The sequence below is a fragment of the Argiope bruennichi genome, chromosome 2, assembly GCF_947563725.1.
Source record: "Argiope bruennichi chromosome 2, qqArgBrue1.1, whole genome shotgun sequence".
In the NCBI taxonomy this organism is placed as follows: Eukaryota; Metazoa; Arthropoda; class Arachnida; order Araneae; family Araneidae; genus Argiope; species Argiope bruennichi.
In genome coordinates, this window is record NC_079152.1 from 132,436,450 (window position 1) to 132,504,368 (window position 67,919).

At 31.1% G+C, this 67,919-nt stretch overlaps 3 protein-coding genes across 3 annotated transcripts; 2 read left to right on the top strand and 1 right to left on the bottom strand.

The window, feature by feature from the left end:
• The first annotated feature begins 12,911 nt into the window (after window positions 1-12,911).
• On the top strand, window positions 12,912-14,288 carry LOC129962338 (uncharacterized). The gene has a single exon (XM_056076085.1). The coding sequence runs from the start codon at window positions 12,912-12,914 to the stop codon at window positions 14,286-14,288; it is 1,377 nt and encodes a 458-aa protein (XP_055932060.1).
• A 987-nt stretch (window positions 14,289-15,275) lies between these two features.
• Window positions 15,276-15,956, top strand: LOC129962339 (uncharacterized). Its single transcript, XM_056076086.1, has one exon. It carries the CDS (start codon window positions 15,276-15,278, stop codon window positions 15,954-15,956), a length of 681 nt encoding a protein of 226 aa, XP_055932061.1.
• Window positions 15,957-18,365: 2,409 nt separating this feature from the next.
• LOC129962431 (uncharacterized) lies at window positions 18,366-50,567 on the bottom strand. The gene is made up of 6 exons (XM_056076202.1): window positions 50,512-50,567; window positions 44,123-44,179; window positions 43,318-43,392; window positions 33,041-33,100; window positions 29,955-30,063; window positions 18,366-18,543 (listed from the first exon to the last, which is right to left on the bottom strand). Exons 3-6 carry the CDS (start codon window positions 43,360-43,362, stop codon window positions 18,413-18,415), a joined length of 345 nt encoding a protein of 114 aa, XP_055932177.1. The 5' UTR covers window positions 43,363-43,392; window positions 44,123-44,179; window positions 50,512-50,567; the 3' UTR covers window positions 18,366-18,412.
• Window positions 50,568-67,919: the final 17,352 nt, after the last annotated feature.

Genomic DNA, 67,919 nt, shown 5'->3' on the forward strand with positions numbered 1-67,919 from the left:
TCAATGGATTGGGCGAGGTGGTCTTGTCCCTTGTCCAGCGCGATCGCCCTATCTTTCATGCCTGGATTTCTTTTTGTGGGGCCCCTGAAGAGTCTTATGTATGAGATCCCTATCGAATCTGAAGAAGAACTCGCCGCCAGACTTTCGGCCGCTGCAGGGGAGGTGCGCGATACTCCTGGCGTGTTTCAGAGGGTTCGTGAATCGCTTCTTCGCCGTTCTACCGCATGCATCGTCTCTAATGGTCAGTGTTTCGAACAGCTATTGTAATCATTTATAATTAAACTTTTTTATAACGTAAATGTTCTGTGTTTTCTTTTTTTGTCTCTTAAAACGAAATCTCTTTCAGCGCCCTCTATCACCTTCGGGTTAAAATTACGACTATGATTTCTTTGAGTGTTGTTTGTTTTGGTGTTTTACTATAACCTATTAAAGTTTGCTTCATCATTTATTATTTTTCTCATTAGATACAAGCGTTTAAAATTTAACCCCCTGAACGCGGTAAAATTTGCGCCACTTAACCGCTCCCGATGGTTTCAATTTTGCGCTCAAAATTTAAGTTAAAGTCTAGGCTTTAGTAAACATTCAACAAAATAAAAAAAAATACTGGTAAAAAGTAGTTGTTCGGTACTGCAAAGTCTAGAGCGCCCTCTATCGGCATTTTTTAAACTTTGTCTTAAAAAAAAAATTTTTTTTTAAAGAAAATACTAGTTTAATGAATGATTTTAGCGAAAACCGCAAATGAATCGATCCATTTTTCCGTTTTTTTTATCATCATTTGAAGTTTAGGGCCCTAAACTTTGGCGCCTATCTCCTTCGGAAGACGTTTGGGACACTTGGTTTCCTATTTACTATTACTCGTCTTGATGTGTACTATCTCCCCTTAAAGTTACTCCCATCATTTATGAAACACCCTGTATATATATATATATATATATATATATTCGGGGTTCCTCAAAATACAAATTTAATGAATTTTCACTATTTTTTTATTACATCATTTTGGGATTGCAATATCGGACCAAAAATTCAATATCGGTATTCTGTAATGTTTAGATCGTAATACCGGGAAAACGGTTTCAATGCCGGCAGTAGAAACTTTAGAAAACGAAAGAAAACACAGATGTTTCTTTGTTTTATTTGCCAGTTTTATTAGAGTGTAAATATCACAAAAAATAATTTGTAACTTACAAATTATAACAGCATATAAAGAAAGTAATGGAACATCTTATTTATTTAAATCACAAAAAAGTGTAAATATCGCTATTCAGTCTGTAGTACTATTACAAATTTTAGAAATGTTGATCTTATAAAACATAATGCATCAATTGGCCTGGAAAATAATTTTGTGCAAAAATTACCAGCTGTCAAAATGGCTGTTTCAGAAGCTAAGCTAGTTTGTGGTGTTTTTAGAAATGCGCGATATACTTTTTTCAATTATTTACCTCTAAATCCCTCATCTTCAAATAAATCCATTTCTCGTCAGATGGGTTTGCATATAGCTGATTTCTGTATTTTATTTCGGTTTGTTGAACTTTTTTTATTTATCGCTAATTCTAATTTTTGTTCAAGGGACAATTCCTTTTCACTATCGACATTAGTGTCATCATAATCTTCGATAACTGTACCGAATTCTTCTGAGTGTGGATAGGTTTGTGGGTAAAAAAATTTAATTTACTATAAACCTGATCAGATTTGAATTGGTTAGTCTCTTTTATTCTTTTTCATTTTCATTTTTAAAATCATTATAATTTTGTAAATACCGTAAGACATTTTCTATTTTGGCTTGCCTTTCTTCTGGGCGATTTTTCATTCTAATATATACAAATCTCATGTCACGGTGTTTGTGTTCGTTCTCCTCCGAAACGGCTTGACCGATTTTCATGAATTTTTTATGTGTATTTGGTAGGTATGAGAACAGGTCGTAAAGTATATTTCACAACAATAGGTAATTAGAGTGTTCCTATCCACTTTCAACGTACGATGATGAGATCAACGCTTGCTTGAAATCATCGCCACTGTGGCGTAATGTTGAAAAAGTCCAGCTAAAAATAAACATGCTCGTCCAAATGCTACAAGATCCATCTGCTGACACATTCTCGGACCATTTGTTAGATATTGGCAATGGGAAAGTTGCTATCTATGAAAATACTGGATGCATAAAATTGCCCACTAATCTCTGCACTATCGTTGATTCTCAAAATGCTCTCATTGACCGCATATTTCCCGATGTATGCAAATTGTCGACGATTTATACTTCAAGATACAGCAGTCGTTGCCAGGCGACTTGGTATCATACAAATTAATCGATATAGTTTGTGATGTTAAGGAAGCTGTAAATTACCCAACAAAGTTTTTGAACTCACTGGATTTGCCTTCTAAGACTGAACCTTCTACGATTTCTACTTTCACCTTCTACGACTGAAAGTTGGATCTCCTGTTATTTTACTTCGGAATTGGAATCCACCACGTCTGTGCAATGACACTCGATTGGTCATTAAACAATTGATGAAAAACGTTATCGAAGCACCAATTTGAGTGGTAAATTCCGAGCCGAAAATGTTTTGCTGCCACGAATTCCAATGATTCTCACAGACGTGCCAATCGTATTCAAACGCGTTCAATTTCCTATTAGATTCGCATTCGCAGTGACAATCAATAAGTCACAAGGCCATATGATGTCTGTTTGCGGCTTACATTTGGGCACACCATATTTTTCACACGTGGCATGTTCTCGCGTGGGCAAACTATCGAGTTTATTTATGCTGGCCAAAGACGGACTGTGAAAAAATATCGTACACTCAATTGCTCTTCGAAATGAATATTGATTTTCTTCATTTCATTTTTATGCTTTAGGACCAAAAATATATTACTTTTTCCACTTTACGTTTAACTTTTAAGTGATCAAACAATGTATATGTTCGTTACGTTAATGAAATACATTGTATTGAGGAAATGAATGGTTGATGTTTTTTAGTTTTTATCGGCGATCATCTTCTACAGTGCTCCATTCTTCTTTCTGTCAGAGATCCCATCCCTACACACTTACAATATATTCGTTAACCATCAAAATATTCAATAGAAATAATTTATAAGTCAGAACAATGTTTGCCAGGTCAGCTAGTATAATATATAATGCTTCAGATACTAATGTGTGCTGTTCTTTCAGTGACTGCAACATGAAATTTATTGCTGCATTGGCTGTTAATAAATTAGAATCTCTCCGACACAATGCCTCAACAGCCAGTTTTATTGGAAGTAGAGCTGATACAGTTCTGGATATTAAGTCGAATTCACTATCTGAAAAATTACTTTGCAGATTTAAGTCGATTATTGCTTTTTGGATTGGATTTTTCAGTTTCAAAAATCGTTCCATCATTAGGAGTAAACTGTTCCAACGTGTTTTAGAATCTAATATTAACATATATTCTGTTTTATTTTCAGTTACTATATATTTTTGTAATACGGCATTTTTTGTAGGAGAACGTTTAAATATCTTAACAATTTTTCGAACTTTATAAATTATAGGAAGCAATTCTTGACGGGTTAATATTTCTCCTCATTATCAATGTCTTCTTCAACAATTACATTGTCAATATCTGCATTGTCAATATCACTCTCATTCTCTTCAATGTCGGAGTGCGAAGTTTCTATATTCACAGTATTTGGATTCTTCTGTTCTTTATTTTTATGGCAAAATACATTTATTACTCCTAATTGAATTCCATGAGCATACCACAATTGCTGATTTGCAACAATCAACTTTCCAACTTTTTTCATAATTGTTGCTCCATTAGCCGTTATGGATACAATATCTTCTTTCAGGGATAATGCATGTTTAGCTAATTTAGATTTAAATACTTCCACACATTTTTCGGCTGGCATGCTCCCCGAAACATGTGTATGTCTTGTATTTCACAATTTTTTTTATGAATATTTATATTTAAATACCGTCTACTTCTTAAACTTTTCCATTCATCAAATGTAAGACTAAATGTTTCACCATTTACTTTTAATTGTATTACCTCGTGTTTCAAGGAATTGCGAACACCGTAACTGTAGTTTATAGCAGTTCTTTTTATAGTGTTAATCGATGTTGGTAGATTTTTAAAACCTCTGGCGGATAGGGATTCTGTTAATTCAGTAGAAGTTCAAAACACTCGAAATGGCAAACCATCTAATTTTGTCCTTTTACTTATAATTTCATCCAAATTAACTTTTGTTTTCAAATTAATCTAAAATTCCTGGTGGCTTGAGGTTAGAAAATATGCTTAAATTTATATCTTCATCGCAATTAGATTCTTTCCTCTTTAATCAATTTGTATCATGTTTCGTTTTTAAATGTGTATGGAGTCCGCTTGTACTCCATTCACTTTAATGACTCTTGAACATTTTTTACATTGTGCCACCATATTATTTTCAACATATAAATAATGAAACCAAACCGAAGTATTATCAACTGATTTTTTTATGTTCTTTAAAGTTATTATTATTCATTATTATGGGTTATTATTTTTATTATTTATGAGTATATATATAATAAATCTGAAAAATGTTTTTAACCTTAAGATATGATATGCAAATAGAATGTGAATAATAAACTCACCAAATGAAAAAAAAATATCGAAATATTACGCACTTTCTTCACAACTGCAACCCTGTTTTCACAGATGTGAATATCAGATATCGAATCCTGCGCGTGTGCAGTATCGCTCGGAGTTGTTAAACGTAGTTTTGACCCGCCTCCTTGGATGATTCACATATTTTATCACTTTTTTTGATTGTATGATGCAACTTCGTATTCACAGTCTAATTAATTTCGCCCGTTAAGAAGACATAAAAACAAAAACTTATACTATTTTGCTATGTTGGGTTATCCCTGAACATATAGTGGAGACAATTTAAAAAAATTTCTAGTAAATACCGAAGAAACGGTATTTAAACTTGTGAATACCGATATTACAAATTTGTATATATGGCTCAAAATACCGGTATTCGGTATCCCTGTATACCGGTATTGCAATCTTTAATCACATTATTTATTACACTTGGGGCTTTGCCTCTCATCTTCGATTGAAAAATGAAAACATTAGTTTTGTTTCCGTTCTTTTAAACACCGTTAAGTATGTACTTTAAACGATGTAAAAATTTCATAAGATTCCAAACAATTATTTAAAAAAATACTAGTAGAGTATATCAGAGTTTTATTGTTACTGTAGATTAAAATCGCTTAAAATGTTTTCAAAATGATGAATACCAATTGAAGAAAACATAGCAAACAGCGATATAGGATATTACTTAGAAAATGATTCACTGAAAATTATAAGATAGTATTGAAATATTTTTATAAAATAATTTTATTCAAGTGACTGCAAAAAAATGGAAAAATTTCATTTAATTTCAAATTAATTGTATATGCAATTAATTTTTGCATTTTGAAACGTTGATGGAATGTTTTCTCTTTTCCTGAAAAATAACTGAACAAAGTTTAATTCAAATCGGATAGTCTTTAAGGAGCAGATGTGAAACACCCACAGATATAATACAAATGCAGAAGTAGAGACATAATAACAATGACATTTATTTATAAATAAGTTTGCTTAATTCTAAGTGCATCTTAAAATCTTTCAATTAACGGCAATATTCCAATTACTTTTACTAGAAAGTCTTGAGGAATGAATTAAAAAAAATATATCTAATGATGAACGTATTCCTTTAACATTAAGTGTATGGAAAAAATTCAATTTCAGAACTGGAAATAGACTTAATCTTTGTTTTTTAGATTTTTTTTTGTCGATCAATCTGCCATTTTTTCAGCAACATTTTATAGTATTATTTTTCTCTTTTGTTTCAAGGAATGGTTTTAGCACTTTTCATCACGCAGATTAGAGATAGCATACCAACCCACAAATATTATTTTGATAAAAAAAATGACTTAAAAGGTTTATTTAGCCTGTCAAGAATTTTCTTCTATCTTATGATTCTAGACTCTACTCATTTACTGTTCTCCTATTCCGTATACAACATAAATAGGCTTCTTAAAATTCTTCGTTTAGAACATTGAATCCACTATATTTTTGAATATCTTTCTTTGACCGATCGAATCTAAAATCCGATAAAGAAAAGTTTAATTGTCGAAATCGGAAACTGAATTACACTTTTCTATCATGTCGCTTTTAAGTGCCATCACGTTAGAATATTTGTTAGAGTAACAGGCATAATCTTCTAACAGAACAAGAATTTCAAAATTTGACACAGATACATAAATCTAATGAAACCTGCACAAAATTTCATCCCTACAATCTTTTTATTTATCATGCTTGCATAAATTAAACGTAACGGCAATTGAAAAATAAATTCAGGCTTAATAATTAATACAAAATGTTAATTTTAAATTTCATTTCCACTGCAATGCGACACAATTTGACCTTCTTCCTAATCCTTTCATTTCTTATTCGTAACTTATCCGTAGGCAAACTTGAATTTTTTTCTGTAGCAAATCCGAGATTTCTTTTTAGACAGCAAATTCAACAATAAAACGTATAAAGTAGGCATTATGTAATATTTCTACTGTTTAATTTTTTTTTTTTAAATTTTTAGTAGTGATAATTGGATTTTTTCATACAGATAAATATTTATAATCAATTGCTATTATGCGGACACTTGAGACGATAAACAGCAAAATTGAATCTAAAATTTATAAACTCTAAATGCCATTTTCAAGACCTGTATTTTAAGCAGCACGTTAATTAAAATGAAATTTAGGTGTCTATTCATATTAATATTCATCGATTATGAAATTGATGAGAGATTTAGAAGTAGATAAATTTATCCTTTTACTATTAAAAATGAATGTACTGATTTAACGGAAAGAACTGTTAATAAATTTTATACTGATTTTGTTCTGCTATGCGTTTGATTCATATTAATCAAAATTTCGTAAGTTTGTTTGAAAACTCCAAACTACAAGAAAATGACATTCTTTTAAGATTTTTAATCTAATTTCAACTAGAATAGTTTTTTAGAAAAAAAAAACTTTTCATTGGTGTGGATTTTGGAAGTACTTGCAGAAAATTGAGTTTGTGGAAGAAATGGGGAACTTTTATTCACCAATCCGAAGTGCGGCAGTACGATTCTAGCTACAAGTCTGTAAGCATGTAAACCTACTGACAGCGAGAATTAATGATGTTTATTTCTAAATTTAAGTATTGGCTAAATATGGAATTGTTGTTGTGTAATTGTAAGTGTAATGTATTGTATAATTTATTATCTATTAAATGCTTTTAAATTGTTAGAGCCTAATTTCATGCATTGCTCTTAGGTCAACAAATTAACTATTTTTATTGAGCATTCAATTAAGTGAAAAGGGATTCTGTATAAGCAAAACTTTTAAAAATTATATTTCTTTGATCTAAACTTCAACAGTAAAGGACGTAATATTGTTGAATAGAAATCAACAGCATTATGTCGTTTATGTTTCAATTATAAAAAGGAAATATTTCTGGTAATCAGTAACAGTATTTGTATTCTTCGGCTGCTCCCAAAACTTCTAGATTTAAACTCCTTTCATTGATAATTGTTAAATTAATGCAGAATTTTTGATTATTTTAAACTATATGCATTCCATGCTACAAATCTTTCACCCTGAAATAAAAAAAAATCGTTGGTGAGTATTTCAAAACATTGTATTAATGACAAAAATGCGTTCTTGTGTTCACTATGATTTAAGAATTATATCCGTTGATTGATCATTGACCTGATTTACATTGAATCACAATGCATGACATTTTCCTGCCCATATTTGAACACTTAAACATAGGGAAGCAGAAAAGTTTTTATATCAGCATCGGGTCTCATAATTTCTTTCTAAATATACAGGGTTAGCAAGAAATAAGTTACACACTTCAGAGGGCTCTAAATTGCTTTCTATTGGTCCAAATAAGATAAAATCTGAACTACAAATTATTCATATGATGCGCTTTACTTTTAGTAATTAAAAGATATTTAGTACGAAATTTCACCAATAGATAGCGCTGTAACACAAATGACATTTATTTGCATATATTGAAAATGTGAAACATAATTTACGTTACAGCGCATGTCTATTACCATTTTTCTTTGAATAATAAGAAGATGGATTCTGCACGAACATTAGTTCCTTCTCTTTTCGTCATGCCTACGTTGACAGAAAAAGCGCCACAAGTGAAATTTTTCTGCCAGAACCAACAAAACTCCGTTGCAGTTCTAAAGGAATTTCGTCGAATAAAGTAGATACGAAGAGGTCCAATGTCTCCAGGTGCCCTACACCAGATGATGCAGAAATTTGAAAAAACTGGGTAACTAGGCATTCTTTCAGGTAGAGGACGAAAAAAAAAAAAAAAGAATTCTCATCTTCCAGCGCCGAAAATATCGCGACAGCGCTCGTTGAAACCAGAAATCAGTCGCCGTATAATAGTGTGAATTTGCCGTGTTTTCGATATGCCATATTCAACTGTACGTAAAATCGTACGGTAGATTTTGCATTTTTATCCGTACAAAGTCAAGTCTGTGGACCTGTTCCAGGACGGGGACATAGAGGTCCGTAAAAATTTTGCGCTTCATTTCCTTGCTCGAATGATGGTTGACACAATTTATCCATGCAACATTCTCTGAAGTGATGAGGCCCACTTTTGCTTCAATGGGCAAGTTAACACCCACAACTGTCGAATTTGGGCAGAGAAAAGCTATCACGTTATCCACGAACAACTCTTACATCCTGAAAAATGACAGCATGGTGTGGTTTTACAGTTACATTTATCATTGGACCGTATTTGTTTGAAGAGATAACTTCAAATGGAATCCTTACCTGTTCCATCACAGGGCAACGGTACGATGATATGCTGAAGGATTTTGTAATCGCAATTCTTCTACAGCGTGGATACCTTCAAGACATCAATTTCATGCAGGACGGTGCCTCACCTCATCTTGATCGTCATGTAAAGCGATTGTTAACACATTATTTCACAGAAACAAAATTTATCAGCCGTCATTTCCCAATAGCATTTCCTCATCGTTTGTCGGATATCACCCCTTGCGACTTTTGGTTGTAGGGTTATTTGAGGGACATTATCTACCGTCAAAAGGCATCATCTCTTCCAGATCTGAAGGACAACATTCGGTGTGATATTCTTAATATCCCGTCAAACTTACTCTTACGTAAACTTAAACTTACTTACTTCCGGGAAACTTACTTTCTCCGATTAAAGAATATTGCTGAAAATAAAGGAGAACATATTGATTAATTTTACATTATTTATCAATTATAAACCATATTGAATGGTTTTATGTGTATTACAACGGAACCTAACGGCCAACGCCACCTGAAGTTTTGTACTAATTTTTTTATTTAATAAATGTAAAGCGCGTCATCTCAATAACCTGTAGTTCAAATTTTATCTCTGTCGGAAACAAGGACTTAACTGGAACCAGATTTGACGGAAAAGAACTTTCGCTTCTCGCCACCAGAGGCTTGTTGACTTCCTCTCGTTTTGGCGGCAACCAACGAACGCGTTTCTGTATTCTCTTCTAATTTGTAAATATATTCTTAATTATGTAACATATAATCAAGTAGCTATTAAATAATCTTCTTCTTAAAGACAAGTTCCCCGTATTAATGAAGTCATAATCACTGAACCTGCCACTAATTAGAAATTTGTGATTTTCAGCTGTTACCAGATGGAGACAACAACATCAATATGTAAAAAAAGAGATTCCAACCAACAAAACAATAAAGGTAAGCGATTTTACTTGCTTATAATTTAGAGATTGTTTGTGTTGGAATATTAATTGGCATCCCTGTCGGCATAATTGTTGTGGTTTATTCTAATTTAGAGCTGAAAAATTTATATTAGAATTTTGAACTGATTTATTATTATTATTGATTTTATATATTAATGAATCTTACTGAATATAAATTCCGAACTGTTCAATTCTAAAAATGGACGATAAAAGTGGCAGGTTAAGAAAGAAACGGGGAGTATTGAGAACATCTCTTACTAAAATTTGTAAAACTATTGAAACAGAACTAACGAAAACAGATGTAAATGTCGATATGTTAGAGCAGCTTGCTGTTGAGTCAAGCGAATTAAAGAATCTAGATTCACAAATTGAAGAATTCGTTTCTGATTACAAATTAGAAAAAGAAGTACAAGAAGTAGCGGAATACACCCAAAAAATTATAACTTGGAAATTTAGAGTGGCCAAAAAAATACGCGAAAGAACAAAAAATGTTGATTCCTTGAAGATTTCAAGTTCCTGTTATAAAGAATCATCGAACATTAAATTGCCAAAACTTGCGATATCTAAATTCTACTAGAGATGAATAATCCACGATTTTTTCAATAACAAATAATATTGCTATTGTTATTTTTAAATATGCGTTCCAAATATCTGTTATTTCAATCATATTATTAATTAAAAATTATTGCTTAATATTAAATATAAAATTTATTAATTGTAATTAATACTTAATTTACTAATTTAAGTAACGTGTGATTGAATTAATTTATCTGTTTCAGCTTACTTCTTAAATTTTATTTTTTTCTCAAAACTATTTATTTAATTTATTTATTAGAGTGAACCATTTTCTGGAAAAGGTGAGTTAAAAATATATGTCATTTCTTTAAAATGCTTACTTTAGTCCTATAGTCTACCAATAGATGGCGCCAGCAGTAAACAGAATACATGTAATCAAAGTCAATCATGTCACGAGCAATTAAAAATGATCTGTATGGAATCAAATCATCAAATACGAATATCGGTCACTCCCGTAAAGTGGAGCGGTGACTTCGCACTTTCCAGCGAAGCCTTGCACTTTCCGGTAAAATCACCGTTCCGGCAAATTTTAGTGATATCGTATCGATTGTTACTTTCTATCGTGATCCAAAACCTGTAATCGAAATATCATCAGTAAGATCGTATCAAGGATTTGAATCACACCCATCTCTGAAAAGTATTGATCACTTGTATTTGTGACTTTTTGATATTGGTTACGTAATAACCGCTCTTAAAATATTCGTCATCCCTAAATTCTACGGGCAATCCAGTTTATGGCTTTCATTTTGGAACTCCTTTGAATCAGCCATACATGAAAATGATTCATTAAGTGAAGTCAGTAAATTTAATTACTTAAAAGCACACCTAGGTGGTTCTGCCCCTAGTACTATAGAAGGATTTGCGTTAACACCAGAAAATTACGAAATCGCCATAAAATTACTTAAAGAACGCTTCGGAAGATCAGATGTTCTCATTAATACCCACTTGAATAATTTACTGCGTATCTGCCCATTAAAGAACTCAGATGATATTGTATCATTCCAAAAAATGTTTGATAACATACAGACAGAAATCCTATCTCTTGAATCTCTTAAAGTTTTGAAAGAAACCTACGAAAACCTACTTTGCCCTATCCTGTTAAAATGCCTTCCCCCCGATCTCGTTTTAGAATATAATAAAGGCATGAAATCGGATAAATATGAAATAGATGAATTGCTCGACTTCCTGTCTCTTCAGCTGAAAGCAAAAGAACAATCGTTAATGTATGCTTCTTCCGTGAGTTCGAAAAAAGAAAAGTATTCATTTCCCCCGTTGCGTTATGATTCATCGAGCGGAAAAATAAATAATCCTAGATGTTTCCACTGCAAAGAGATTTAACAGTTCAGATTTGATCAGTTTTGAAGTAAAAATAAAAACACCGGAATGTTTATTCTGCAATAAATTTCATGATGTAGTTGATTGTGAATACGTACGTACTTTAAGTTTGGAAGAACGGAAACGTATACTGTCTGAAAAAGCTGCGTGTTTTATTTGTGCAAAGCAATTTCATGTTGCTAAATTTTGTAGGTCAAAAATAGCTTGTACTCTCTGTGGTAAAAAACATTTATCCATATTATGCAATCAAGATAATTCTGTTTCGAAAAATAATACCATTTGAATGAAAGTAAGGATGAGAATAATCTTTTAAATGAAAATTTCGTGTTGGCGAATAATCTATGTTCCAGGGAGGTTTATCTGCAGACTTTAATTGTTAGCGTCGAAAATAATGATTTAAAACACTATGTTAGATCGATCATTGACCTCGGGAGCCAGAGGTCGTATGTCAGCAAATACGTAACGGATGTAATGAAATTGAAGTGTCTTGGGAAACAAACGGTGACTCATAAACTTTTCGGAGGACCGAAAAGGCGGGAAAACCACAAGATGTATTCCATTAAATAGCGTAATACAGAAAATAATTTCTGTTGTAATGTAGAAGTAATGGATCAGAATAAAATTTGCACTTCTCTTCCCAAATTAGATTCTAAAAACATCGAAGATGTAAAACATTTGGGTATATTTGTTAGTGATATTTGCTTAGATGAAAATCTTTGTATGAAAACGATCCCAATGAGATTCACATATTATTAGGGGCAGATACAGCAGCCAGATTATTTACAGGAGAAATTAAAAAACTTTCGCCTGATCTAATTGCGATGAACACCAAGTTAGGTTGAACAGTTATTGGAAAATAATGAATTAATAAAAATGATAGTTCCAGCATGCTAATGTCGCTACTTGTCAACGACGTAAATATATCCGATCTTTGGAGGGATGATACATTGAATATCAATGAACCTGCGGAAACTCAAAGTAGAAAAGAACTAGAAGAAGCTGCTAAGGAACATTTTGAATGCAGTGTAACACGAGATAACGAGGGGCGCTACATTGTCAGTCTACCGTGGATACATGATCATCCACCTCTTCCTGATGGCAGAAAGATAGCTGAACGAAGACTTAACAGTTGTATTAAAACCTCAGAACGTGCCGAAAAGCTGGTCAATTATGATGATGTTTTTCAGGATTGACGGAGTGAGGGTATTATTGAAGAAGTTGATCCTATGCAAGAAATCAAAGTAAGACAGCATTTCTTACCTCACCATCCTGTCTTCTCGGAGAATTCGACGACCAAAGTTCGACCCGTTTTTGATGGTTCAGCTAAAGAAAAGAATGCACCTTCTATTAATGACTGCCTCGAAAAGGGACCAAATCTTGTTGAACTCATTCCATCTCTCATAAATCGCTTTCGTGTTGGAAAATATGGGGTGATATCTGACATCAAGAAGGCCTTTCTGCAAATTGGATTACAAGAACGAGATAGACCATATCTCAGATTTTTATGGAAGGATAGAGGAAAAGAAGGAAATATCAAGATCCTGCAGCACAAAAGAGTTGTGTTCGGAATATCCTCCAGTCCTTTCCTTCTGGGAGCTACATTAGAATTTCATTTAAAAAACGCTTCATATCATCTCAAGGAAACAGCTCAGCAACTTATGAGGTCTTTCTACATTGATAATTGTGTTTTCAGCGTCAACAGAAAAGAAGAACTCGCTAGATTTATTTCGGAATCGCAAGCACTATTATCTACTTCCATGTTTGAACTTCGAGGGTGGGATCATTCTCCTATTGAAGACAAAACTGAAGAAATGCAAGAAGACCGAAAGGTTCCAGTTCTTGGACTTCTGTGGAATTTGCCAAAGGAAACTATATCTCTAGATTTGAAAAGTTTGATAAAAGAAGGTAAGGGAACTATTACAAAAAGAAAAATCCTATCAACCGTTCATCGAATCTTTGATCCGATAGGATTTTCTTGTCCAGTGACTCTAGAGCCCAAATCTTTGTTGCAGGAATGTTGGAAATTGGGGCTCTCATGGGATGCTGAATTCTCTCAGCTGATAACCGAAATATTCGAACTCTGGAAGATGAAATTACCGAAATTGAATGCTCTTGAAATACCAAGATGTGTACGTGAGGACTTTGCAGAAGATTCCAAATTTTCCATCCATGTTTTCTGTGACGCAAGTCAGAGTGCCTACGCTACATGTATCTTCTTGAGAGCTGAATCTGCTGATAGCACGTCGTGCCAGTTAATACAAGCTAGAAATAGAGTTGCTCCTTTGAAAAAGATCTCTATTCTACGCCTAGAACTTTTGTCCTGCACAAATGGAGCTAGATTGGCAAAAACAACCATCTCCGAACTTGGACTTGAGAACATACCAATCTTCTACTGGTCTGACTCCATGAATGCTTTGTATCGGATCAAAAGAAATGAGAACTGGGCCACGTTCGTTTACAACAGGGTACTGGAAATCCGTAAACTCACTAATCCTGAAAACTGGAGGCACATAAATGGAACATTAAACCCAGCTGACCTTCCATCACGAGGTTCCAATGCAGAGGAACTTGTGAAGTCTCTTTGGTGGAACGGTCCAAATTGACTGCGAACGCCTATAGAAGATTGGCCTGTTTCAGAAACTATGGCAGATTTCGACGTTGTAAACTCCGAAAAAAGAAAATCTATTGTGTCTGCCACTAACACCACGACAGAGCAATTAGAGTATTTTTCTAAGGTATCTTCTTTCCGAAAAATGACCAGAATCACGGCTTGGATTTTTCGTTTTTATAAAAATACTAAAACCCAGAAAAAAGGAAGAAAATGCGGCACTTTAGATTTTGAAGAAGTAGAGGCTGCAGAAAAGTTCATTTTAAAACAAGTTCAAAGTCAATGTTTTTTGGGGAACGGAAAACTTAACTTACAGACATTCCTGGATTCAAATGGTTTGTTAAGAGTAAAGACAAAATTTCTCAAAGAAGTGATCTACCGAAATTTAGATTTCCAATTTTGCTGCCTTCAAAGCATGATGTTATCGGAAAACTTATTTTTGAAAAGCATGTTGAACTTTGTCATACTGGGATACAGATTTTGATGTCGAGTTTAAGAGAGAACTATTGGATCTTAAAAAGCAGGAAGACAATACGTCAAGTAATAAGGTGTAATATGCCAACGTTTTTCATCTCGGCCATTAGAAGTAGCAAGTGCCCCACTACCCGAAGTTCGCGTCAGAGATGCTTATGTTTTTGAAGTAGTAGGAGTTGACTTGTGCGGACCACTATATTCGAAAAACAAAACCAAATGTTGGGCTGTACTTTTTATATGCGCAGTTTATCGTGCAGTTCACATCGAGCTGGTAACTAGTTTATCAACAGATAGTTTTATTCTAGCTTTACGAAGGTTTATTTCTAGAAGAGGAAGACCAGCTACAATTTATTCAGATAATGGAACCAACTTAGTGGGTACTTCTAATGAGCTGAAATCAGTTGATTGGGGGAAAATACAAGAATATGCCTCGGTAAAGAAAATCCTATGGAAATTCAACCCCCCATCAGCCCCGTGGTGGGGCGGATTTTGGGAAAGGCTTATAGGTATGTTGAAATCTATCTTAAGAAAAGTTCTTGGAAAGACCTCCTTACAGTTTGAAGAATTGTACACTGTACTATGTGATGCTGAGGGCATTATAAATTTAAGACCTTTGTCATATTTAAATTACCTTATAGCATTAACATCTGCTATGTTTCTGCAAGATGCAAAAGAAACAGGAGTTCCAGATGTAGATCAAATAGATGCTAAGAGAAAGAATAAAAGATTCTTCTACAGGCAAAAATTGTGTCAAGATCTCAGAAAACGTTTCAGAATCGAATATCTTGGACATCTTAGAGAATTTTCAAAAATTCGTAATGAATCTAAAATTAAAGAAGGAGGCATTGTTCTCATCGGTGATAGTAACGTCAAGCGAATAAATTGGCCTTTGGGAAGAGTCATCAAATTATATCTTGGAAAAGACAAGAAAGTTCGTCTCGTGGAAGTACAGACCAAATCTGGGTCTTTCCTACGTCCAATCCAGAGACTTTTCCTTCTTGAGATCAGCCAAAGTGAAAAATCTGCTGTCCCATGTCTCCAAAAGAGTGATTCTCCATCCACAATGATGATTCCTGATGGTACACCTACATCTAGTGGCTCTCATGCTGTTCCAGATGTGAGCCAACCAAGAAGATCCCGTTATGTCCGGCTTTTAAAGCCCAGTGTTCTCCTGGACTCATTTGTTTGAGTTTCTGAGTTTCTCTACGAAACTCAAAGTTGGAAAAATGTCGGAAACAAGGACTTAACTGGAACCAGATTTGACTGAAAGGAACTTTCCCTTCTCGCCACCAGGGGCTTGTTGACTTCCTCTCGTTTTGACGGCAACCAACGAACGCGTTTCTGTATTCTCTTCTAATTTGTAAATATATTCTTAATTATGTAACATATAATCAAGTAGCTATTAAATAATCTTCTTCTTAAAGACAAGTTCCCCGTATTAATTAAGTCATAATCACTGAACCTGCCACTAATTAGAAATTTGAGATTTTCAGCTGTAACCAGATGGAGACAACACCATCAATATGTAAAAAAAGAGATTCCCACCAACAAAACAATAAAGGTAAGCGATTTTACTCCCCTATAATTTAGAGATTGTTCGTGTTGGAATAATCTCATTTGGATCAATAGAAAGCATTTTAGAGCTCTCTGAATTGGTTAACTTATTTCTTGCTAAACTTGTATATATAACTTTTTATACTTCTCCTCCCTGCTTCGCTTTCATTCCATTTTCTTCTCTGTGCCTCCTTCTTCGGACGAAAACAGGAGAATTGAATACTTGATGGATATTTGCGTCAAGTTGTAACTTTTTGTTGGCGATAAGTCGCCAAATGTGTCAACCTTCTATACCATTTTCTAATAGTCCAAGAAACGAAGAATTAATACCTCAAAAGGCGATAAATTGGCAATTTTTTCAAACTACGTGCATTTTGAGGCTTCGAAAACCTTAAACCAAAACAGCATCATTTTCTCAGATGATAATACTAATTTTGCAGTTTTGATAAATGTCCTGAGAATAACGAATTTTATATTTTTATACAAAGCGTCGGTCTTAGTAAAACTGAATGAGTTATAAAAATTTAAACATTACTTTCTTATGAAAACGTGCTATTTTTGATTATTCCATCGGACATTTCAAATTAGACATACCAGTCAACATTCGGTGTTTCTTACCGCCTGATTAACTAAGATTTTGAATTTGTTGCTTTTCCAAAAAAAATATTCATATTTAAAGCTTTACTACGCAATCAGTTTTGGTCGCAGACAATAAAAATGTCTTTTTTTCCTTTTTTTTAATTTAAAGATTGTGGGTGTGAAGAATATTTCATTGAATATGATTTCGCAGGATTAGGGTGATCAGAGGAAAACTTTCAGCATGGTATGATCGTTGGTAGTTTTAAAAGATTTCATAAAAAAAAGTTTCATAATTTTTTTAGAAATTTATTTGTTAACTGAAACAAAGTAAAATATTACAATACATGTCATTTAATGTCTTTTGAAAGCAAAAATAAAGCTGAATTTTATGATGATTTGGAGAAATTTATATTGAATAACTCTTCACCATATTGCATAAATTACAAAAAAAAAAAAAAACTTCTCAGTGCCCATTTGAATTCAGTACAAAACGATGCTGTTTACTGTACTCATAATTATAAAAAATATCTGATTCCAGCAAAAATGCTTTAATATGCTTGAAGTTTGATTTTTTTCGATCATTATATAAATATATAATAAAATGAAAATAAAATGGTGTAAGACTTCGTTAATAATATTGTTTATGATTATCAATACTTGATGCCTGAAATATTTTGCTGAAGCAGTCAAAGTTCACGGCGAATAAGCTGGGTCCTTAAAGCGGTCAGAAGAATGATAAAGATAAATAATGTGTAATTGAATGTTATTCACTTTAAAGGCCAGATAGTTTGATCTAGATCAAATAATGTGCTAAACGTATAATCTAGAATGTGAAAACATGCACTTCAGAAAGAATTTTTTCAGTTTCAATTTATTAACAATGGATCAAAATTTCGAAAAAAATACAAAAATTGATTTTTAGGTCCTCTTAAAATTAAAAAAATATATATGTTTGGAATAACAAAAAATAAATATTCGTTCAAAGTTTTTGAATCTAGTTTTTAGTTCAAAGTAATTGGCTTCATAAAATATTTAATAGCGCGATTTTCATCCATTCTTGAAAGCTAAGGAAAAAAGGATTCTTTTTAACACCTGCGTAGTCTTCATGACAAATAAAAGAGTGAAGTTTCAGTACTGCGAAATTTACGAGATAATGGAACCAGATACTTGATTTTTTAATTGCACCATGAAGTTATGGAAATGATACCTATTAGGAAAGTTCATGTACACAATGAACAGAACATATTTAAAACAAATGAATTAGCACACTTTTAATGTCTGTTTATGTGATGTAATCATTAACAAGAAATTATATCTCAACAACTTAACTGAAATATATCAACAGTGAACTAGTTGGTCACGAAAGCTACTTTTAGGAAATAAACTCGAATAAAAACAAAATATTTAGAAAGAATTTTTTTAATGAAATGAACACACTTTATCAGTGATTAATTTGATTCCGCAACTTGTTTATTGGTGCGTTATTCAATCTTCTTTCTTTTGAAGGAGTTTCTATAGAAAATGATGAAGAGAACAAGAATGCTGACGACGAAAAAAACATAAAATGTCTGTAGATTCGTCATCTTCTCGCAGCCGGTACCAACGGATATAATTATATACGCAATCACCAGCAAAAACTGCACCTAAAAAAAGATCAAGTCACTTACTACAATTTTTAATTTTTGAAATGTATTAAAAAATTTTCATACTTTTCAAATATTAACTATAATCTATAACTCCAGAGTATTCAATAACTGTTACGGAAGAAAACTGAATGTTTTTTAGATACCAATCTTGATGTATGTTCACGAGGGATGGTGTTCGTTTTTTTCAAGCTTCGATGACTGAACGTTATAAAGAAACAATATTAGTGAATCAAATGCATTTATCACCGAAACATACGTATAAAAATGGTTGATTTCCAACATAATTCGAAATGAGATTCAGATATGTGTCTGACGGGAAAATCAAGTTTCTCTGACCCCATTTCGAAGAAGAGAACCTTTGTCATTAGTAAATTGACATTGGCCTTACCTCTTCTTTGAAGATACTCACAAGATGAGAATTATTTTGATAACACAGCGAGTTCTTCATGTTGGCGCATGCGCGCTCCCAACAGGTCATGTGATCACGAGTGTAAAACAAACATTCTTTGGCAAACGCCGCACGGATGTCGGCAATAACTAACGTGGGTAATCACAGTGCAAAGTATGAATCGAAACCCACAATAACAAAAATTATTGCTATCTATAATAATGTTTTTGTGTTGTCTTGTCCTATGTCAATAAAAATATAGAAAAACAATAACACTGGTCCGTCATTAATTTATCAAATATACACTGGACTTTAAGCCAGACTACTTCATTCACCAAGAAATCAATTAATATGAAAAAAGATATTCGTCAATGAGCTTCAAGTAGTTTGAAAGAAGAGGGGGAATGCTAAAATTACAGATAATGAGCTTGTTGACGAGTATCCAAAAATTGCAACTTTGAAGGATGAATGTTCAACTGCGGCTTAAATCTTCGTTCATAGTTGCGACTTATCTCTTCGTTCTTAGCTGCGACTGATCTCTTCGGGTCATTGTTGCGACTTATCTCTTCAGTAAATGAAAATTGAAATAATTTTCAAACTAAGGAAGAGTTTCAAAAGAACATAAAATTTTTATATCACATTTCTTGCAGCTACTTTCAATGAAAATGGAAATCGAAATTGGCCCATCAATATGAAAAACGGCTGAATTTTTCACTGATTATGTCGAAAAATATCCACATTTTTGTGATGAAGCTCTTTTGTAATTTACTTGTGAATATTTTTTCTAGTCCCTCGGAGAAAAAACTTCCCACGTTTATACGAAAGGGTTTCACTTTTTCAAGAAGGTTAATTTATTGCATTAGATTAGATTTTCATTCCCCAACATTACTTTTAACTTTGGATTTACCATATTTAAAAAGCACATTCTTTTTAGTATCAATTGTTTGGTAGGCCATTTAATGAGTATGTGCTTTGGCATTAGTCGGGCCTGAAAGATTAGTAGATACGCGATTTCTGAGAAGTTGTAAGCAAAGTGCCACTGGAAACTGGAAACTAATTAGGTCTAATCCGTAATCCGATGGTAGAGACGATTTTTTTTTTTAACAAAGCATATTACTAGATATAAGGAGGTTAAAGTGAAAAATGATTGTGAATAGACGAGCGCCAATGAAAGTGGAAAAATGCGGGCGATGAATTAGTATAAGTTTAAAACAATAGTTGAAGAAAAGTCAAGTAACTTCGATAATGTTCAAGCCACTCATGAAGATGGACTAAGCATCGTTGAAGCTGGCTTGAAATGCATTGAACAGCACGAGGAATCATCACATAAAAATTTGATACGTTTCTCAAAATGCGATGCACAACAAGAAAATATCAATCTGCCGGAAAATAAATTACGATCACATACTTATAAAAAGTACTTAAATGATATGTATTACCTTACAATAGTTTCTTGGGTGTCTAAATTCTCATATACAAAGAGAAACTAGAGTAAATGGAACACATTCGACAACCAAAGTTTGACAAAAAGGTTTTTGGAGTTATGTTTGTCTGGGTAAGCAATAATAATAATAGTTCAATTAATAATAATTGAATTATTATTTTCATTGCTTTGACAGAGGTAGATGACACGTAGTCTTTATTTTTGTCGATTTTTGAGTGAAATCTATTCACAGGAAATTTGTATGTCCGATTGCACTTCAATTCGATAGCTCCATAACTTAGAGAGTTGCTTAAGTAAAATTTGGTACACAGTTTTATCACATGAAAAATAAATTCGCATCATATTTTGAACTGAATGTGCCTACGTGCTAACTTACGAATTCGTGTAATACCGTTGAGTGATACCGTCGCTTCGAAAGTTCTTTTTTCATGGGTTCAAAAACATGAAAGTCACAGAATGAAAAGTCTGGACTACATGGAGGGTTATCTCACACTTTCTGCTTAAAACTTTTTCAAAGGACCTCACGTTTGTTTTGCTGCATCCGGCCATTCATTGTCGTGGAGGTGCACAATGCATTTGGAAAGTTTACATGGGCATCAGTATTTAAGTAATTATAGTAATATTTTTAGTGTTTCACAATAAGATGCATAAATTTCAGCAACCTTGGGCAAGAACTCAGCACACTACAAACATTCACTGTCAAAAAACAGCATCATCATCACCTTTCGAGTCACGGAAGAGGAAAGTTTCAAGTTTGAGATTCCGATCACAGTTTTATCCAAAAACTCATTTTCTTCCTTTGGCTAAAATTGCAGAAATTCAAATGTACTTTCAAAACACTTTCATTAATAGGAAAGACGTCAATAGACGAGGCACTCATCAAGCACAAACTTCATGAAATTTAAGCTGGTCGGCAATAATTTTATGCACATTTCCATGAGAAATATCCAGTTCAATTCAGATTTCCTCTGTTCTTATGGGTCTGTTTGTAAGAATAATTTTATGCGAGCAGCGATTTTCAGGATTTGTCGCAGTTGCTGATTTTCCTTCGCGATCAACGTCATCATTATCTGTACGTCCGTTCACAAACATGTTACACCACTTTGCGATAGTTTGACATTGCATTTTCACTATATGGTTCATGCAACTGCTGAGAAATTTCAATTCAATTGGGAGGCACTATATATACAGGATATTGCCGAATTCGATCGACAAATTCTGAGAGGTGATAGTAGGCATCAAGAGGATGAAAAATCACCATACAACATAGGGTCCCAAATTAGGTTTAGTAGGTAAAAATTGCAAAAATATAGGGAGTACAAAAATTGTTGGAAACTGCAAACAGTTAATAAAAAATTTTAAGAAGATGATTTAACTATGATTTTTTAAAAATTACATTCTTAAATTTTTTTTCTTGTATGTAACATACCAATTTGATGATCCAGGGGGCCTTATATTACTGAAAACGGGAAAAGATACTTAAATTTATACTTTAATTTGCTATAAGCTTACTTTTATTTGCTATTATTATACTTTTATTTGCTAATTTATACTTTAATTTGCTATAAGCATGTAGTGAGAAAACCGAGGAATTTTTAAGATATTGAAGAAAAACTTAAATGGGCGCCAGAAAACATCGCTGCAACGTTGGTACCGATGTTTGCAGAGGGTGTTCCGAAACTCGAAAGATAAATTTAGAACGGTGATAGTAGGCATTAAGGAGATTAAAACTTTTCAGAAAACATACGGTCATAGGCAACTTATTCAGTTAAAATTGCAAAAACAGACGTCAAGAAATCAAAGAACCTGGCAAAGAGAGTAGCCCTATGAGTGTGGGGATTAGGAACAAGATAATAGAGAAGAAGAAGCCTTTTCGAATGCAAATTTTTCATGCGTTAGAGAACATTAAAAGCAGCAAACAAATATTCATTAATGGGCACTGCAGACTTGATGGCCGTTAAACTTGATTCACAAATATGACAGATTTCACGAATGCAATTAAAATGTGCTGCTGTAACATCATGCATTAATCAATTGTTCTAACGTACAATTGGCGGTAATCCCTATAGTAATCCGGAGGAACTCTCTGTAAGAAAACAAGGTGAAAGGTTCGGGCAGAAGATGTAGTCCCAATAGATAATATCCGGTAATCCCTTTCCAGATGTTAATATTACACTTGTACATTCGACGACATAATGATATGGGGATTATCGAATGACTAAATACTGGCTTTGTGCCTATTTAAAACGTCTTCTCTCGTAGAGTAGGATTGATTTGAGATTAAAATTCTAGATGAAACGTATGCATCTTCCTGTGTGTCCTCAAGCATCCAGCATGCGAAATCCACCAGCAATTGATAATAATCATTGCATTGAAGTCGGACTTTCTGTAACTGTAAAGGGTTAATATTTCAGCATGCATAGCCTTATTGTTTTGTATCGAATAATCAGTTCAGCTGCAACTGATCGTCTTTTTGTAGATGGAGCATCGACAAAGCGCTGTTTTCTGTTTCAAGTGTGCGCACACTGCGTTCTTGTCCTGAATTTGGTCTTGGTATTTTGAAGAATCCTGTCTCCCATAGCTGTGGATCGATGTTTGCAAACGTGGAAAGGTGCGGACAATGCCAAATCGGATATTGCTCTTGATATTCTCTGTGTTACGCGTCCATTGCCATCCGCTCGACCGTAAGTTAATTGCATATCCGTATATTCTTCATTCGTGAAATCTATCATGCTGTTGTGGAATAAAGTAAAACGACCATCATTTCTACAATGTTCATTAATGAAATCTATCTCGCTTTCTTTGTTTTCCTTGAACGAATGGATAATTTATACACGAAAAGGCTTTTATCTTCTCAAATATTTGCTTCAAATTCTCGCATTCATAGGGCCATTTTCTTCATCAGGCTCATTCTCTTTTCGACGTCCGTTTTTGCGATTTTCATTTAATAAATGTCAACTGCGACCCTCTATTTTATGTTAATTTTTCATCTCCTTAATACCTACTATCTCCACTCAGAATTTATATTTCGAATTTGGCAACACCCCCCCCCCCTGCTAATAATGGTACCGATGTTGCCGCAATGTTTTCTGATGCCTGTTTCAGTTTTTCTTGAATATCTTAAAAACTCCTCAGTTTTCATATCACATGCTTATATCAAATTAGAGAGTATAACATTTTCAAGCTTTTATTTTGCTTCAAGTTTTAATATTACTGCAAATAAGAGTTCTGAGGTGAAACATAATTTTTAATTAATTTATTTATTTTTTAAAATTTCCAGCAATTCTCGCACTTTCTATATTTTTGCTTTTTTTACATACTTAACGTCGTTTGAGACCCTATGTTGTATGGTGATTTTTTTTATATTTTTGAGGCATACTATCACCTCTTTGAATTTGTCGGTCAAAATTGGATACACCTTGTATATATATATATATATATATATATATATATATATATATATATATATATATATATATATATATATATGGTTGTGATTGATTTTCATTAAATTTACCTTTGGCCAGTGACTTCTTGATCAGAAACTGTCGATTGACAGTTTTAGACGCAAAAATTCAAAAGTATCAGCGCTGTATATGGTATTTTTAGATCAATTTTTTAATGTCCATGAGACTAAACTGATAAAGTATTGTGATGAAAAAAAAATAACAACTAAAAATTGTTCCATATATTAATAGATCCATATAGAATTATTTTATCCGTGAAATCTTAAATGCTTTTTTAAAATTCATATATATATATGAATGTAATCAATTAGAGATTTGAGACAAATACTTTCAATTTGTATTATTGTTAGATATCTTTTCCACCACAAATATTTTTGTATGGACTTTCCAAAAGCTGATAATCCATAATAAAAGTACATGATGACGTGCACAAACGAATTCAGAAACATGCTGATGATGATAAAGAAAACTGAAATGAAAAAGAAAACAAATGACAATTCATTATGCAGACTTCTATAATTTTCTGTTAATAATTTTTATGCTTTTCAAAAAATAGTATAGCTTCTACTCCACGAAAGGTCTACTTCAAAAAGCAACACGTGCAATAAATGTCAGACATATTCAAGATATTAAACTAATATCTTAAATCATTCAAAATACGATGCTGAAATTGCTGTTGTACAATCTTTTGAAGAAGAAGACATGCACTGCTTTTTATTCCAAAACTAATTATCGTACAATAAAACTGTCAGTGTAGAAATATGTTTTCTATAAGGATGTGAAATTGCTTCCCATTTAATGGCCATCAGCATATTTGGATTTAGTCCAAGTCAATTTTTTAATTTCAAGCAGTTTCGAATAGTTAAAAATGCATATAACATTTCGTTTTTTTATGTAAATAGCTGATGTTTTATAAGTAATTGAAAGTTTGAATTATTAATGATAAATGAGTTTCCTCATTTATTTCAATACATTTAATAATATAATGATCTTACAAACAATTCTTAATCTGCATTAAAATACTTAATAAATAAGATAAAAGCCATGCATTTTTAAAATATGGAAGTATATTTTCAAATTTTTTGCTAATTTTTAATTTTTCAAATTAAACATTCTTGAAAAGAAAGTCATACAAATTTCATACCAATCAAAGGAGCCAGATCTAAAAAAGCATTGCCCCAAATTACATTTATTTCTATAAAATATTTTTTTATTTAATATTTTTCAAAAATTTTTTTATATAATAATAACCAAAAAGTTTAAAAGCAGTATAATTTTTTTTTATTGGGAGTTAAGTGGGGTTGCAAAAAGGTTCACTGGAAGGAAGTAAAAATATCGTTAAAAATGAATTATAAGCAATACATTTCTTTTATCGCCGCTTCATATAAAGACATTTTTTTTTTCTTTTCGATGCTAATGTTAAGGTGATGAAAAAAATCAATTCAAACAACAAATTCTAAACTGGCTACATTTGAATAGAAGATTCGCGCCAAAGAGTGCCCACATTTTCCCCAAACCTGATTGGTTCAAAATAATGAAATTCTTATTGTTCTAAAGTAATGATGTTCAAAGCTTCAAAACTCGGACATATTTTGTTTTAGAAGATTGAAAGATATTTTTTTATTTAAAAATTATTGCTTAAATTATGTTTTATTGGATATAATTTATATGACTATAACATTGTATAAAATGTAGAATTCATAATTTTTCAGAAATGTATCTATTGAGTGAAACTAAATAAAATATTATTAACTATAATTAGAGCATTTCTTCAACTGATAAAATGATTCATATAATTTTAGAATTCATTAATTAGATATTTTGAAGTTCCAAATAATGTAAAAAAAATGTTAAGCTCTAATAATTTTAAAGTCATGATGAGAAAAGTTTGAAATTTCGAATATTTTTAATTAAAAAAAATTAAATACAAAATTACAAAAAAAAAGATGCATTTTCCCATCTTCCAATATATATATATTATATATATTTCAGAGTTATTTACTTCTGGCCAAACCGTCTTACAGTAAGACAACCACTGACGCAGATATGCACTCACAATTATCTTTATTATTAGCTGAGATTATTTTATTATTAGCTGAGATTACTTTATTATTATCTGAGTGTGTGTGTTGGCGCTCTACCGAATATGCGTAAGAATTTGTGCTAACACATTTAACACAATTGTATCTAGGATGATGAAATATGCTCCTCTCATCCTTTTTTAAAAAATTCTATTTAAAATTATTAATTCAAAATTAAATGGAATTTTAATGATTTTTCCTCCAAAATTTCCGAAAATATGAAAAAGAAAATAATTTTCTTTTTGATATTTTCCATTTTTCCATCAAGCTATTCTTTTCGATGATTTAACTTAATTGTAGATAAAATATTTTATCTTCTTTTAATGAATTCGAAAATATTCTATAAGCATTAAATAAATGAGTATTTTAAGCGTATTCGACAACAATATATTTAACTATTGTAAAAAAATTCAAAAATCGTTTTCAATATTGCTGCAAATATACAATTCTGGTTTCTAGTTTCCTTATTGAATATGAAGGTATGACGACATGGTCTATTATTCCAAATAAGTAGTCATTGTTTAAGGGGGTCCAGGACACATTTTGAAAATTTTTTTATTAATTAATTTAAAATTTTGAAATTTTTTGTACTGATTAACCATCTTATTAATAAGCAAAATCACAACACAAAAGTTTTCAAATTTTTTTTTTAAATTTAAAATTTAAATTTTTTTTGAAAAAAGTGACATTGTTTTAAATTGATATAACTCAAAATATTTTTGATCAATTTTCAAAATTTTTTCATTAAATCAAACACAAATATATATTCTTTCATTTTGATTCGGCAATTTAAAAAATATTAATTAAAAAAATTTGAATGAAAATTTTGAAAAAATCTTGGGTACTTTTTTTAAAAAAATTCATATCTTGAAAAGTAATTTTTTTTAAAAATTTGTTGAATCAAAATTAAAGTAAACAGTTTGAAAAGTATGTGTTTCAAATTTCAGACCTCTATCTTTATATGATCTGGACTTATATCAATTTGATCACAACAAATAATGAAAAAAAGCAACCTGGTTAAAAATGCGTTTAAAGTTTAAAAATAAAATTTATAAGAATTAAAACTATTTAAATACCTTTAAAAGCTTCCAGATGCATAAGAGACACCTCCCTTCCTCACAAGTGTTTGGTTTAATTTAATTTTTGAAAGTTCAACCGTTTTCCGATATAACTTAAAAGTCTCGGTCGACTTAAATAATGCCTTTCGGAGATGTCGCGTTTGCACTTTCTTTAACATACTGAGAGACGATTGGCATGGGGAAAGGAAATCAGAGTTGAACATACTTAAAGTTGAGGGTTTGATTCCCTTATTAAAATCTGTTATTCCTCTAGCCGCAGCAATGTCAACTCTAACTTTTGAACCGTTCATATTTTTGGGACAACGGGTCCAAATCATGTTGTGCAGAGACTCATTTCTGTTTTGAGTTTCCCCTTTTGAACAACGCTCTAAAAGACTATCCAAGGCCAGTCTTTGAAAAATAGGCATCATTTTCACAATTATATTTTCACGCAACGGGGTTTTTAAAGCTTTTTTATGTGCAGCAGGTTTTTGATTTGAAGCAATGGCTCGTTGATAAAAACACCAAGATTCTTTTCCAGCAGGGCAAGTCGTATGTTTTGGTTTTGAGTCTGTAGAGCTGCAGTGTTGAAGAATAGCATAAATATCCCTTTTCATAGCTTTAACGTTGTTTTTATTTCTTATAATTGAATTACGGTAATACCTGGTAATTTTTTTTATTGTTGCGTCACTTAGACTGCCATATTTCTTTCCACCGAGTGTAAAGCCTCTTTTCTTTTCAGCATCTACTAAATTTCTCAAAGCAGTCCCCATCCTTTTCCCAACATGATTTATGCATTCTATTTTTTGTATCGAGACTTCCTTACCATAAACATTTGAAGCTTTTAGGTCGAGGAATGTTTTAGTGTCTCCATCTCCAACCAGTTCCACGTATCGAAATCCTAGTTTTTCGGAATTCTTCCATAATTTCAAAACCATATTTACCTCCATTCCTCCAGAAGATCCAACGTAATTAACATCACAAGATGGAGCATGACCTTTTTGCCACACAGCGAATTCCGGTGAATCTTTACCTAAAGCTTTCTTCGTTTGAATACAGTGATTACAAACTTTCGATGAAACCTGGTTATCAATTACATATCCGGTCAGCACGTCGATCACACACCACACAGCGTAATTTGACGTGTGACCTCTTTTATGCCAAGTAGCATCATAGCTTACAGCTATATCCAAAATATTAGATGAAGATTTGGATAGAAGGCCATGAACTTCTTTAACTGTTTTTAAAGTGTCTTTCTGTTGTTCTTGAAAGTTTTCTAGAGTAGAAGAATGAAAAGATTTTAAATGTCTAGTGAAAGATTTAGAATCCATGCAAGGCAAGTTCATTATACAAGAAAATTTTTCAAGTCCTGCATGTCCTTTTCCCAGTTCAGTCATAGCAACCACTGTTCTGCGATTAATATCGTATGAGCTTTTCTTATTTTCAATCACATTCGTAGAAGAGTTCTTTGAAAATTAAAAAAAACAGTTCTTGCAAGTTACATTTATATCTTGGGCCAAACCAAACTGTTTGCCAATGTGAAGTTCTAATGTATTCTGTTTGCAATAGATACAACAACAACTTAATAAAATATCATGCAATACAGACTGTTTTAAAATGATGTAATTTTCATTTACTTCTTCAGGCAAGTTTTTCTTCACTGAAGAAATTGTGTTTCGCTCATCCAAACGTTTAACAACTTTGCTTTCAGCAGCTACCAAAGTATCACAATCCAAGTTTTGTTTTTGATTTTTTTTCATGATTTCAGACCGCAAAAGTTGAGATTTCCTTTTTCTACCCATTTTAACAGCTTATGAAACCAAATAACTGCGTAAACTTTCAGAAAAAATTAGAAGAAAACAAACTTTAGAGCAGGGAACTAAAAAGCACGTTGTCTCATGAAATGTAAACACAGAGGTTCAAATAAACACTGAATCTCTTCGTTTCATTTCATTATTGAAGGAGTTGAGTTGTATACAAACTAAATCTAGGATTTAAAATAAATTCTTTAAAAATTTATTTCCAAAAAATCAAAAATTACGCTAAAACAACGCCAGGAAATGTTTGTTTACATTTAAAGAGATGAAATTGCCATGGCAACGCCTTTTTGACAGTTGGAATTTCAAAGCAGTGGTCAACAAAAATTATGATATCTCTAGTTCTAATTAAGATAGAAACATGATTTTATTGTTATTTTAAGCAAAAACGCATGCAGAATTTTTTCAGCTAAAAAGAATTTCGAAAATTTGAAGATTTATGTGTCCCGGACCCCCTTAAAGTGTGCTTTGGGCATCTATTTGAAATTTTAATGCTCTTAACCTAATGTTTAATTTCAAAATTAAAAAGAATTTTTAAAGAAATTTAAAGGTTTTTTAATTTCGCTCATTTTTAAACATTGCTGTTTCCTAAATTGAAATTGGAACGATATTATAAAAAAAATATTACGATAATACAGAAGGTGTTTGGATATGTTTATATTTTAATAATATTTTCTTTCATTTTATCTTGCTTTTGTCCTTCTGTGTTTTGTTATTATTTATTATACTATTGTACCTGACAACCAGTTTTATTCTGATGCCATTGAGTTTGTCTTTTTGTGCATAGCTGCGTGTCAATAGTTTGTATTCTGTTTCTATGGCCTCACTATGCTCCAGGAATGTTTTCTCTCCATTGATTTAAGCACCATCCTTATCTTTAATGTGAAATTAAACTGTTGTATACGGAAGAACTCTCTAGTTGTTTTCAGACCAAAGAGATAATATATAAAATTATACTATCGTTCTTATTACATGAAAGTTGCTATCTTGTAAACTTTTCAATTTTGGAATAAGTATTGAATGGAACTATGAAAAACTTGCGGTTTCATCATGAAAGTACAAAGTAAGAATACTACATATAGAACTCTGGGTATCAAGTAAAAAATCAGAAAAATAAGTTGATAAAAGAAAATTAAAAGACGTAATGAAGTACTTAGGTCAGGTGCTGCCCCAATCCAGGTAACTAGTAAACAAGTGACAATGTGATGGTAAACATGAAGAAATGATATCTGATTTTGCTTCTTGCGTAGCACAAAGAAAATCTGAAAAGTGGTAAATTAAAATTATATAGAAATAAAATAAATTATTCAATAGAATAATTACAAATTTTTTAAAAGGCACTTTCCGAATATCTCATTTTGCACATCTGAGTTTCACAAAAATGGAACATTAAACAATGGATTTAATTATTCCTGCATCTCTCTTGAATACACAGATGTGATTTAGAGAACAAATATTTCTTGCAGCATTATATATATTACATATTATATATATTAAATGTATAAAGGAAAGATTGTATTGGTAAGAGGACAAATTCTTGCATTTAATAGATTCTACTCAGCTTATATTACAAGCTGTTTCGTTGGAAGCAAATATGAGTCGATTGTAAACGTAGAAATGATTCTTGGGGTTTATAATTAATATAAAAAGCGCAGAAGCCAAATTTTGTAAAAATATGTGCAATTATATTGCGTTGAACATAAAATAATACACCAAAGAAGGTCCTTCTGTGTTACTCAACGTTGGTAAAATGGATTTTTAAAAATGAAACAAAACCTTAGTAGTATAATTAATTTTATTCAACACTCATTCTGGTGAAAGGAGATTAGGTATAAACCGAAGCTTTTAAAAATGATTTTTCTTTGGTCTAAATTTGAATAACAAATGACATAATATTGCCGAATGTAAATCAATACTATTATTTCATTAATATTTCAGTTATAAAAAGGAAATATTTTAGGCAATCACTACCTGTCCTAATATTCCTTAGCTGCTCCTAAAATGTTTTGATTTAAATTTCTTTTATTGATGTTAATTGTTAAGTTTATTTAGAATTTTTTATTATTTTAAACAATATGTTTCGTTAATACTATTTAATTATTTATTATTTAATTTTTGTTGTTAAGCTATCCAAACTCGTTAAAAAGGCCTATTTTCACTAAAATTGGCATTTCTTAAAAATCCTTTTATTGGATATACTAATCTTGGAGCTATCCCAAACGGGTTTACTTTTATCTCTACCTTAATTAGAAGTCAAGATATTAATATTTTCGTAATGATAGGTAAACCGGAACTGGGCATTTAAACAACCGAAAGAACCGATTTAAAAAGCTGAAAACCTGTTAAAAATTTGTATAAACAGAAATTTAGTTTTAAGTATAATTTTAGTAAACTTTTAATGAAGTAATTAAACTAATGCCACTTTTGGAAATTGTGTGGAATGCAGAATTACTGATATTTTTACTGACAAATCGCAAAATTATAACGGAATTGCAATTCGTAGTAATGTAAACAATTTGCAAGAAATGCAAAGCGCAGTCATTGCGTCCTTTTTTCGTCGCTGCTCAAATGAAAAACAGCCTATGCATGGTCAATGCCCAACTGGGCCCAACAGTTGGTGCGTTGGTGCAAATTTCAAAGAGCTGCGTGTAATAAATTAGATTACAGCGACAAGTCAAAGGGACTCCCACAAAATATTTTGAATGTCATAAAACTATAATGCATGAAACTGTGTGATAAAAAATGTAAAAGAAGTGTTTGCACGAAAAACCGTAAAATCGCAATGAGAGTTTCTACGGTGTTTTGTGGAAATTTGTACCTAAAGTTTTTGTTGAGCTCCGAACCATCAGATTAGGGGCATTTATCTCTGTAATACATTTTAAAGAAGGTTTTATAGGATTACTGAATATCCTTAAGGTTATTAGAGTGTATCCTAATGCAAAAGCAGTTAGAGCATTTGCTCAGTTTGACAAAAACAGAATAAATGAATCTAGGCGACATTCACTGTCAAATGAAAAATTGCCAGAAAAAAGATTAAGAAAAGGAAAATTATTAAACGTTGAGGAGGAAAAAGGTATAATCTATACATATGGTGAATTTTAAATATGTAAATTCATAATTTATTATTAAAACATTTTACTATATACTTTAAATGGATTTTCTCAAAATCGATTTTTACTTATTTTTTGCTCACTTCAAGTCAAATAACTCAAAATATAACAAACATATTACTATGAAATTTGGTGGATTTTTTTCTTTGTACTATTTGCCAGGGAATCAACTAAAAGAATTTAGATTGAGTGAATATTTTTTTTTAAATTTACAGTCTATTGTTTGAATAATAACGTCATAAATTTACTAAAAATGTCATAAATTTTCGACACGTTCTAAATTTTTTAGTTTATTATTATAACCATGAACTTGTAGTTCATTCCCTAGAGAAAACTACGTAGTTTATTTTGGCGTAAGGTTTTTTTCAAATGAGAGTAACAATTTTCGGTGTAGCTACTTTGAATTTTTTTTTTAATATTTAGCTTAAATTTCTGCTAATAAATATCAATTTTCAAAAATTATTAATTTTTATTTCAAACTTTGACATTTTATTGCTAATCATGAATAGTCTTAAACCCAGAAATATTGTTAAAGTATGTCTACACCATGTGTTTCTAAAAAGTTGTTCCGAACTTGTTCGGATACCTTCACAAATAAAAATAATTTATTTCAAATTCTTCTTTAGTCATGTTTTGTCGCTTCCAAAGGAGAACTTCAAAAATATGTTTTTCATTAGAGTAAAGTTACAGCATACGACTGAATAAAATGGAATTTAAAGTTATAAATGAATTTAAATTAAAAAAAGATTTCAAAAAAGGAGAAATATGTATGGATGAACCTTTATGCTACTGTTGTATATACTGAAATAGCCCCTAAACCGTTTTCTTTTATATCCTCAGTTATTTTGAAATGATTTGTCTTTTATCTGGGGATTCCTCATTGTTCAGAATTATTTCAAAAATTATTAATCGGGGATTGTAATTGAAAAATTTCAAAATTACCCAAAAATATTTTTTATATGATTGCAGTTTGCCTACTTTTAAAAAGGCATGTTTCCAAGTCCAACAGCGTATCTTCCTAAAATCTTTTATAGATTATGGCAATAAGAATTACCCGAAGAATTATTTGACAAACTGAAGAAAACATTGGAATCATTGATAATATCATTTTAGACACATGAATACTTACCGTATCAAATAAAGCTAAATATTTTTCAAGAACTATATTCCATAGTATAAACAGTTTACCCTGAAATAAAAATGGTTTGGTTAAAATTTTTATGTAAAAAATTATATTAATGAAAAATAATGCTGTCTTTTGTTCCCTTAGACTGTAAGAAGAAACATTTGCGCCATATAAACGTTGATCTAATTTACATTGAGTCATAATTTCCACATTTTCCTGCTCATATTTGAACACTAAAACATCGAGAGATCGAATATTGTTTATATAAGTATTGAGTTTTATAGTTTATTAAATATACTCGAAATAATATAATACACATATGAGATCTGAGTCTGCACATCTACCAATATATATATATATATAAATAGCTGACATTATAAAAGGTATTTCACTTTAAAGAAAATAGATGGCGCCAGTAAATTAGATATGGAAAAATGTTCTGCTCTACTAAATCGTTTTCTACAAGATAATTTAAAAAAATAACAAATAGTTTTCAAATATGAATTTTTTAAAAGTGAAAGCACATTCTTAAAGGCTGCTTTTCATGTAAGTAACATGCCGATTTGATGAACCAGGGGGTCGTAAATTATTGAAAACGAAAAAGTAGTTTAGAACCCTTATCTTCAAAAATATTTAAACTTTAAGAAAAATATAAGTTTGAAAATATGAAGTATGTTATACTCTTTAATTTGATATAAGTCTATAGTGTGAAAACTGAGGAGGTTTTAAGATATTCAGGAAATACTAAAATGTTTGCCGGGAAACATTGCTGCAACATCAGCACCGTTGTTTACAGAGGGTGTTGCCAAATTCGAAAGGTAAATTTAGAGAAGTTATAGTAGTAGGCATTAAGGAGATGAAAAATTATCATAAAACATTGGGTAGCAGGAGACGTTTATTCTTTGAAACTCGCAAAAACAGACATTAGAAGAGACAATTAGCCTGGCGAAAAGAATGGCCCCATGAATGCGAGGATTTGGAAGAAGGTAGTCGAGAAGAAGAAGCTTTCTCGTATGTAAATTTTCCATGCGTTACGGGAATATAAAAGTGGCGAGCATTGCAGAATTTATAATTCGATGCGTATAAAAGCAGTTTGTATTCATTAAAGAGTAGTGCAAAATTGATAGTCGATAACTTTCATTCATAAACAAAGTGTCAAATTTCACTAATGACGAATATGCGGATATGCATTTAATTTATGGCCGAGTGGATGGTGATGGACGCCTAGCACAAAGAATATATCAAGAGAAATATCCAAGTAGGCTTTGTCCACATCACAGCATCTTGGTAAATATTGATGGACGGTTACTGGAGACAGGATCCATCAAAATAATGAATCCAAATGCAGGGTAAGAACGCAGTGTGCGCACACCTGAAACAGAAAAATGATATTTGAAGAATTTTGCCGATACCCCATCGACAAGAATGCGATCAGTTGCAGTTGAATTGGGTATTCGAAACGCTGGATGCTTGGTGCCACACAGGAAGATGCACTCTTTCCTGCAAGAATTTTACTCTCAGATTTTATCTCCGATCTGTTGATTGGCCACCACTTTCCCCGGACCCCAATCCCTTGGATTTCTTATTCTGGGCCTCATGAAATCTCTTGTTTATCAGACACCTTTGGATACAGTGGAAGATCTCGTAGCACGGATCGTCGTCACTGTTGGAGAAATCGCAGGATCAGTTGGTATGTTTGAGCGCGTCCAGCTGTCCTTTAAACGTCGGTGTCGGTTGTGTAATGACCTTCGCGGCCGAAGCATTGAGTAACTTTTATAAAAGCTTCCCATCGTCTCCTCTCATACTACAGTCTTTCTAATATTAAAATGTCTGTGCTGCAAATGTATGCTGTATATGTATTCCACCAAATAAATTTCCACCATCTTTTGCGACTTTATATTTATTTCTTTGGAAATTCTTATCGCCTTTTTGCCTATTATCACTTCACAGAATTTTTTGGTAGAATTTTGCAATACCTTCTGTAAACATCGGTGCCGATGTTGCAGCGATGTTAACCGGCAAACATTTTAGTTTTTTTTTTTTGAATATTTTAAAACTTCTTCAATTTTCACACCACAGACTTATATCAAATTAAAGAGTATAAAATTCTTTATATTTTCAAGCTTTTATTTTTCTTAAAGTTTTAATATTTTTGAAGATAAGGGTTCTAGACTATTTTTTCGTTTTCAATAATTTACGACTATCTGGTTCATGAAATCGGCATGTTACTTACATGAAAAATAGCATTTAAGAATGTGTTTTCACATAAAAAAAAATCATATTTGAAACACCATTTATTATTTTTTTATCAATTTTTTAATTTTCCAACAGCTCTCCAACACCCTGTATATATATATATATATATATATATATATATATATATAAGTAACCAATCTAAAGTAAGAAATATTTTGAAAACGAAACCAAAATGAAAACGAAACGAAATAGTTTCGGAATCGTAACTAAAAATAATTTCTTATTCAAACTAAAACCAAAAAAAGAACAGGAAAAACTTCATGGTATTTAGAGAGAGCAAATGCAGCTACTTCTAAAACACAGATGAATTGATACAAAAGTATTAAAATCAAGTTAATAGGAAAATCAAATAAACTAAATAAAAAAAGAATCCAGCCTGAAGACTTTTTCATGGGTCACCCTCAAGCAGGGATTCAAAAAAAGGGATTTTTTTTTCTGTGATGGAACACAGACAAAAAGTCTAATAATGATTACTCGTGACCCGAAAATCCCCTGTAATTAGGCCTAAGAGATAAACCATTTTTACAGAAAGGACAATACAAAACAACAAATTAGAAGAAAATAACCACTAATAAGTAAAAATACAATAACAAAATAACAATAAACACTAAAGCACTTAAACCACTAAAGGAAAACAAAAAGTAAAGCACATAACAACAGCAGGCAAGAAAATTTTAAGCTATCGATTGTAATTCTTTGTGGTTCCCGCTTTTTAAAAACACAAAGCTAACGTATTAAAGGTAAATAATGATTGTAGTCTCCCAGCGCCATCTATTAAGTCATCTAATATGCAAGGATAGTCCTATTTTTATTTTACATAAAGTAATAATCCCAAACCATACCTTGTTTAATAAGAAAGTTGACATTACAGTAATTTTTCGGAAATTCATTTTTAATTACATTTTTAATGAGTTTATTTGATGCATCAATATAGGAATTTTTGTTATTGCTAACCCTTTTGATCCTGCTAGCTTGTGAGAAAATTAGAGTTTTGAAAATTTTAGAGTTTAGATTCGATTGATAGTTACATAGTTTTGTAATTTTAAAGTTGAATTCATCCCTTTTATCGTATATACCAACTATTGTTTTATCATTAGCAATTTCGATTTTTAAACCCAGGAAGGTAGCGTCAAGTTGATTTTTATTTGGTTTTGTTAGAATTAAATCTTTTGGGTACCAATTGGTAACAATATTAGTATTGTCGAAGTTAATCATAAGCAGGTCATCAATATACCTCCACCTGTTTATTAAATTATATTTAATTATTTTATTCTCATAGTAATGTAGGAAAATATTAGCTAAAGCACTTTATAATGTTGTTCCCATTGGAATGCCCTTTACTTGTTTATAAAAATTGATTCCATTAAACACGTAATTTTCAGTAATATTAAAATTACATAACTCTAGCCAGTTATTTTATCTCTAGCCAGTTAGTTATTTTAAAAATAAATAAAACCGATTGTTACTGTAATAAAGAAAACTTTAAAGATTTTATAGATGTTGAGAAATGTCATATTATTACAGGTAATTTAAAAATTATTGAATCCAGAGGAAAGAGGAACTGAATTTAGATTAAGAGAACAAATAAACGATAATGAAATTTTAATTTCTATTGGTAAATATTTGGAAATTTTTTTTGCTAAATTATCTAGAAAATACCATTGGCCTGCGAAAGGTTTTGGAGAATGGAAAGTGAGAATTTTAGAGGAAATAAAAATAAAAATGAATACTGATATTAACAGATCTAAAGAACGCGGGATTTATTTTAGCAAAACATTAAAAAACGAAATAAAAAAATTTAAAAAAAAACTTGTTATTACAGTCATAGATAAATCAGCAAATAATTTCTATTTAATTTGTAATATTATAAAGAACTTTTTATTATAAAGAATATTATTATAAAGAACTTTTAATTAATGAATATAACTCTAATGAAACTTATATTTTAAGAACACCGGGAAAAAGGAATTAGATAAAAGAATACTAGCTTTCGCAACAAAAAAAAAAAAAAAAAAAAAAAAAAAACCTCAAATTAAGACTTACTCTTTAAACTATCCTTATTTATTCCCAACAGTTAAATTTTATAAAAACCATTAAAATTCAGATTCGTGACTTGTAGCACTGGCAGTTATAATTACTATATAACTTTAAATATTTAAGAATTAATTAGAAGAAGAATTTAAGAATTAAGAGCTTTAAATATTTAAAAATTATCCTGGAAAAATCAAAGATGAAGACAATTTTATAATTTCTAGTAACAAATAAGTACTAGATTTTCTTAAAGATAACAACATTAATAAAATTAATACTTATGATTTCGAAAATTTATACACCCATCTACCTCATGAAAAATTAATAGTTGTCTGTAGTGTTCTATATGACGAATATTTAAATGAAGATGTTATTCCTAAAAATAACTAGCTTGAGTTATGTAATTTTAATATTACTGAAAATTACGTTTTTAATGGTATTAATTTTTATAAAAAAGCAAAGGGCATTCCAATGGGAACAGCTTTCTCAAGTGCTATAGCTAATATTTTCCTACATTACTATGAGAAAAAAAATAATTTAATATAATTCAATAAACGGGTGGAGGTATATTGTTGACCTGCTTTTGATTAACTTCGACAATACTAATATTGTTACCAATTGCTACCCAAAAGATTTAATTCTAACAAAAACAAATAAAAATCAACTTGAGGCTACGTTCCTGGATTTAAAAATCGAAATTGCTAATGATAAAGCAATTGTTGGTATCTACGATAAAAGGAATGAATTCAACTTTAAAATAACAAAACTTTGAAATTATCATTCTAATCTAAACTCTAAAATTTTAAAAAATCTAATTTTTTCACAAGTTAACAGCATCAAAAGGGTTTGCAATAACAAAAATTCCTATACTGATGTATCAAATAAACTCATTAAAAATTTAATGAAAAATGAATTTCCGAAAAATTACTGTAACGTCAACTTTTTAATTAAACAAGGTATGGTTTGGGATTTATCCTTTACCAAAAATAAAAATAGAACTTTCCTTGCATATTAGATCACTCAATAGATGGCGCTGGGAGACTACAATCATTATTTACCTTTAATACGTTAGCTTTGTGTTTTTAAAAAACAGGAATCAAAAGCGATACCTTAAAATTTCCTTGCTTGCTGCTGGTATGCACTTTCCTTTTTGTTTTACTTTAGTGGTTTAAGTGTTTTAAGTGTTTATTGTTATTTTGTTATTGTATTTTTACTTGTTCGTGGTTATTTTCTTCTAATTTGTTGTTTTGTATTGTCCTTTCTGTTAAAATGGTATATCTCTTAGGCCTAATTTCAGTAGATTTTCGGGTCACGACGAATCATTATTAGACTTTTTGTCTGCATTCCCTCACAGAAAAAATCCCTTTTTTTGAATCCCTGCCTGAGTGTGACACTTGAAAATGTCTTCAGGCGGGATTCTTTTTTTATTTGGTTTATTTGATTTTCCTATTAACTTGATTTTAATACTTTTATATATATATATATATATATATATATATATATATATATATATATATTCAATTACATTCTATCGAATGGCAACGATCGAATGTAAACAAACTATCATATGAATTTCAAACTGCTTACTATTTTATTTATTTTAGTTTTTAGATACATTGAATTCAATACTTTGAACGGCAAAAGCATTATTAGAAATGCTCTGAAGAAATTTCACCGTCTCGCCAAAATTCAGTTCGGTCAGAGGAAAGAAGATATGCTGAAATCGAGAAACATACTTCAAACAGTAAATTTAATAGAGCTCAAAATGCTTTACCATCGACAGATAGGTAATCGCTATGACGTGCAACAGAAATTGATGTTCGTATCTTTGAAAACAATTATTTTACGAAAAAAATAATCATTCTATTATCATTCAAAAATCATTCTATTATCTTTTATAAATGAAAAATTCCATTTCCTACAATTTTTCGAAAAAAGTTTAATTATATTTTAAATTCAGTTTCTTACGGTATGCGTAACAGTGTTTGTAAATGTAATGGTGAAATTCAAACGCATCCATTAACTCCGTAGTAAAATTTCATCTACATTTTATTCCTAATAATCTACATTTTTTTCAGTAAACTGAAATTCAATTGAATTCATGTTTTGTAATTTTATCAAATAACTGGTGAAATTTTAAAAAAAACCCTCCAATATACGCCATATTAATCCATTAACAGCATAAAACGCCAATAATTTAGACGAACAAAGTGGTCGTCAAAGCCAACTGGTTTAATAAAAACAACCAACGCGTTTGTGCATAATTGCGCTTGGCAAGGATCTACTGCGTGTATTTTAAATTAACGAAGTGAGTTTTATTTGGAAGTGACCTCGTAATTTTAAAACTTGGTCGAATGATTCACAAAATAGTTTCAATGGCCATCAGCAAATTATTTCCGCAACTTCTATGTCATACCAACGGAAAGAATTGGCGAGCACTAGACCTTCATCCTTCACCTATATTAATGAGTATTGTTCCAGAATCTTCTACCATTGAATCATAATTCCCAAAGGTCAGCCATTGAGACATCGCTAGTTGGATGAAAAGAGTATATTCTTTAAATGCCTCGCGATTTTACGTTTATGTTTAATCTGAAACATCGAGTGAATAAATTCCATTATACACCTCACTAAAAAATGGTTTTAAATTCTATCATTTTGGCTTGAATGGTTTTACAATGAAAATTTTTCGATGTGCCTTCCCATTGTTAAGGCAATACTTGATCCTCACTTCAGAAAAAGGAGGAGGAAATGATAAGTACGTGGGTAAAAGTGGACGCCACTCACTAGGATGGATATTTCTTTTCTTTGAATGATGGAATGGTGCCGAAGTCATCGCGTATATTGTAAGCATCGATCTTTGAAATGAAATATTTATTAAAATTAATATTATCAAATTCTTTGCCTAGAATTTAATTCAAGTTTAAAAAAATTAATGATAAAGTTTTTAATAAGGAAGATGTTTTTTAATAAGGAGTCCATTCATCGTGTTAGTTTAAATTATATATATATATATATATATATACTAGTTGACATGGCAAACGTTGTTCTGCCTTATAAATTATTTCTATTGTTCTATTGAATATTTTGGTTGTTAACGAATATATTGTAAGTGTGTAGGGATGAGATCTATGACATATATATATATATATATATATATATATATATATATATATATATATATATATATATATATATATATATATATATATATATATATATATATATATATATTCATATATTCGAGGAGTAGTCATCACTAAATATTTTTGCATTTTGTCGTCTAATGAATATATTCATGCATTTTTACTGCATGCCAACATTGTATTTACGAACAATAATTTTAACCCATTAACCGCTGGTGTTGCGTTGACGCAACGGCCAATATAAATAAATATAAAAAAATAACGATTAAGCAAATTTTTGAAAAAATTACAGTTTTATGTTCAAGAATAGTGCTACTAACAAATCAGTGAAAAAACTGTCTTTAATAAATTATTTTACACCTAATAATTGATGTTTTACTTTAAGCATTTTTTTTTGTTCAAATTTCCAAACTCAGTTTTTCTTAGAAAAAATTAAAATTAAAAACAAATTGGGGTTTGGCTGTGAAATACATTAGTCAAGGTCACTCTTTGTCAGTACATTCCCCAAATCAGGTGTTTCTGTGGGGAAGGAGGGGAAAGTAAAAACTGGTGTTGCGTTCGCGCAACGTTAGCGGAAAGTGGGTAAACTGTTATCCTTCTTGAAAGATTTCATTTCAGTACTGTGCGTCTTATTGGTAGCAACTTTTTTATCCTCTGTGGTTTAAAATGCGTAGAACAAGATATCTTACGTTAGAAGAAGTTTTGGAAAAAAATTTCGAACAAAATTCCGATGACGAAGATGCAGATGAGAACGATATTGTTGTCGTACCTCCAGAAACAGCAGATGCTAGTGATGAAGATGAAGGTAAGGAAAATATTTTAAATAACGATAATGAAGTTTTACCTAGAGATACTAAAGGGGAAGTTGAAGTTCATGTAAAGAAGTTAGATCCCCCCAAAAGTTCTGCTATAAAAACAAAAAATAACGGAAAAAGGAAGAATTGCGATAGACAAGAAAGGAACCAATTGATAGGCCTCAGCCAAAAAAGGAAGAAAAAGCTTCAATTGATAGTGTGAAACAAGTCATGGAAGATAAAACTAGTGCAGATATTTTCAATTTTTTTTTTTTTTTTTCAATATGAAGAAAATAAAAATATACTTGTTGTTCGGTGGAACGACAACTCTGTTGTGAGAATAGTATCAACGTTTGGAAAAATTGAACCACTAAAAAATGTTTCTCGATACTCTAAAAATCAGAAGAAGAAAATATTAGTAGCCCAACCTCACTGCATTGAGCAATATAATCACAAAATAGATGGTGTAGATTTGCGAGACAATTTTGTTTCAATACAGAATTAGGGTCCGTGGCAAAAGATGGTGGTGGCCGATATTTTCAAATTCCATCGATGTTGCACTAACAAATGCTTGGAGAATATCAAGATTTTCTGAAGAAGTAAGAAAAAAGTCACTGTTGTATTTTAGACGAGATGTTGTGCTTCATCTGTTACAGACGCCCTTGGATAGTTAGATAAATAAGAAACAGTCAGCCACAGGACGTCCGAGCAAATTCAGCCTTACAAAACCAATATCCGAAGGACATTTTATTGTTAAGTCTACAGAAGTAGAAGACTACGTTGCAAGTATTGCCTCAGTATCGCTACAATCTTTGTGGAATTGCTTTACACCACTATTGTAGTGAAGCATATCATACTTGAAATTTATATCACCTTATTCTTACATAATAAGCTTGTCAACTACATTTATTCGTTAATTTTTAATAAATAAAAATTTTCAAAGAAGTGTTTTGATTATTTTATACCCTTTAATAAGCTCACAAAAATTTCTAGTTTTTAAAACGTGAAGAAAATGCGGCGTAGTGCTCGGTGATAACGATCAACATTCGTACTTCTTTTCCGCTGACGTTCGCCAACGCAGCACCCTATATTTTTAAAGATAAGTGCAATTTCCTTATTTTTACATTAAATTACTATTATAAGTGGTCAAAATAATAACTTGTATTGTTTGCATCGAAAACAAATAATGATTTTGAGTTTTGGCGTTTAATGGGTTAATAAAGATTTTAATCGCTTGCAATTTTTAGAACGATTTATCGTTATAATGCAATTAATATATAATTACTAGGAAAGAATGTTATATTTTTGGAATGCCTTTATTTAACCAAAATTTGACTATAAGAGAATTACAAATTAATATAATAAGATTACATAGTAAATTGCATATATTAATTCACCGCATTTTTACGTTATAGTTTTTTGATTCTTGTGAAAACCCAGACCATCAGCCGATCAATTTTTTTTATCAAGAAGGCACAAAATCTGATAAACACCTGAAATTTAAATGCTGAAACTCTGAACCAAATTTCACTGCCATAAGCTGTTATGCTTTTGAATTAACGCGTTTATGAGCAGTAAAATACTTAATGAAATAGATAGACAATCTCTCGACAGATTTCATTCCAAATTTAATACATTTACATTTAATATAGTAAATGTTTGTTCGAAATATTGTTGATCTAACTTTCTTCAGTTTGTAGTTAAAGCGTTAGTTTATCATCTGTCATCCTGACAAGCAGATTTCCTCTGAATGGAGCTTTTTCAAAATTTGATAAGTTTCTACATCTTAGGTGTGAAACACATTTTTCAAATTTCATCCTTCAAGTTCAAAGAGAGTTTGAGTTGTCAATTTCACACACAAAAGAATAAATATCATGGTAATAAGAAATTGGTCTTTCGGCTCTAGAAGATCTGAAACATGGAGACTCGTCAAAATCTCAAATTTGAATTTTTTGGAGCTCACAATATTGTGCATTTCCTATTCAAGAAAGTAAAAATGGAAATAGCTTCAGAGAAAGATTATAATGAATTTAGGAATAATTCAGACTCTTACCTGAGCTATTTGGAGGGTTTCTGGAGAACCGGAGCAACATCTCATATCCCATTCATTTATTGTCAATAAGTAAAGCTGAAATGGAAAAAAAAAGATTAAAGCAGGCAGAGGTCTTAAAAATGCTTAAATATGTTAAATAGATTATTATCGTGTCTCAAATGTTATATTCTCATATCTTCCAATGTGTCGCTGTATGTTTTCACGCATATGGTCGCAATACTTTTTCCTTTTTTCCTCTCACGTGCAATGATATAACTGTGTTTTCTTAATGAAAATTGATGAAGTAGTTGATTTTATTCTGATAGTTTACATTCAGTGGAAATATTTGTATGTTGCAAAATACATCCCAGTTTTTTTCTGGATGTTAAATGCATTACTTTAAAACCAATAGTTGACAACCAAAGGAAACAAAAACGGATCATTAGTGATGAAATCGATACAAATTAGCATTGTCGAGTGTGGGTGGTTGGACATCCAAAATATATAATTAAAATTTCCATTACTCCATTTCTACAACACCAATTACAATGCACATTTCATGAATGCAGGGAAAGGATAACAGAGGCGGGAATCCAAGGGTTTGAATTGAAGCTAGCTTGGCTCTGTTGTTTTACTAGCCTAAATGATGGACTAATATGCTAGAAATAAGCGGTATGCGACCATTCTACAAACTTGGTGTGAAGTGATCGTGATCACATTCCTTAAGTCTTCATAATTTATAAGCATTGGCTATGCATTTTGTTTAAACTAGACTTTAAACAATGTGAAAACCATGAAAAAAATTGAAATTAATTTTGAAACTTACGGTTAGCTGTGAAAAAGTCGTATATGGTACCAGCGAACATGATGCCGAAAAGCGATTCTGCAAAAAAGAAAAATAATTGATCAAAACAGCATGAAATAAGACATACTGAATCATTAACATTAATTCAGGTATGAAATAACACAGAAATGCTTAAAAATTGTAATCATACGAACAAAAATTTCTCTTGTATTTTAAATCAAGAAAATTATCTAAGGCAGAAGTTGATTATTTCTTTTAAAACCCTTTTAAATTTTTTAAAAAAATCATTCAATGTAAAGTAACAAATTTGTACGATAGAATCATTTTGAGAAATTTGTGCGTTTTCCAAAGACAAAAGAAACTTGCAACGTAATGAATATTAATATATGTATGAAAAAAATTGGCAATATATAATCTGTATTAAATGGGCACCAATCTGATTGAAAAGCATTTGGCATTTTTAAGTAAAGTCTAACAATGCTGTGTATGATAAGAGGCAACGTATTTTCCACACTTAAATGTTTTTTCCATTAAAAAGTCCTTGTGTAATAGAAGAAAAAGTCTATATATATATATATAAAATATTTAAATGTATTATTTTTATATATTTTTATTTATGATATATAATATTTAAATTTTAATAAAATAACTAGAAAATTAATTCTACTTACTTAATTTTACCGTAACTTTAGGTGATCATAGAATTTGGCTATTTAAAAATTGCATTTCAGTGACTTATCTCCATATAATATGGAAGACGAAGGATAACTTTAAATTAATTATTAATTTATATATGCAGTTGAACCTTTACACATCCAAAGTTCCGTGATGAAGCATTAACAGCCATAAACCTTCATAAGAATAAGTTAATTCTGCAATCAGTGGATTGTCTTGTCTTTTGTGATTGTGTGTGAAATTCCCATGCAGGTGGATTACAGAACATACGCACATCCGAAAACATTCATAACAGTGGTTTGCATACTTTCCATATATCCGTAACTGCTTTACTTGACGAATTTTTGTCAAATGTCTCTTTCAATGAACACTGATTTCCGTGATAATTGGCAACGAAAGGCTTCATTTCTCCTGAAATAAAACACCTAAACGATTTATGGTGTTCTCGTTAGAAAGCCGACGGTATGGACAAGTGTTTGGTGTATGTGACAAATTGTAGCTTGTACTTTATTTTTGGAATTCAGAATTAAATATTTTGGCAACTTTTAAATTTTGAATTTCGCTAACGTTTCTGTACTTATTATTGGGCTGTTAATCCGTATATTTTCATTAAACTGGTGATATCTTAAAGGATTTTAGTGATTCTTTCAGAATATGTACCTACTTTGCGTGAGGATGTATCCCCAAATTTTTTATAACTTATTTATTAGCTATAACTTGTAAACTGTTATAGATGGAACTGCTGGAGATGGGACAGGGTTATTATAGTTTTTGATAATTCCCATGGGCTTTTCTGTACGCTCTTTCGTTTGTCAGAATTGATCAAACTCATCCTGTAGACTTATTCAATTATACTCAGATTTTTCATTTTTACTAAATAGTACGATGAAATTCATTTTTTTACTCATATTAAGCTGCCTAAAAAGTCAATAATCTGGTTGAACAACCTGATTGTCACTTCTGGTAAATTTATTCAATTTTTGTAAGTTTCAGGTTGTTAATATTTTGTTAAAAGTATTCACGTAAGAATTTCAAGAATCCTTAAATTTCAATGGGCAGAGTTTAATTTTAAGACTGTCGATACACTTTTAAAATCTAAAATCTGAATTCTGAAAACAATGGAATCTAAATATTAAAAGTAATACAACATAACTTCTTAAACATTTTTAAGACAACGTTATATGCACAGCCATTCCATTAACCTTCAATGCAAAACCAAATGGAGATTCGTGACAAACAGATCTAGAGAACAAGGGAGTTCTTACTTAATGTCTCTGAGCTGATTATAAAAATAGTGAAGAAAGTAATATGATGTGTGCGGCAGGCGGTCTCATCATTAACTAGTGCTATTTGCGCTCGTATTGTAAATATACAGGAACTTACTTTACTTTTGCAGGAAAAATTAGCGGGAATTTAGAAATGCTATAGAGAATGCCTACTAATTGTCGATGATTAAGAGATATTTTAGAAAATGCAATCCCAGTTTACCTCGCTTATATTTACATTATAAAAAAGCGAAAAAATTCTTTAAAGTTGTAATTAAAGCGAAAAATATTAAAAGTAATTAATTGCAAAAAAGCGAAAAAAACTTTTAAAGTTGTATTTATTAATTTAATGTATTTATTAATCAGACCACATAATCTAAATGTAAGATTCCTGCCCTTTGTTATTTAAAATAAAATTCTACATGCATCTCTTAGGGATTAGAAATATGAATTGTTTTCAAATACGCTTTATTAAAAGAAAATGATAGATTTTAATTAAAATCTTTGAAATTAATTAGCAGAAAGATATCATACTAAAGTAATAATTACTAATAATAATCACACACAAATCATATTGCCTTTTAATTAAAATAAAACTTATAACAGAAGATTTTTCTTATAGATTTTTTTTTAAATTTGAAATATAATTTGTATTACATTTCAGTTTTGTTTTCATTTATTAAATAAATTACTAACAATCTATTGTTATTGTTATTTCAATTAGTCACAAATTGTTCATTTTACTCTCCTATAGATGATTTTGCTTTCTGAAAAATATTACAATCTGCGAGGAGAAAATGCAATAGTATTTTGCTTTGACGTAATGATTTAAACTAAAATGAAATTTTAGGATCTAATTTTATTCAGATCTTTTACAACTTTCAGAACAATTTCAATTCTCAAATTAATTCTTTTAGGAATTACCATTTGTTAAAAATTTTAAAAAATCAATCTTTCTATTACATCTTTAATAGTGGCAAAATATTTGAATGAAAGATTTGATTAAACAATAAAATAGGTTTGAATTAAATTCCAGCAATTGGAGGCAATTTAAAAATTACATATTGGGTTTAAAATGATTTAAAATATATTATTAAAGAGAAAATTGTACATAAAAGGTTATAAAATGCTTTATAATTTATTTTTCAATTAAATGTATTTGTATTGGAGTGAAATGTACATGCAGAGAGAAATTAAAATAATTTCAAGAAAAATTAGTATCTTTTTTAAAACGTTTTAATTATACGAAAAATAAAAAACAGCAGAAAAATACAATACTATAAATATATTTCACATAAAATATTTGATTTTAATAAGACCTCGTCAAATTACAAAGAATAAATGAGTGATAACGAATTTGCTAGATGTTTAAAAAAGCAGTTTTCGCTAAAAAAATTGATCCTGATTTTAAACTGATTAATAGGTGACAGTGAATACTAAATCAGAAGAAAGTTTTGCTTAGATGAAGTTCTTTTTAAAATTTTAAGTTATGATTTAAGAATGAAACCGTATTATCGATTATCTGAGGAAATGCACGTATCAACATTTTTTTTATATTACATTCGCATTCACTTGCTAATTTCTGCTGTTAGATGACTACTTCCCATCGGAACTGTGATTTTTGTATTCTTTTGAATAATGTCAGTAATATTACGAAGACATCAACATGATTTAAATGGCAATTTTAATGCTGTTCCATACAAAGGGTTAAACAGGTTCGGCATTATAACCATATATATACTATATCGATATATATATATTATCAATTAGCAACAATCAAATGTAAAAAGATCCTCTTACGAACGTTTCAACTAATTCATTGAACATTTTTTCAGCTGAGCTTAATACAACGATTTGCGTAACAAATTAATGGAACTGAAAAATATTATTAGAAATATTTCGGAAAAAGGGTTCGCTTGTTTAAAATTAAAAAAAAATCAAGAATCAATCTATCTTCAAACAGAAAATTTAATCCAGGGCGAAATTAGGTTTAACTATTGCCCGGCAAATAATCGCTATGTTTTATTGTAATCGTAATCGCTTATCGTTAAATCAAGAAATTCTGTATTTCACAGAATGTGGTATTTCATGAAATATCTAAATTTCTATGAAATAAATTATAATGAGTTACTTTATGAAAAAAACTAAGAATTCTCTGAAATTACTGAATTATGTGCCTTTACGGTGACATATGCACAAATTTGGTAAGATTTAAAATCAATGTAGGTTTTCTAGCTGAGCACATCAAAATCGCGTCAATCTTAAAAACACTCGCCAAATGTTTACTCTCTTGGAAGACTACCAATTTTTTTTAGTTTTTAGCGATTGCATTTGGCAAGAAATCGCCAAACACAAATCAGATTTGGGAACAATACATTGAATTTAAGTCTTAAACCATATTTAAATTTGGTTATATTAAATTTTCTTTAACAAAATATAGAATATAATATAACCAAATTATTTGTTAAACGATATTTTAAGCACAATAACTTGTAATAGACGTAATCCATTTCATTCATATATTTCATTAAATAACATGATGAAATTTTAGTTGAATACATTCTATGTAAATAGTTAAATATCCTAAAAAGGAAGCATTTTGGACGAACAAACTGGTTGTCAAAGGTAGTTAGTACTTTAAAATACTTCACTCTTACAATATTTATTCAGCTAGAAATTTTAGGAAAACATTCAATTCCCGAACTCACATTCCAACCCATTCCCTCCCTTTTTCAAACTCCCTCATATAAAAATTTGCAAATTTTCTACAGTATTTTTCTTCTCATAACCCACTCTTTTACTTTTAAAAAATTGAAATCAATTGAATACCATTTAAAAATATTTGCTGCCCTTCCTCATAAATGAAAGCAAATCAGATTCATTTCAATGGCTTTGTATGCTATTGGATTTGAAATTTACATTTCCACTGCAAGATGAAATGGCGAATACGAAATATCTTCTTTCATTCCTAAACACACCTTTAATTGGCTTTTTGTAAAATTGTTTGGAAGTTTCTATTTACAAAGTATTTTTATTAAATTATTTACTGTCAAAATGAATTTGGGATTCATTTCTCACAATTAAATTATTAGTTCTGAAAATTCGTAGTGTGGCACCAAAAATATTATAATTTTAAAATATCAAAAATAATGCAAAAAATTATTATTTTAATGCAAGTGCTATTCCTTCAAACCAGAAAATGTAAATTATTGTGACATTGCACGTAAGAATATTATAAATCCAGAACAATCTTTAATTTCACATTTAAAAGATTTTACATTTTGCATTTCAGGGGAAGATTCGATTTCTTTCTGATCAACAGTTGTACGAAACCCCTCGAAAAATTTTTCTAACTTTATCTCTAAAATAATTTAACAAAATATTAAGGAAAGAAAAAAAAGAAAAGAAAGTTTTCATTCTGAGGACAACATGTTAACGTTTCGCTACTTTCAAGCAGCGTAAGGACTATTAATCTTTCATTAAAATGCATGATTGATAATATTTGAAAAGTATTTGTTCTTAAAGGCTTCTGAGTAACTTTTTTTTAGTTAAAAAAATAATATCAAAAACAATGCATGCATAATTATGACATTAAAGTTACGATTTCAATGACATTAAGGGGACAGTGGAATTTGAAATGAACGAAAGCAAAAATGGACGAAAACGTGCAATTTTGTTTTTATTTCATCACAAAAATATATGTTTAAATTCAACTAAAATAGTATTATAAAATATATTGTTCTATAAAATAAACATTTGAAGGGTTAAGAAAAAAAAGTACACCTTAATTAATTTTTTCAAAATGATATTTTAATTAGATTTAAATATTCCATGTGTCCAATGAAATGAAATTGATAATAAAGATTTCGTTCAAACATTAAAAGAAAATGGTGTATGCATCTTATGTTTCGAGTTTTTTTAGCTCGTTAAAAGTCAATTTTAGTTCAGAAAATCATAAAATTCCTATGAAAATTCTGTAAGTGTAAATAATTTTTTTTCTAAAATAGTAGCAATCAATTGGAATTACAAAATCATACTTAGATTTGTTCCAAATAAATTTATATTGGATAATAATAAAAAAAATAACAGAAATATTAAATCGCCTGGAATTTTTTGAAATTTTTAAAAATTATATATTTTTTTAATTTTTTTAAAAAATAATATATTTTGTTTTAAAATCTTTTTAAGAAATATAACGTATTTATACTTTAATGCATATGCATATAAAATTTCTTAACTCTGATTGAATAATTCCGAAAAGTGTCTAATAAAGGCCACTGTCTCCTTGAGAAATTTGAATTGATTTTAAATTTTATGATATAACTTAACTTTTCATTATAGAAATTCATTGAGAAAAAAAGGAAAACAGAATAAAAACATAATTCCTAGAGCACATGCACAGTTCAAAAAGTAGCATGAAATCGCTGACTTTTCGCAATTCTTTGAAAATGATAGGTAATAATGTCCTACCTGTGATAAAGCGATACCGCCGACAATCTAAGAATAAAATGTTGCAAGCGCATTTTACTTTAACATACATATTACACGTTCATGGGATAATAAATTGAAATTCAGTCGAAAAATTGAATATGCGAATATGCATGGATTTGTCTGAGCATTCATTCCTACTTAGAATAAATTTTCAGAACTGAAACATTATTAGCATTTTAAATTTTTCATGGTGAAAGAGAGAGAATTTTAACCAGCTATTTTTTGCGATAATAATATGAATATTATATATCTTATCTTCTATTCCAGAGTGGTTATCATTTTAAAGACATATTTAAAGACATATTTGAAGTACAACTTGTTTGAATGATATCAATGTTGAAAATCAATTATTAGTGTTTGTCAAATGGTATATATATATATATATATATATATATATATATATATATTCAGGGCGTATAAAAATTTTAATCGCGGCTTTTATTCCTTAAATATTGATTATAGACCTATACTGTAAATTGCAAAGTTGCGTAAAAAAAGGTGAAAAATTTTATGAAATCAATTAAATTTTCAGGGGATTAAATTTCAAAAAATGCAAAATTTAAATCTTTATATGGACACCGTACAGAAAAATTCCCAGTGAGTAAAATGTGCCCCATCTTTTAATAATGTCATGTAAAAAATTTCAGAATTTTTATCTTGAAAACTCTAAAAGGCATGTTAAAACAAAGTTGGTGAAGGGTCAATCACAAATTAAAATGCAAATATTTACAGCTACAGTGCAGATGACGCGACGCAGGAATGCATTCTAAGGAAATAAAATATGCTTCATATCTTCAGTTTTAAACACACATTTTAAAATCCATGCTTTTTGAAAAAATACTTTGAAATTTTATATCATGAATTACAAAATATAACTTAAAAGTACCACAGTCAATGAACTTGTAAAAAAAACTTATGTAATCTTTCCTTTAAGTAATTATTTGTACAAATTTCTAATACTTTTGAACCAATAAATAGAAAAATTAATATTTATTTATTCAAACATTACTTTCTTTGTCAATTTGTGTACGACCCCTAAAACACGAACATCCGACTTGATTTTTCCTTTTTGCGAACTCATATCCAGGTATCGAAAAGTGGTTTAAGTCAGCATTTATGTAGTTTCATATCTTTCAGACTGTTTGTGATAAATTGCTGAAATTTTATACATGACCTTATTAGAGGATGGGGAACATTTTACTTACTAGGAATTTTTTTTACGGGATCCATATAAAAATTTAAATTTGTATTTTTTAAAGTTTAATCCTTGGAAAATTTTAATCGATTTCATAACATTTTGCATCTTTTTTTGCGCAACTTTGTAATTTACAGTATATGTCAGTGATCAATATTTAAGGAATAAATGCCGCGGTCAAGGTTTTTGAGAGACCCTGTATATATATATATATATATATATATATATATATATATATATATATATATATATATATAATGTAAAACACATATTTTTGAGTAATTCCTAGTCCAAACTTCCCTTGTATTCCATCAGAGGAGGCATAATTATGTACAATAGCGAACTGAAGAAGAGAGCAGAAGCGAGCGAAATGTATTCCCAGTGATTATAGAAATTCCTATCAGTGTGAGATTCTGATATTGATTTCTTTATACGTTCGATTTATGTAAGGGGAATGTAGGTATGTTTTAAAAGAATTCGGTGTGTTTTTAAAGAATGGGATCTATGACAGAAAAAGGAATGGAGCGGTGTAGATTATGGTCGCCGATAAAAACACCAACCATTCATTTTCTCAGTATAATGTATTTCATTAACGTAACGAACCTACACATTGTTTGATCTCTTAAAATTTAAGCGTAAAGTGAAGAAAATTAATATTTTTTTCTTAAAGTATAAAAATGAAATAAATAAAATCAATATTCATTTCGAAGAACAATTAAGTGTACGATATTTTTTGTCAGTCCGTCTTTATCTAACACAAAAAAACTCAATGGTTTGCTCACGCGAGAACATGTCACGTATAATTGAAAAATGTGTGAAAAACAGGGTGTGCCCAAATTTCAGCCGCAAGCAGACATCGTTTGGCATTGAGGCTTATTGATTGTCATTGCGAATGCCAATCTAATAGGAAATTGAACGCGTGTGAATTCGATTGGCACGTCTGTCAGAATCACTGGAACTCGTGGCAACAAAACATTTTCGGCTCGGAATTTGCCATTCAAAATGGTAACTTCGATAACATTTTTCAGCAATTTTTTAATGACCAATCTCGTGCCAATTTACAGATGTGGTGGATTCAAATTCCGAAGTGAAATAATTGGAGATCCAGGTTTCAGTCGTAGAAGGTGTGGTGACATGTCTGACAAATCCAGTGAGTTCAAAAACTCTGTTGGATAATTTACAACTTCGTTAGCATCGCAAACTGTAACAATCGATTTGTATGATATCAAGTCGCCTGGCAACGACTGCTGTATCTTGAAGTTTAAATCGTCAACGTTCACATTTTTTTTGCTGTCAAAATGCTATTTCTGCCATCCACGTATGATTTATGTATTGTTTGCGTACATCGAGAAATATGCGGTCAATGAGAGAATTTCGCTAATCAATGACAGTGCAGAAATTAGTGGGCAATTTTATGCATTCAGTATTTTCATAGACAGGAAATTTTCCATCGCCGATATCTAAAAGTTGGTCCCAGAATGTGTCAGAAGATGGATCTTGTAGTATTTGGATGCTCATGTTTATTTTTAGCTGGACTTTTTCAACATTACGCCACAGTGGCGATGATTTCAAGCAAGCGTTGATCTCAACAGAATACGTTGAACGTGGATATGGACACCCTAATTACCTAGCATTATGAAATATGCTTAACGACCTATTCTCATACCAATCAAATACACATAAAAAATTTCATAAAAATCGGTCGAGCCGTTTCGGAGGAATACGAACACAAACATAGTGGCATGAGATTTATATATACAGGGTGTTTCATAAATTATGGGAGTAACTTTAAGGGGTGATAGTACACATCAAGACGAGTAATAATAAACAGGAAACCAAGTGTGCCAAACGTCTTCCGAAGGATATAGGCGCCATCAAAGTTTAGAGCCGTAAATTTCAAATGATGATAAAAAACGGAAAAATGGATCGAGTCATTTGAGGTTTTCGCTAAAATCATTCTTTAAACTAGTATTTTCATAAAAAAAAAAAAAAAAAAAAAAAAAAAAAATTAAGACAAAGTTTAAAAAATACCGATAGAGGGCGCTCTAGACTTTGGAGTACCGAACAACTACTTTTTACCACTATTTTTTTTTTTATTTTGTTAAATGTTTACTAACGCTTAGACTTTAACTTAAATTTTGAGCGCAAAATTGAAACCATCGGGAGCGGTTAAGTGGCGCAAAATTAACCACGTTCAAGCGGTTAAATTTTAAACGCTTGTATCTAATGAGCAAAATAATAAATGATGAAGTAAACTTTAATAGGTGATAGTAAAACACCAAAAGAATCAACTTTCATTAGAAAATGCATGATTTGAATTCAAACGCAAACGTGTTAGAACATCTTCAAATTTTTTCCATGCAAGCGTTATAGCTGCAAGTTTCTGGAAGAAGAAAATGAAATTGTGATATGGGGAAGAAGAAGAACGCATATGCACATTGTTATTAAGATAAAAGCCACTGACCCGAGTGTGCAAGTGTAAAACACGGTAGAAACGTAACAAAAGCTGTTGCCCTTCACTAATCAAGAAAAGGCTCATATGCACTTCATCTACGGAACTGCAAATGGGAATAGTGCAGAGGCGCGACGATTGTACGGAGAAAAGTTTCCCAACATGTGGTTGCACAATGATAAAACATTTGTGCGCTTGCACAGACAGTTGTGTGAGACATGATCCTTTTTTGGTGCACGTTCAAATGCAGGCTGTGCGGAGTCTAACATAACGGTTGCTGTGGAAGAAAAAAATCTGAATATGGTGGCTGATCATCCAAATACAAGCACGCGAGTAGTGGCAAGTCAAATTAAAGTATCACCCTCCACCACATGGCGAGTACTAAAGGATTAAAGTATGGATCCTTTTCATTTCAACGAGTAAAGGAACTGACACAAAAGGATTTTCCTCGTCGAATGGATTTTGCACGCTGGTATCTGCAGAAGAACACCCTAAATCCCGATTTTGGTGCAACTGTGCTTTTTACAGATGAATGTACATTTACACGTGAGGGTACATATAACACCCACAATTCCCACCAATGGACAGAAATCCACATGCATATCAGCGACGATTTTCCATAAATGTTTGGTCAGGAATAATTGGTGACCATCTACTTGGGCCTTATCTTCTGCCAGAACGCCTGGATAGAAAAAAATATCTTACCTTTCTGCAACAGTTGCTGCCAGAAATGATGACAGATGTTCCCCCTCGCATCCGGCGAGCAATGTGGTTCCAGCAGGATGGAGCACCAGCTCATTATGCGCCAGAGGTGCGAAATTATCTAAACGCAACCTTTCCAAATCAATGGATTGAGCGAGGTGGTCCTGTTCCTTGGCCAGCGGGATCGCCCGATCTTTCATGCCTGGATTTCTTTTTGTGGCAGCACATGAAGAGTCTTATGTATGAGACTCCTATCAAATTTGCAGAAGAACTCGCCGCCAGACTTTCGGCCGCTGCAGGGAAGGTGCGCGATACTCCTGGCGTGTTTCCGAAAGTTCGTGAATCGCTTCTTCGCCGTTCTACCGCATGCATCGCCTCTAATGGTCAGTGTTTCGAACAACTATTGTAATTATTTATAATTAAACTTTTTTTATAACGTAAATGTTTTTTGTTTTCTTTTTTGTCTCTTAAAACGAAATCTCTTTCAGCGCCCTCTATCACCTTCGGGTTAAAATTACGACTATGATTTCTTTGATGAATGTTGTTTGTTTTGGTGTTTTACTGTCACCTATTAAAGTTTGCTTCATCATTTATTAATTTGCTCATTAGATAAAAGCGTTTAAAATTTAACCCCCTGAACGCGGTAAAATTTGCGCCACTTAACCGCTCCCTATGGTTTCAATTTTGCGCTCAAAATTTCAGTTAAAGTCTAAGCTTTAGTAAACATTTAACAAAATAAAAAAAATAGTGGTAAAAAGTAGTTGTTCGGTACTCCAAAGTCTAGAGCGCCCTCTATAGGCATTTGTTGAACTTTGTCTTAAAAAAACATTTTTTTAAAGAAAATACTAGTTTAAAGAATGATTTTAGCGAAAACCGTGAATGAATCGATCCATTTTTCCGTTTTTTATCATCATTTGAAGTTTAGGGCCCTAAACTTTGATGGCGCCTATCTCCTTCGGAAGACGTTTGGGACACTTGGTTTCCTATTTACTATTACTCGTCTTGATGTGTACTATCACCCCTTAAAGTTACTCCCTTCATTTATGAAACATCCTGTATATATATATATATATATTCGGAATTCCTCAAAATACAAATACTTTCATAGACAATATTTTCTAATGTAAAAACTAACGTTTAATGAATTTTAACTATTTTTTTATTACATCACATTTAGGGATTGCAATATCGGACCAAAAATTCAATATCGGTATTCGGTATTTTTTAGATCTTAATACCGGGAAAAAGATTTCAATGCCGGCAGTAGAAATTTTAGAAAACGAAAGAAAACACAGATGTTTCTTTGTTTTATTTGCCAGTTTTATTGGAGAGTGTAAATATCACAAAAAATAATTTGTAACTTACAAATTATAACAGCATATAAAGAAAGTAATGGAACATCTTATTTATTTAAATCACAAAAAAGTGTAAATATCGCTATTCAGTCTGTAGTACTATTACAAATTTTAGAAATGTTGATCTTATAAAACATAATGCATCAATTGGCCTGGAAAGTAATTTTGGGCAAAAATTACCAGCTGTCAAAAAGGCTGTTTCAGCAGCTAAGCTAATTGGTGGTGTTTTTAGAAATGCGCGATATACTTTTTTCAAGTATTTACCTCTAAATCCCTCATCTTCAAATAAATCCATTTCCATTTCAGCTATAAATCCATTTCAGCTATATGCAAATTTCATTTGCATATAGCTGATTTCTGTATTTTATTTCGGTTGGTTGAACTTTTTTAATTTATCGCTAATTCTAATTTTTGTTCAAGAGACAATTCCTTTTCACTATCGACATTAGTGTCATCATAATCTTCGATAACTGTACCGAATTCTTCTGAGTGTGGATAGGTTTGTGGGTAAAATTTTTTAATTTACTATAAACTTGATCAGATTTGAATTGGTTAGTCTCTTTTATTCTTTTTCATTTTCATTTTTAAAATCATTATAATTTTGTAAATACCGTAAGACATCTTCTATTTTGGCTTGCCTTTCTTCTGGGCGATTTTTCATTCTGATATATAAAAATCTCATGTCACGGTGTTTGTGTTCGTTCTCCTCCGAAAAGGCTTGACCGATTTTCATGAAATTTTTATGTGTATTTGGTAGGTATGAGAATAGGTCGTAAAGTATATTTCACAACAATAGGTAATTAGAGTGTTCCTATCCACGTTCAACGTACGATGATGAGATCAACGCTTGCTTGAAATCATCGCCACTGTGGCGTAATGTTGAAAAAGTCCAGCTCAAAATAAACATGAGCATCCAAATGCTACAAGATCCGTCTGCTGACACATTCTCGGACCATTTGTTAGATATTGGCAATGGGAAAGTTGCTATCTATGAAAATACTGGATGCATAAAATTGCCCACTAATCTCTGCACTATCGTTGATTCTCAAAATGCTCTCATTGACCGCATATTTCCCGATGTACGTACATTGTCGACGATTTATGCTTATGCTGCTATACAGCAGTCGTTGCCAGGCGACTTGGTATCATACAAATTGATTGATATAGTTTGTGATGCTAACGAAGCTGTAAATTATCCAACAAAGTTTTTGAACTCACTGGATTTGCCTTCCACGACTGAACCTTCTACGATTTCTACTTTCACCTTCTACGACTGAAAGTTGGATCTCCTGTTATTTTACTTCGGAATTGGAATCCACCACGTCTGTGCAATGACACGCGATTGGTCATTAAACAATTGATGAAAAACGTTATCCAAGCCCCATTTTGAGTGGTAAATTCCGAGCCGAAAATGTTTTGCTGCCACGAATTCCAATGATTCTCACAGACGTGCCAATCGAATTCAAACGTGTTCAATTTCCTATTAGATTCGCATTCGCAGTGACAATCAATAAGTCACAAGGCCATATGATGTCTGTTTGCGGCTTACATTTGGGCACATCCTGTTTTTCACACGTGGCATGTTCTCGCGTGGGCAAACTATCGAGTTTATTTGTGTTGGCCAAAGACGGACTGTGAAAAAATATCGTACACTCAATTCCTCTTCGAAATGAATATTGATTTTCTTCATTTCATTTTTATGCTTTAGGACCAAAAATATATTACTTTTTCCTCTTTACGTTTAACTTTTAAGAGATCAAACAAATGTATATGTTCGTTACGTTAATGAAATACATTGTATTGAGGAAATGAATGGTTGATGTTTTTTAGTTTTTATCGGCGTTCATCTTTTACAGTGTTCCATTCTTCTTTCTGTCATAGATCCCATCCCTACACACATACAATACATTCGTTAACAATCAAAAATATTCAATAGAAATAATTTATAAGACAGAATAATGTTTGCCAGGTCAGCTAGTATCTTTACAATCAATACTATATCTTAACAATTTTTCTAACTTTATAAATTATAGGAAGCAATTCTTGACGGGTTAATATTTCTCCTCATTATCAATGTCTTCTTCAACAATTACATTGTCATTATCTTCATTGTCAATATCACTCTCATTCTCTTCAAAGTCGGAGTACGAAGTTTCTATATTTACAGTATTTGGATTCTTCTGTTCTTTATTTTTATGGTAAAATACATTTATTACTCCTAATTGAATTCCATGAGCATACCACAATTGCTGCTTTGCAACAATCAACTTTCCAACTTTTTTCATAATTGTTGCTCCATCAGTCGCTATGGATATCTTCTTTCAGAGATAATCCATATTTCGCTAATTTAGATTTAAATACTTCCACATATTTTTCGGCTGGCATGCGTCCCGATACATGTGTATGTCTTATATTTCACAATTTTTTTTATGAATATTTATATTTAAAAACCGTCTACTTCTTACACTTTTCCATTCATCAAATGTAAGACTAAATTTTTCACCATTTACTTTTAATTGAATTAGCTCATGTTTCAAAGAATTGCGAACACCGTTACTATAGTTTATAGCAGTTCTTCTTATAGTGTTAATCGATTTTGGTAGATTTTTAAAACCTCTGGCGGATAGGGATTCTGTTAATTCAGTAGAAGTTCAAAACACTCGAAATGGCAAACCATCTAATGCTGTCCTTTTACTTATAATTTCATCCAAATTAACTTTTGTTTTCAAATTAGTCTAAAATTCCTGGTGGCTTGAGGTTAGAAAATATGCTTAAATTTATATCTTCATCGCATTTAGATTCTTTACTCTTTAATCAATTTGTATCATGTTTCATTTTTAAATGTGTATGGAGTCCGCTTGTACTTCCTCCGTTCAATTTAATAACTCTGGAACATTTTTTACATTGTGCCACCATATTCTTTTCAACATATAAATAATGAAACCAAACCGAAGTATTATCAACTGATTTTTTTATGTTCTTTAAAGTTATTCTTATTCATTATTATGGGTTATTATTTTTATTATTTATGAGTATATATATATATATAATAAATCTGAAAAATCTTTTTAACCTTAAGATATGATATGCAAATAGAATGTGAATAACAAACTCACCAAATGAAAAAAAATATCGAAATATTACGCATTTTCTTCACAACTGCAACCCTGTTTTCACAGATGTGAATATCAGATATCGAATCCTACGCGTGTGCAGTATCACTCGGAGTTGTTAAAGGATAGTTTTGACCCTCCTCCTTGGATGATTCACATATTTTATCACTTTTCTTGATTGTATGATGCAACTTTGTATTCACAGTCTAATTAGTTTTGCCCGTTAGGAAGACATATAAACAAAAAAGTATACTATTTTGCTTTGTTGGCTTATCCCTCAACATATAGTGGAGACAATTAAAAAAATTTCTAGTAAATACCGAAAAAACGGTATTTACTAGAAATTGTGAATACCGGTATTACAAATTTGTATAAATGGCTCAAAATACCGGTATTCGGTACCCCGGTATACCGGTATTGCAATCCTTAATCAAATTATTTATTACATTTGGGGCTTTGCCTCTCATCTTCGATTGAAAAATGAACACATTAGTTTTGTTTCCGTTCTTTTAAACACCGTTAAGTATGTACTTTAAACGAATGTAAAAATTTCATAAGATTCCAAACAATTATTTAAAAAAATACTTGTAGAGTATATCCGAGTTTTATTGTTACCGTAGATTAAAACCGCTTAAAATGTTTTCAAAATGATTAATACCAATTGAATTAAACATAGCAAACTGCGATATAGGATATTACTTAGAAGATGATTCACTGAAAATTTTAAGATAGTATTGAAATATTTTTTGTAAAATAATTTTATTCAAGTTACTGCAAAAAAAATGGAAAAATTTCATTTAATTTCAAATTAATTGTATATGCAATTAACATTTGAATTTTGAAACTTTGATGGTATGTTTTCTATTTTCCTAAAAAATAACTGAACAAAGTTTAATTGAAATCGGCCAAGACTTTTAGGAGCAGATGTGGAATACCCACAGATATAATACAAATATAGAAGTAGAGACATAACAACAAAGACATTTATCTATAAATTACTTTGCTTAATTCTAAGTGCATCTTAAAATCTTTCAATTAACGGCAATATTGCAATTATTTTTACTAGAAAGTCTTGACGAATGAATTAAAAAAACCCTCTAATGATGAACGTATTCCTATAGCATTAAGTATATGGAAAATGATCAATTTCAGAACTGGAAATAGACTTAATCTTTGTTTTTTAGATTTTTTTTTGTCGATCAATCTGCCATTTTTTCAGCAACATTTTATAGTATTATTTTTCTTTTTTGTTTCAAGGAATGGTTTTAGCACTTTTCATCACGCAGATTAGAGATAGTATACCAACCCACAAATATTATTTTGATAAAAAAAATGACTTAAAAGGTTTATGTAGCCTGTCAAGAATTTTCTGCTATCTGATGATTCTAGACTCTACTCATTTACTGTTCTCCTATTCCGTATACAACATAAATAGGCTTCTTAAAATTCTTCGTTTAGAACATTGAATCCACTATATTTTTGAATATCTTTCTTTGACCGATCGAATCTAAAATCCGATAAAGAAAAGTTTAATTGTCGAAATCGGAAACTGAATTACACTTTTCTATCATGTCGCTTTTAAGTGTCATCACGTTAGAATATTTGTTAGATTAAGAGGCATTATCTTCTAACAAAACATGAATTTCAAAATTTGACACAGATACATAAATCTGATGAAACCTGCACAAAATTTCAACCCTACAATCTTTTTATTTATCATGCTTGCATAAATTAAACGTAACGGTAGTTGAAAAATAAATTCAGGCTTAATAATTAATACAAAATGTTAATTTCGAATTTCATTTCCACTGCTTCACTCTTTTCTTTGAAAATCGAGCAATACGACACAATTTGACTTTCTTCATACTCCTTTCATTTCTTATTCGTAACTTCTTCGTGGGCAAACTTTAATTTTTTCTGCAGCAAATCCGAGATTTCTTTTTGGACAGCAAATTCAACAATAAAACGAATAAAGTCGGCATTATGTAATATTTCTACTGTTTATTTATTTATTTGTTTTGAATTTTTAGTAGTGATAATTGGGTTTTTCATACTGATAAATATTTATAATCAATTGCTATTATGCGGACACTTGAGATGATAAACAGCAAAAATTAATCTAAAATTTATAAACTCTAAATGCTATTTTCAAGACCTGTATTTTAAGCAGCACGTTAATTAAAATGAAATTTAGGTGTCTATTCATATTAATATTCATCGATTATAAAATTGATGAGAGATTTAGAAGTAGATTAATTTATCCTTTTACTATTAAAAATGAATGTACTGATTTAACAAAAAGAACTGTTAATAAATTTTATATTGATTCTGTTCTGCTATGTGTTTGATTCATATTAATCAAAATTTCGTAAGTCTGTTTGAAAACTCCAAACTAGAAGAAAATGACATTCTTTTAAGATTTTTAATCTAATTTCAACTAGAATAGTTTTTTAGAAAAAAAAAAACTTTTCATTGGTGTGGATTTTGGAAGTACTTGCAGAAAATTGAGTTTCTGGAAGAAATGGGGAACTTTTATTCACCAATCCGAAGTGCGGCAGTACGATTCTAGCTACAAGTCTGTAAGCATGTAAACCTACTGACAGCGAGAATTAATGATGTTAATTTCTAAATTTAAGTATTGGCTAAATATAGAATTGTTGTTGTGTAATTGTAAGTGTAATGTATTGTATAATTTATTATCTATTAAATGCTTTTAAATTGTTAGAGCCTGTTTTCATGCATTGCTCTTAGGTCAACTAATTAACTATTTTTATTGAGCATTCAATTAAGTGAAAAGGGATTCTGTATAAGCAAAACTTTTAAAAATTATATTTCTTTGATCTAAACTTTAACTGTAAAGGACGTAATATTGTTGAATAGAAATCAACAGCATTATGTCGTTTATGTTTCAATTATAAAAAGGAAATATTTCTGGTAATCAGTAACAGTATTTGTATTCTTCGGCTGCTCCCAAAACTTCTAGATTTAAACTCCTTTCATTGATAATTGTTAAATTTATGCAGAATTTTTTATTATTTTAAACTATATGCATTCCATGCTACAAATCTTTCACCCTGAAATAAAAAAAAAATCGTTGGTGAGTATTTCAAAACATTGTATTAATGACAAAAATGCGTTCTTCTGTTCACTATGATTTAAGAAGCATTTGGGTTGATTGATCATTGACCTGATTTACATTGAATCACAATGCATGACATTTTCCTGTCCAAATTCGAACACTTAAACATACGGAAGAAGTAAATTTTTTATATTAGCATCGGGTCTCATAATTTCTTTCTAAATATACAGGGTTAGCAAGAAATAAGTTACCCACTTCAGAGGGCTCTAAATTGCTTTCTATTGGTCCAGATAAGATAAAATCTGAACTACAGATTATTCAGATGATGCGGTTTACACTTAGTAATTAAAAGATATTTAGTACGAAATTTCACCAATAGATAGCGCTGTAACACAAATGACATTTATTTGCATATATTGAAAATGTGAAACATAATTTACGTTACAGCGCATACATATTACCATTTTTCTGTGAATAATAAGAAGATGGATTCTGCACGAACATTAGTTTCTTCTCTTTTCGTCATGCCTACGTTGACAGAAAAAGCGCCACAAGTGAAATTTTTCTGCCAGAACCAACAAAACTCCGTTGCAGTTCTAAAGGAATTTCGTCGAATAAAGCAGATACGAAGAGGTCCAATGTCTCCCGGTGCCCTACACCAGATGATGCAGAAATTTGAAAAAACTGGGTAACTAGGCATTCTTTCAGGTAGAGGACGAAAAAAAAAAGAATTCTCATCTTCCCGCGCCGAAAATATCGCGACAGCGCTCATTGAAACCAGAAATCAGTCGCCGTATAATAGTGTGAATTTGCCGTGTTTTCGATATGTCATATTCAACTGTACGTAAAATTGTACGGTAGATTTTGCATTTTTATCCGTACAAAGTCAAGTCTGTGGACCTGTTCCAGGAAGGGGACATAGAGGTCCGTAAAAATTTTGCGCTTCATTTCCTTGCTCGAATGATGGTTGACACAATTTATGCATGCAACATTCTCTGAAGTGATGAGGCCCACTTTTGCTGCAATGGGCAAGTTAACACCCACAACTGTCGAATTTGGGAGAGAAAAACTATCACGTTATCCACGAACAACTCTTACATCCTGAAAAATCACGGCATGGTGTGGTTTTACAGTTACATTTATCATTGGACCGTATTTGTTTGAAGAGATAACTTCAAATGGAATCCTTAGCTGTTCCATCACAGGATAACGGTACGATGATATGCTGAAGGATTTTGTAATCGGAATTCTTCTACAGCGTGGATACCTTCAAGACATCAATTTCATGCAGGACGGTGCCTCACCTCATCTTGATCGTCATGTAAAGCGATTGTTAATACATCATTTCACAGAAACAAAATTTATGAGCCGTCATTTCCCAATAGCATTTCCTCCTCGTTTGTCGGATATCACCCCTTGCGACTTTTGGTTGTAGGGTTATTTGAGGGACATTATCTACCGTCAAAATGCATCATCTCTTCCAGATCTGAAGGACAACATTCGGTGTGATATTTTTAATATCCCGTCAAACTTACTCTTACGTAAACTTAAACTTACTTACTTCCGGGAAACTTACTTTCTCCGATTAAAGAATATTGCTGAAAATAAAGGAGAACATATTGATTAATTTTACATTATTTATCAATTATAAACCATATTAAATGGTTTTATGTGTATTACAACGCCACCTAACGGCCAACGCCACCTGAAGTTTTGTACTAATTTTTTTATTTAATAAATGTAAATCGCATCATCTCAATAACCTGTAGTTCAAATTTTATCTCTGTCGGAAACAAGGACTTAACTGGAACCAGATTTGACGGAAAAGAACTTTTGCTTCTCGCCACCAGAGGCTTGTTGACTTCCTCTCGTTTTGGCGGCAACCAACGGACGCGTTTCTGTATTCTCTTCTAATTTGTAAATATATTCTTAATTATGTAACATATAATCAAGTAGCTATTAAATACTCTTCTTCTTAAAGACAAGTTCCCCGTATTAATGAAGTCATAATCACTGAACCTGCCACTAATTAGAAATTTGTGATTTTCAGCTGTTACCAGATGGAGACAACAACATCAATATGTAAAAAAAGAGATTCCAACCAACAAAACAATAAAGGTAAGCGATTTTACTTGCGTATAATTTAGAGATTGTTTTTGTTGGAATATTATTTGGCATCCCTGTCGGCATAATTGGTGTGATTTATTCCAATTTAGAGCTGAAAAATATATATTAGAATTTTGAACTGATTTATTATTATTATTGATTTTATATAATATTGAATCTTACTGAATATAAATTCCGAACTGTTCAATTCTAAAAATGGACGATAAAAGTGGCAGGTTAAGAAAGAAACGGGGAGTATTGAGAACATCTGTTACTAAAATTTGTAAAACTATTGAAACAGAACTAACGAAAACAGATGTAAATGTCGATATGTTAGAAGAAATGTTAGAGCAGCTTGCTGTTGAGTCAAGCGAATTAAAGAATCTAGATTCACAAATTGAAGAATTCGTTTCTGATTACAAATTAGAAAAAGAAGTACAAGAAGTAGCGGAATACATCCAAAAAATTATAACTTGGAAATTTAGAGCGGCCAAAAAAATACGCGAAAGAACAAAAAATGTTGATTCTTTGAAGATTCCAAGTTCCTGTTATAAAGAATCATCGAACATTAAATTGCCAAAACTTGCGATATCTAAATTCCACTAGAGATGAATAATCCATGATTTTTTGAATAACAAATAATATTGCTCTTGTTATTTTTAAATATGCGTTCCAAACATCTGTTATTTCAATCATATTATTAATTAAAAATTATTACTTAATATTAAATATAAAATTTATTAATTGTAATTAATACTTAATTTACTAATTTAAGTAACGTGTGATTGAATTAATTTATCTGTTTCAGCTTACTTCTTAAATTTTATTTTTTTCTCAAAACTATTTATTTAATTTATTTATTAGAGTGAACCATTTTCTGGAAAAGGTGAGTTAAAAATATATGCCATTTCTTTAAAATGCTTATTCTACCAGTAGATGGCGCTAGAAGTAAACAGAATACATGTAATCAAAGTCAATCATGTCACGAGCAATTAAAAATGATCTGTATGGAATAGTGCATCATCAAATACGAATATCGGTCACTCCCGTAAAGTGAAGCGGTGACTTCGCACTTTCCAGTGAAGCCTTGCACTTTCCGGTGAAATCACCGCACCGATAAATTTCAATGATATGCAATTCAATGATACGATACGATAATTCCAATAACCGGTCCGTTCACTTTTCAATCAGATCACAGATTTCTTTCGAGAGCTTTTCCATTGGACAGATCGTATCGATTGTTACTTTCCAGTGAAGTCACCGTTCCGGCAAATTTTAGTGATATCGTATCGATTGTTACTTTCTATCGTGATCCAAAACCTGTAATCGAAATATCATCAGTAAGATCGTATCAAGGATTTTTATCACACCCCTCTCTGAAAAGTATTGATCACTTGTATTTGTGACTTTTTGATATTGGTTACGTAATAACCGCTCTTAAAATATTCGTCATCCCTAAATTCTACGGGCAATCAAGTTTATGGCTTTCATTTTGAAACTCCTTTGAATCAGCCATACATGAAAATGATTCATTAAGTGAAGTCAGTAAATTTAATTACTTAAAAGCACACCTAGGTGGTTCTGCCCTTAGTACCATAGAAGGATTTGCGTTAACACCATAAAATTACGAAATCGCCATAAAATTACTTAAAGAACGCTTCGGAAGATCAGATGTTCTCATTAATACCCACTTGAATAATTTACTGCGTATCTGCCCATTAAAGAACTCAGATGATATTGTATCATTCCAAAAAATGTTTGATAACATACAGACAGAAATCCTATCTCTTGAATCTCTTAAAGTTTTGAAAGAAACCTACGAAAATCTACTTTGCCCTATCCTGTTAAAATGCCTTCCCCCCGATCTCGTTTTAGAATATAATAAAGGCATGAAATCGGATAAATATGAAATAGATGAATTGCTCGACTTCCTGTCTCTTCAGCTGAAAGCAAAAGAACAATCGTTAATGTATGCTTCTTCCGTGAGTTCGAAAAAAGAAAAGTATTCATTTCCCCCGTTGCGTTATGACTCATCGAGCGGAAAAATAAATAATCCTAGATGTTTCCACTGCAAAGAGATTTAACAGTTCAGATTTGATCAGTTTTGAAGTAAAAATAAAAACACCGGAATGTTTATTCTGCAATAAATTTCATGATGTAGTTGATTGTGAATACGTACGTACTTTAAGTTTGGAAGAACGGAAACGTATACTGTCTAAAAAAGCTACGTGTTTTATTTGTGCAAAGCAATTTCATGTTGCTAAATTTTGTAAGTCAAAAATAGTTTGTACTCTCTGTGGTAAAAAACATTTATTCATATATTGCAAACAAGATAATTCTGTTTCGAAAAATAATAAAATTTGAATGAAAGTAAGGATAAGAATAATCTTTTAAATGAAAATTTCGCGTTGGCGAATAATCTATGTTCCAGGGAGGTTTATCTGCAGACTTTAATTGTTAGCGTCGAAAATAATGATTTAAAACACTATCTTAGATCGATCATTGACCTCGGGAGCCAGAGGTCGTATGTCAGCAAATACGTAGCGGATGTAATGGAATTGAAGTGTCTTGGGAAACAAACGGTGACTCATGGACTTTTCGGAGGACTGAAAAGGCGGGAAAACCACAAGATGTATACCATTAAATAGCGTAATACAGAAAATAATTTCTGTTGTAATGTAGAAGTAATGGATCAGAATAAAATTTGCACTTCTCTTTCCAAATTAGATTCTAAAAACATCGAAGAAATAAAACATTTGGGTATATTTGTTAGTGATATTTGCTTAGATGAAAATCTTCGTTTGTATGAAAACGACCCCAAGGAGATTCACATATTATTAGGGGCAGATACAGCAGCCAGATTATTTACAGGAGAAATTAAAAAACTTTCGCCTGATATAATTGCGATGAACACCAAGTTAGGTTGGACAGTTATTGGAAAATCAGGAATTAATAAAAATGATAGTTCCAGCACGCTAATGTCGCTACATGTCAACGACGTAAATATATCCGATCTTTGGAGGGATGATACATTGAATATCAATGAACCTGCGGGAACTCAAAGTAGAAAAGAACTAGAAGAAGCTGCTAAGGAACATTTTGAACGCAGTGTAACACGAGATAACGAAGGTCGCTACATTGTCAGTCTACCGTGGATACATGATCATCCACCTCTTCCTGATGGCAGAAAGATAGCTGAACGAAGACTTAACAGTTGTATTAAAACCTTAGAACGTGCCGAAAAGCTGGTCAATTATGATGATGTTTTTCAGGATTGACGGAGTGAGGGTATTATTGAAGAAGTTGATCCTATGCAAGAAATCAAAGAAAGACAGCATTTCTTACCTCACCATCCTGTCTTCTCGGAGAATTCGACGACCAAAGT

Coding starts and splice junctions, on each gene's coding strand:
- LOC129962431 (XM_056076202.1), bottom strand. CDS start 43,362: ATGAGATGTTGCTCCGGTTCTCCAGAAACCCTCCAAATAGCTCAG. Junction 30,064..33,040: donor ATTTAGCTTTATTTGATACG/GTAAGTATTCAT, acceptor ACCACTTTTCAG/ATTTTCTTTGTGCTACGCAA. Junction 18,544..29,954: donor TGGGGCAGCACCTGACCTAA/GTACTTCATTAC, acceptor ATCTTTTTTTAG/GTGCAGTTTTTGCTGGTGAT.
- LOC129962338 (XM_056076085.1), top strand. CDS start 12,912: ATGCAAGAAATCAAAGTAAGACAGCATTTCTTACCTCACCATCCTGTC.
- LOC129962339 (XM_056076086.1), top strand. CDS start 15,276: ATGTTGAAATCTATCTTAAGAAAAGTTCTTGGAAAGACCTCCTTACAG.